This window comes from Bufo bufo, chromosome 4 (assembly GCF_905171765.1).
Source record: "Bufo bufo chromosome 4, aBufBuf1.1, whole genome shotgun sequence".
Taxonomy (NCBI): Eukaryota; Metazoa; Chordata; class Amphibia; order Anura; family Bufonidae; genus Bufo; species Bufo bufo.
In genome coordinates this window covers 634893852-634965940 of record NC_053392.1, presented here as the reverse complement: position 1 = coordinate 634965940, position 72089 = coordinate 634893852, and the positions used below count along the sequence as shown (strand labels likewise).

Genomic DNA, 72089 nt, shown 5'->3' with positions numbered 1-72089 from the left:
GGTGAACCTCAAGGCCATCTCTACTCACAACTCTGTGAATGGGCCACTGTGCTGACTCCTCATGCGGTTGCCACCTTACCTGTCACGGATGTAGTAGGGGGGACACCAAAAGACAACAAGAAGGAAGGGGACAGACACTAGGCCATACCACTATGGAAGGAAAAGGGTCACCACCTATAAAACCCTGCTCCTGGCCCTAGCTCCTATCCATAGGGGCACCTCTCAATGGTAGAGATGCCCATAAACAGTAACCTGGAAAACCCTGGTAACCCTCGGATGCCCTAAAGGTAATGACAGGGCAGAGACAACCCATTCCTTCCCTGGTGAAGGAACCAGCGTCTCGCTGAGGCCAAGTAAACAACCGGGGGGGGGGAATACAAAACACAACAAGCGAAACACTTAACTACTGAGGATGATGGATGAACAGGACGACACTCCAGCTCTTCCAAAACCAAATGAAGCTATCCAGAGCAAGGAGTAATGGGTAACGTCAGACTAAATAGGGATAGGTAAAGGTCACATGATTCACACCTGAACAGGAGGTGTGGACATACCAGCAACACACAGACAAAGTGAAACCAAAAGAGGCTGTCAGATCACTCATGTGCAGATAATCTTTCAGACCTTCTAACACCTGTCACAGATGTGACAGTACCCCCCCTTCTACGGGTGACCTCCGGGCACCCAGGACCAACCTTATCAGCATGAGCTCTGTGGAATGCTCTCACCAGACGACTAGCATTAACATCGGTCACTGGAACCCACATCCTCTCCTCTGGTCTTTACCCTCTCCAATGAACGAGATACTGGAGGGATCTCCGGAGAACTCGGGAGTCCACAATCCTGCTGATCTAAAATTCTAAATTGCCGTCCACCATGACAGGAGCGTGAGGTAAGGAGGACGGTTCAACAGGTTCAACACATTTCTTTAGCAGCGATTTATGAAATACGTTATGGATTTTCAATGCCTGAGGAAGTTCAAGACGGAAGGCTACAGGGTTAACAATGGCAGTGATCTTATATGGACCAATAAATCTTGGTCCCAACTTCCAAGAAGGTACCTTAAGTTTAATTTTTCTTGTAGACAACCACACAGAATCACCCACTCTCAGGTCGGACCACTCATATGTCTCCTGTCAGCAGCACGCTGTTGCCCATCTTTTTCAGGTTATTTTGGATTTTCCGCCAAATAGAAGACAAAGAAGAGGAAAATCGTTCCTCCTCAGGAATGCCGGAATTTTGAGCACCAGAAAATGTACCAAACTGTGGATGAAACCCATATACCCAAAAAACGGCGACTTATCAGTGGATTCCTGTCCACGGTTATTTATAGCAAACTCAGCTAACGACAAAAATGAAGACCACTCTTCCTGATTCTCTGAAACAAAACATCTCAAGTAAGTGTCCAGATTCTGATTAGTGCGCTCCGTCTGTCCGTTTGACTGAGGATGAAAAGCCGAAGAGAAGGACAATTGTACCCTAGACGAGTACAGAACGCTCTCCAGAATCTGCAAACAAACTGAGTCCCTCTATCGGACACCACATCAGAGGGAATACCATGTAGTTTCACGATGTTGTCGACAAACACCTGCGCAAGAGTTTTAGCATTGGGTAGACTAGGTAATGCCATTTTACTAAAACGATCTACAACCACCAGAATCACGGTCTTTCCTGAAGAATTCAGTAAATCTGTGATAAAATCCATGAACAAATGGGTCCATGGTCTGGACGGGATGGGCAATGGAAGCAGAGGTCCGGAAGGCCGAGTATGTGTCACCTTAGCACGTGCACAGGTACCACAGGCTGACACATAGTCCTCAATACACTTACGCAACCCCGGCCACCAGAATCTGCGAGAGATGAGATCGACAGTCGATCTGCTCCCAGGGTGTCCAGCAAGCACCGTACAGTGATGTTCCTAAAACACCTTGTGACGTAATTCGGAGGGAACAATCAACTTCCCCTGAGGACAAGAGTCCGGAGCATCCTCCTGTGCCTCCAACACCCTGGCCTCAAGATCCGGATAAAGAGCGGATATGACTACCCCTTCAGATAAAATGGGACTAGGGTCATTAGACTCACCCCCCCCAGGAAAGCTACGTGACAAAGCGTCCGCCTTGACATTCTTAACCCCAGGGCGGTAAGTGACGATGAAGTTAAATCTGGTGAAAAACAATGACCATCTGGCCTGCCTTGGGTTCAGTCGCTTAGCCGACTCCAGGTAGGCCAGATTCTTGTGATCCGTAATTACCGTAATAGGATGAATTGCTTCTTCCAACCAATGCCGCCATTCCTCGAACGCCAACTTAATGGCCAGCAATTCCCTATTCCTCACATCATAATTCCTTTCAGCAGTCGAGAGTTTTTTTTAGAGAAAAATGAACATGGGCGCCATTTACTGGGTGAAGGACCCTGCGACAATATTGCTCCTACCCCAACCTCAGACGCGTCAACCTCAACAATAAATGGCTGAGACACGTCCGGTTGCATTAGAATAGGGGCCGAAGAAAAACATTCCTTCATAGCAGAAAAGGCCTATAATGCCGCATCAGACCAGACAGAAATATCCGCCCCCTTCCTAGTCATGTCTGTTAAAGGTTTAACCACCGATGAATAGTTCAAGATAAATTTACGGTAGTAGTTGGTAAACCCCAAAAACCGCATAAGCGCTTTCAGATTTTCGGGTCGATCCCAGTCCAACACGGCACGGACCTTCTCGGGATCCATACGAAAACCTGAGGATGAGAGCAGGTAACCCAGAAATTGCACTTCCTGTACAGCAAATACACACTTTTCCATCTTAGCATACAACGTATTCTCTCTTAGGATCTGTAACACCTGTCTCACATGATCTTGATGAGTCTCCATATTAGGCGAATAAATTTGTATGTCATCAAGGTATACAACGACAAACCTCCCCACCAGATGATGAAAGATGTCATTGACAAAGTGTTGAAAAACCGCAGGAGCATTGGTTATACCAAAGGGCATGACCAGGTTTTCAAAATGACCCTCAGGGGTATTAAATGCGGTCTTCCACTCATCCCCCTCCTTGATCCGTACCAGATTATATGCCCCCCTCAGATCCAATTTAGAGAACACCTTGGCCACGACAATCTGACTAAACAAATCCGTAATCAAAGGAAGGGGGTAAGAATCACGGACGGTAATACGGTTGAGCTCACGGAAGTCCAGACATGGCCTCAGGGTACCATCCTTTTTCTTTACAATGCAAAAACCCAGCAGCTACTGGGGACTTGGATGGTCTAATATGTCCCTTTGCCAAACTCTCGGTGATATACTCTCGCATGGCCTTTCTTTCGGGTTCCAGGCATGCTCAACCTGCGGCCCTCCGGCTGTTGCAAAACTACAACTCACAGCATGCCCAAACAGCCTACAGCAGGGCATTGTGGGAGTTGTAGTTTTACAACAGCTGGAGGACCGCAGGCTGAGCATGCCTGGACTATACAACCGAGATTTGGGCAATTTAGCTCCAGGAATAAGATTGACAGGACAGTCATACTCCCGGTGCGGAGGCAACTCCTGATTACCACTCTCAGAGAACACATCAGAAAATTCTGAAATGAAGGAGGGCACAGTTTTAGTGGTCACCATAGAGAACGATGCGTTAAGACAGTTGTCCATGCAAAAATCACTCCAATCGAGAAAATGTCTCGCTTGCCAGTCGATGTTTCGGGTTATTTTTGCTTAACCACACCAACGGCGCAGGCAGACCCTCCAACACATAACAGGAGATAGATTCCTGATGCAAATCACCCACTCTTAAATGAATGTCATTCACTACCTGCGACAGGCATTTTTGGGTGAGAGGTGCTGTCAATTGCAAAGACAGAAATATTTTTCTCTAATGCATTAGTAGTCAACCCGTGAATGCGTACAAACTCTCCATCAATTAGGTTAACTCCTGCCCCACTGTCGATAAATGCTTTGATTTTCACAGTTTTGGACTCTAGCGCCACCTCGGCTGACAGGAGAAAACGGGTACTACCAGTAAAAGACAAAAGTAAGTTTTCTTGCTCCCCATCCACACCACCAATAGTAATTTGGGGATTAAACGTCTTTTGATTTTTGTTGACACCTTGATGCTGCAAGTACGGACAAATATTCACAAAATGTCCCATCTTGCCACAACAAAAGCAGACTCCTTTCACATGACCCAAGCTTTTGCCAGAAATTCCAAGAGTAGCTCCTCCTAACTGCATAGGCTCATCACAAGGTGCAACCACCCTTGTCTCTCCACCATAAGTGTCAAAGGAAGCAGTACCCTTGTTGGACAGTACGTCCTGAAGGTGAGGACCCCTAGATGTCTCCCTCAGGCGTCTATCAAGACGTACAGCAAGGGACATAGCTGCCTCCAATGACTCAGGATTTTCATGAAAAGCCAATGCATCCTGCAGTCTCTCAGAAAGACCCTGACAGAATTGGCTACAGAGAGCAGTATCGGTAGCCCATCTCCTAAATTCAATAGGTCTCCACGGAACGTTCTCCCTGCCGCAAACCCCATAACTTGGTCTCGGTCTGGGAGATCCCATCTGGGTCATCATAGATAAGACCCAAGGCTCTAAAGAATTCATCTACCGACCGGAGGGACGGTGATCCTGTTGGCAGAGAAAAAGCCCAAGATTGTCCGTCCTCTTTAAGCAACGAAATAATCATACCCATAAGTTGACACTCATCCCCAGAAGAGTATGGACGCAGCCTAAAGTATAATTTACATGATTCCCTGAACCGGATGAAATTGGCACTACCCCCCCCCCCCCCCCCCCCCCCCCCCCCGAAAACCTGTCCGGGAGAGCCACCTTCGGTACAGGGCAGGCCTGGGACCCACCACCGGAACCAGCAGCCTGTGGACTCTGAATCTGCAAGACCGTTGCGCGGACGTCTGCTGCCTCAAAGTCAGATTCTGCAGCTGTTCGACCAGTGCAGATATAGTATCCATAGCCGCACAGATCAGAACAAAAATGGTGGTATAGGCTCTGGATAATGTCACGGATGTAATAGGGGAGAACACCAAAAGAGAACAAGAAGGAAGGGGAAAGACACTAGGCCTCACCGCTAGGGAAGGAAAAGGGTCACCACCTATAAATGCCCATACACAGGAACCTAGAAAACCCTGGTGACTCTCGGATGCCCTAAAGGTAATGACAGGGCAGAGACAACCCGTTTCTTCCCTGGCCTAGTAAACAACCAGGGGGGGGGATACAAAACACAACAAGCGGAATGCTTAACTTCTAAAGGGTGATAGAAGAACAGGACTTCAAAAAGAACCACACTCCAGCTCTTCCAAAACCAAATGAAGCTATCCAGAGCAAGGAGTGATGGGTAAAGTCAGACAAAATAGGGAGAGGTAAAGGTCACATGATCCACACCTGAACAGGAGGTGTGGACATACCAGCAACACATAGACAAAGTGAAACCAAAAGAGGCCTTCAGATCACTCATGTGCAGTCAGTCTTTCAGACCTTCTAACACCTGTCATAGGTGTGACATTACCACTCTGTGATTGGGCCACTGTGTTGACTCCTCATGCTGTTTTACCTCACCACTTTGTCACTGGGCCACTGTGTTGACTCCTCATGCTGTTGCCACCCTCCCTACTTTGTGACTGGGCCACTGTGTTGGCTCCTCATGCTGTTGCCACCATCCCCACTCTGTGACTGGGCCACTGTGTTGACTCCTCATGCTGTTTTACCTCACCACTTTGTCACTGGGCCACTGTGTTGACTCCTCATGCTGTTGCCACCCTCCCTACTTTGTGACTGGGCCACTGTGTTGGCTCCTCATGCTGTTGCCACCAACCCCACTCTGTGACTGGGCCACTGTGTTGACTCCTCATGCTGTTTTACCTCACCACTTTGTCACTGGGCCACTGTGTTGACTCCTCATGCTGTTGCCACCCTCCCTACTCTTTGAGTGGGCCACTGTGTCAGCTCCTCATGCTGTTGCCACCCTCCCCACTCTGGGACTGGGCCACTGTGTTGACTCCTCATGCGGCTGTCACCTTACCACTCTGAGACTGGGCCACTTTGTTGACTCCTCATGCTGTTGCGACCCTCACCACTCTGTGACTGGGCCACTGTGTTGACTCCTCATGCTGTTGCCACCCTCCCCACTCTGTGACTGGGCCACTGTGTTGACTCCTCATGCTGTTGCCACCTCACCACTTTGTGAGTGGGCCACTGTGCTGACTCCTCATGCGGTTGTCACCTTACCACTCTGTGACTGGGCCACTTTGTTGACTCCTCATGTTGTTGCCACCTCACCAATCTGTTACTGGGCCACTGACTCCTCATGCTGTTGCCACCCTCACCACTCTGTGACTGGGCCACTGTGTTGACTCCTCATGCTGTTGCCACCCTCACCACTCTGTGACTGGGCCACTGTGTTGACTCCTCATGTTGTTGCCACCTCACCACTCTGTGACTGGGCCACTGTTTTGTCTCCTCATGCTGTTGCCACCCTCACTACTCTGTGACTGGGCCACTGTGTTGACTCCTCATGCTGTTGCCACCCTCACCACTCTGTTACTGGGCCACTGTGTTGTCTCCTCATGCTGTTGCCACCCTCACCACTCTGTTACTGGGCCACTGTGTTGTCTCCTCATGCTGTTGCCACCCTCACCACTCTGTTACTGGGCCACTGTGTTGTCTCCTCATGCTGTTGCCACCCTCACCACTCTGTTACTGGGCCACTGTGTTGTCTCCTCATGCTGTTGCCACCCTCACCACTCTGTTACTGGGCCACTGTGTTGACTCCTCATGCTGTTGCCACCCTCACCACTCTGTTACTGGGCCACTGTGTTGTCTCCTCATGCTGTTGCCACCCTCACCACTCTGTTACTGGGCCACTGTGTTGAGTCCTCATGCTGTTGCCACCCTCACCACTCTGTTACTGGGCCACTGTGTTGTCTCCTCATGCTGTTGCCACCCTCACCACTCTGTTACTGGGCCACTGTGTTGACTCCTCATGCTGTTGCCACCCTCACCACTCTGTTACTGGGCCACTGTGTTGTCTCCTCATGCTGTTGCCACCCTCACCACTCTGTTACTGGGCCACTGTGTTGACTCCTCATGCTGTTGCCACCCTCACCACTCTGTTACTGGGCCACTGTGTTGACTCCTCATGCTGTTGCCACCCTCACCACTCTGTTACTGGGCCACTGTGTTGACTCCTCATGCTGTTGCCACCCTCACCACTCTGTTACTGGGCCACTGTGTTGACTCCTCATGCTGTTGCCACCCTCACTACTCTGTTACTGGGCCACTGTGTTGACTCCTCATGCTGTTGCCACCCTCACCACTCTGTGATTGGGCCACAATTGTCTGTGTCTGGCCTTTTTGACATCACCATTTATTTTACCCTCCTTCTTATCTGTCAGAAGGATGGAAAAATAAGAAACATGACAGATCCTGTCTTTGGAGCATCCGTAAGGCCTGTATCACACAGTCAGTATTTTGCATCAGGATTGGCTCATGATTTGGAAGCCAAAAGCAGGAGTGGGTATAAAACACAGAAGACATGCAAATATTCCATTCACGTGTCATCTCTGTTTTGGATCCACTCCTGTTTTTTTTTTTTTTTTGCCTTAGCAATACTGATGGATTACTGACCAATAGAGATGGCCTTGTGGTTTGCCCGGCGGTCGTTTCATGGCGAACTTTGCGTGTTTGCGATTCGCCGAACATGCGAACATATGGAGATATTCGCGCCCGCCATATTCTTTTACATTGTGCAGAACTTTGACCCATGACACATCCATCAGGTGGTACAGGACAGCCAATGGAGACGTTTCAGCACATGGACACACCCCCTACCCTATAAATAACCCTGATCTGGCCGCCATTTTACATTCAGTGTTTTGCCAGTGTAGGGAGAGGTTGCTGTGTGGAGCGTGGACAGGCTGTTAGGGACACTGAACGCTGGCTAATAGGGCCACAAAAGTCCTTGTAAGTACTGGTATAGGTGTGCTATCGATAGGTGTGATACACAGAGGGGTGTGATATACTTATAATATACTTTTATAATGAGTCAAAACCACATAGATCTATATAGTGATCACCTGGAATCCGCATTTGCAGATCCGCACTTCTGCATCCGTGCTTCTGTTTCCGCAAAAAATTAGCACATGTCCTATTCTTGTCTGCAATTGCAGACAAGATTAGGCATTTTCTATTATAGTGCCGGCGATGTGTGGTCCACAAATTGCGGAATGCACATTGCAGGTGTCCGTGTTTTGCAGATGTGTGAATGGACCCTCATAGTAACATTATTAAAGGTTACGTTTTATCTTCATGTACAGTACAGACCAAAAGTTTGGACACACCTTCTCATTCAAAGAGTTTTCTTTATTTTCATGACTATGAAGGCATCAAAACTATGAATTAACACATGTGGAATTATACAGGGAGTGCAGAATTATTAGGCAAGTTGTATTTTTGAGGATTAATTTTATTATTGAACAACAACCATGTTCTCAATGAACCCAAAAAACTCATTAATATCAAAGCTGAATATTTTTGGAAGTAGTTTTTAGTTTGTTTTTAGTTTTAGCTATTTTAGGGGGATATCTGTGTGTGCAGGTGACTATTACTGTGCATAATTATTAGGCAACTTAACAAAAAACAAATATATACCCATTTCAATTATTTATTTTTACCAGTGAAACCAATATAACATCTCAACATTCACAAATATACATTTCTGACATTCAAAAACAAAACAAAAACAAATCAGTGACCAATATAGCCACCTTTCTTTGCAAGGACACTCAAAAGCCTGCCATCCATGGATTCTGTCAGTGTTGTGATCTGTTCACCATCAACATTGCGTGCAGCAGCAACCACAGCCTCCCAGACACTGTTCAGAGAGGTGTACTGTTTTCCCTCCTTGTAAATCTCACATTTGATGATGGACCACAGGTTCTCAATGGGGTTCAGATCAGGTGAACAAGGAGGCCATGTCATTAGATTTTCTTCTTTTATACCCTTTCTTGCCAGCCACGCTGTGGAGTACTTGGACGCGTGTGATGGAGCATTGTCCTGCATGAAAATCATGTTTTTCTTGAAGGATGCAGACTTCTTCCTGTACCACTGCTTGAAGAAGGTGTCTTCCAGAAACTGGCAGTAGGACTGGGAGTTGAGCTTGACTCCATCCTCAACCCGAAAAGGCCCCACAAGCTCATCTTTGATGATACCAGCCCAAACCAGTACTCCACCTCCACCTTGCTGGCGTCTGAGTCGGACTGGAGCTCTCTGCCCTTTACCAATCCAGCCACGGGCCCATCCATCTGGCCCATCAAGACTCACTCTCATTTCATCAGTCCATAAAACCTTAGAAAAATCAGTCTTGAGATATTTCTTGGCCCAGTCTTGACGTTTCAGCTTGTGTGTCTTGTTCAGTGGTGGTCGTCTTTCAGCCTTTCTTACCTTGGCCATGTCTCTGAGTATTGCACACCTTGTGCTTTTGGGCACTCCAGTGATGTTGCAGCTCTGAAATATGGCCAAACTGGTGGCAAGTGGCATCTTGGCAGCTGCACGCTTGACTTTTCTCAGTTCATGGGCAGTTATTTTGCGCCTTGGTTTTTCCACACGCTTCTTGCGACCCTGTTGACTATTTTGAATGAAACGCTTGATTGTTCGATGATCACGCTTCAGAAGCTTTGCAATTTTAAGAGTGCTGCATCCCTCTGCAAGATATCTCACTATTTTTAACTTTTCTGAGCCTGTCAAGTCCTTCTTTTGACCCATTTTGCCAAAGGAAAGGAAGTTGCCTAATAATTATGCACATCTAATATAGGGTGTTGATGTCATTAGACCACATAATTAAACTAAAGGGGGCAGTAACTACTAAAATATGACTTTTAATGATTAAGGAGTAAAACAACGGCCCGTACAGACACACAACAAATGAGATACAAGCATACACACACTGGTACAACAAATGTGACCAGTAACTAGAAAAATTGGTAGGTATGAATGATGGACTGGACCAAGATAGCAGGCCGAGCACGGCTGTATCACATGTAGATGAGTAAGCCCTAGTAACTCCCTGCTTGGCCTGGTCCGCCCTATAACCAAAATCCTCTGGACGGGGTCCAAAAAGCCCCGCAAGGGGTGGCCCAGACAGGAACTCTTAACCTATATAGATGACCCTACAAAGGCCCTCACAGGTAGAAAGAGAAAAAATGCGTCCAGAGAATCAAGGAAAACATACCAGATTACCAAAATAAGCGTAACCCCACCAGAGAATTATCCACAAGGGAGGATAAGGTGAAAGGAATACTCAAGTGTCCCGACGCGTTTCTTCACACAGAGTATGCCCCAGGATTCGTCAGGGGACACGGGGCAGCACTACAGTCAGGTTACGGCTGAATTTTTGTATGGCAGCGGTCAGGCGTATGGCTCCAATTCCACCAGAGGGCTGTGACCCAGGGTGGTGGTGTTCACAGTGGTGGGGTGACCGTCATTAGACCACACCCCTTCTCATTACAGAGATGCACATCACCTAATATGCTTAATTGGTAGTAGGCTTTCGAGCCTATACAGCTTGGAGTAAGACAACATGCATAAAGAGGATGATGTGGTCAAAATACTCATTTGCCTAATAATTCTGCACGCAGTGTAGTATATACAGCTTGGAGTAAGACAACATGCATAAAGAGGATTCTCATTTGCCTAATAATTCTGCACTCCCTGTATACATAACAAACAAGTGTGAAACAACTGAAAAGATGTCATATTCTAGGTTCTTCAAAGTAGCCACCTTTTGCTTTGATTACTGCTTTGCACACTCTTGGCATTCTCTTGATGAGCTTCAAGAGGTAGTCCCCTGAAATGGTCTTCCAACAGTCTTGAAGGAGTTCCCAGAGATGCTTAGCACTTGTTGGCCCTTTTGCCTTCACTCTGCGGTCCAGCTCACCCCAAACCATCTCGATTGGGTTCAGGTCCGGTGACTGTGGAGGCCAGGTCATCTGGCGCAGCACCCCATCACTCTCCTTCATGGTCAAATAGCCCTTACTTTCAAAGTTTTCCCAATTTTTCGGCTGACTGACTGACCTTCATTTCTTAAAGTAATGATGGCCACTCGTTTTTCTTTACTTAGCTGCTTTTTTTTTGCCATAATATAAATTCTAACAGTCTATTCAGTAGGACTATCAGCTGTGTATCCACCTGACTTCTCCTCAACGCCACTGATGGTCCCAACCCCATTTATAAGGCAAGAAATCCCACTTATTAAACCTGACAGGGCACACCTGTGAAGTGAAGACCATTTCACTACCACAGCGGACTCCCTATCCATGTTACTGCAATGCACAGTGTTCTACACCACTATACAGGCACAGTGTTCTACACCGCTATCCAGGCACAGTGTTCTACACCGCTATCCAGGCACCGTGTTCTACACCGCTATACAGGCACAGTGCTCTACACCACTATACAGGCACAGTGCTCTACACCGCTATACAGGCACAGTGCTCTACACCGCTATACAGGCACAGTGCTCTACACCGCTATACAGGCACAGTGCTCTACACCGCTATACAGGCACAGTGCTCTACACCACTATACAGGCACAGTGCTCTACACCGCAATACAGGCACAGTGCTCTACACCGCTATACAGGCACAGTGCTCTACACCACTATACAGGCACAGTGCTCTACACCGCAATACAGGCACAGTGCTCTACACCGCAATACAGGCACAGTGTTCTACACCGCTATACAGGCATAGTGTTCTACACCGCTATACAGGCACAGTGCTCTACACCGCTATACAGGCACAGTGCTCTACACCACTATACAGGCACAGTGCTCTACACCGCAATACAGGCACAGTGCTCTACACCGCAATACAGGCACAGTGTTCTACACCGCTATACAGGCACAGTGTTCTACACCGCTATACAGGCACAGTGTTCTACACCGCTATACAGGCACAGTGTTCTACACCGCTATACAGGCACAGTGTTCTACACCGCTATACAGGCACAGTGTTCTACACCGCTATACAGGCACAGTGTTCTACACCGCTATACAGGCACAGTGTTCTACACCGCTATACAGGCACAGTGTTCTACACCGCTATACAGGCACAGTGTTCTACACCGCTATACAGGCACAGTGTTCTACACCGCTATACAGGCACAGTGTTCTACACCGCTATACAGGCACAGTGTTCTACACCGCTATACAGGCACAGTGTTCTACACCACTATACAGGCACAGTGTTCTACACCACTATACAGGCACAGTGTTCTACACCACTATACAGGCACAGTGTTCTACACCACTATACAGGCACAGTGTTCTACACCACTATACAGACACAGTGTTCTACACCGCTATACAGGCACAGTGTTCTACACCACTATACAGGCACAGTGTTCTACACCGTTATACAGGCACAGTGTTCTACACCACTATACAGGCACAGTGTTCTACACCACTATACAGGCACAGTGTTCTACACCACTATACAGGCACAGTGTTCTACACCACTATACAGGCACAGTGTTCTACACCACTATACAGGCACAGTGTTCTACACCGCTATACAGGCACAGTGTTCTACACCGCTATACAGGCACAGTGTTCTACACCGCTATACAGGCACAGTGTTCTACACCACTATACAGGCACAGTGTTCTACACCACTATACAGGCACAGTGCTCTACACCACTATACAGGCACATTGTTCTACACCACTATACAGGCACAGTGCTCTACACCGCTATACAGGCACAGTGTAATACACCACTATACAGGCACAGTGTTCTACACCACTATACAGGCACAGTGTTCTACACCGCTATACAGGCACAGTGTTCTACACCACTATACAGGCACAGTGTCCTACACCACTATACAGGCACAGTGTTCTACACCACTATACAGGCACAGTGCTCTACACCACTATACAGGCACAGTGTTCTACACCACTATACAGGCACAGTGTTCTACACCACTATACAGGCTCTCAGCAACCAGGATTCGGATCGAATCAAATCTTTTTGGGAAATCCGGCGAACCGTCCGAATCTATTTAGAATTATGCAAAGGCCCCAACTAAGCTAGCCCTACTAAGAATTAAGACCTAACAACATAGGCCCTGAGAGAGTCCCGTAGCCAATGTTTCCTTCTCAGGTGCAGGAGCAGAAGAAGAGGGTCCCTGGTAGGACTTGCGACGTGCATGTGGAGGCACTTGTGGTGCAGAAGTAGGGACATCCGCCAATCTGGTAGAGATATGGTGAGAACATCCAGGAAGAGTGCTAAGTCCTCAGCGGGGGAATGGAGAGCGAAGGTGGTTCCGTTTTTGCGGACGACGAGCTTAAATGGGTGGCCCCATCGGTATGTAACCCCATCTTCCATGACAGTCTGTGAAAAAGGCTTAGGAATACGCCTCATTGCGTCTAGAGAGGTCCGTCAGTAAGTGGATCTGCGTACCAGCATATGTAGTGGGACCTTGTCTCTGGCCTGTTGCAAAATCTCCTTTCTCCCTGAAAAAATATACTCTACAGAGCAGGTCTCTGGGGGCAGCGTTATCAGGGCGCCTGAGGCCCAGGACATTATGGACTCCATCCAACTCAGTCAGGAAAGGAGGGTCGTGAAGATAGTGGTCACAGCTGAGCGCAACTCAGCGGCAGGTACATTTTCCGGAATCTCACGCAGTTTAATATTGTTAGGACGACCTCTATTTTCCTGGTCATCCAGTGGAAGCAGCTTGTGTTTATTCATAGTGTGCTGCAGGGCAAGGGCCTCAAGGTCCAGAATCCAAGGTAGAGAGGATTTGCACCGGAGAGGTCAGCTGAGAGGTCTATCTTTATGGATGATGCAATGACCGCTTTCTGTTTAGTAGAATGGCTTCCAAGTCCTTTTTAGTGGATAGGTTACTGAGAAGTGACCAGATATCTTTACAACGTCTGCTGAGTGAGGATGTCTCTGAGGCATCGGAGAGGGCAGGGGTCCAGGGTAGAGTCCAGCATAGCTGTGGGCCAAACTCCTGTGCATTAGGGGATGTCACGGCTGAGGATGGGGGAAATCCTCAGCCGTGCGATGTCAGTTGATGTTTTGGCTGCTCGGCCAGGACAGCAGGATTAGGGAGCAGGTCACCTCCTAAAGCGTCCCAAACCTGACCCTAACTCCTAGCTGCATGGGCCGACCTTAGGAGGACCCATGCTCCGGAAGCTCGGATCCCTAACTCACCCTCCGACCGGTCCCTGGACTAGGAGTCAAGGTAAGACGGCCTGTTCCTACTGTACACGGAGGAACAAGGGTCTCACTGGCCAAGCTGCAGGGAAAAAGGGGACACAAACAAACTTAAGGATATGGCAGGTGAACTATCCGAGTTCCACCTACCTGCCACAGCCCTGCTGACTGGATCCCTGTGCAAACAGGAATCCAGATCCATAAGCTGCACTAAACAACATAGGACAGGAAAACATCAAATAGACATCACACATAAACTTAACATAAACTAAAATGTGACATATGGTTTATGAACCACAAGGGTGGCTCTCACAGGCAGTTGGTAAACACAGGAGGCTGCTATCAGCTAAGCATGGCTGAAGCAACCTCCTGAGCCCTGCCAAACACCAAGGCTATATAGGCCTAAGAGGCCACACCCAACGGTCAGACACACCCAGTGACATCACACACACTGGGAAGGGAGTTAACCCTTCCAGCACCATAGGAAAGGGAAAACACCAACTTAAAGGGAAAGTGACCGACACAAACAAACACACTGTGGTTGTTGCCGCAGGCAACGACATGTGGGCAACCGTGTCCTGGGAGTCAGCCCCAGGGCCGGGACACTGCCACCACATGTACACAACGACAAACGTTGCCACGGGCAACCACAATGTAGGAAAGGTGTCCGTGCACACCACACACTACACAGAGTGCACACAGACAAACGACAGTGCATACATACACTCACACAACTCCAAGGGAACCGCACACAAAGCTATTGTCCGCGGCAACCGCACTAGAGACAAACATCAAGCCTCAAGCTGCGGTTGAAACAACAACCCAAACCGCGGGCAACTGTATGCGGCTCCCAAGGAGTCACGGCCAAAACCGTGGCCGTGACAGGGGAGAGCGAGCGTGACGAGTCGCCACATTAAGTGGTGCCCAATACGTGGTCCGGTGAGGCAGTCTGACAGTTCTAGTGGGGTAGCACTCACCCCGGACCCGGTATAGATGGAGGGGTCTCTGCTGCCATTGGTCTGGCTTGTGATGCCAGGAGCGCCAGTGCTGGTCCAGCAGGAGCGGGAGAGGCCGTGTGCGGGCTGCAGACGCCATGCTCCGTGTCAGGCTGAGGTCTGCAGCTCAGGGAGCTGCCGCAAGGTCTCTGATTCCATAGCGGGCCGCGGCAGTGCTGAAGATGGGATGAAATACCGAGCAATTTGACCTCAGACGTGTTAGCTCCCCCCATATCAAAATTTTTGAACAAAACATATGCAGTTGGTTAGATCTTTGTTAGATCAATTGTTGTTTGCGTTAGATCTCACACAGAAGTAGAGATATTAACAGTTATTTGCAGGGGGGGCTAACCCGTCATCAGCCCCCCCTTATTAAAAAATTGACCAAACAATTAGCTATTCTGGAAGATATTTGTTAGATCCGGTGGATCAACTAGTTGTTTTGTTAGATCTCACATAATTACAGACTTATTAAGTAAATAATGAGGGGGGGCTAGCCCCCCCCATGCAATTTTCAGGTAAAATTTGATGCAGACTAATAGGCCTTCGTTAGATCCGGTAAGATCAAGTGGTTTCAACGTTAGATCTCATATAATTACAGAGATATTTCACATGAAAACACAGATATTAGGTAGTATGAAACTTGATCTTTGGAGGAGCAGACAGACCGGCCGCACAGCTTAAATCTGTCTTTGCAATTGTATGTTGTTATGTGAGGGTACCCAGATAGCTCATTTTATTGTATTCATGTTGTCTGAGTGCCATTCACCTAATGATATGCACTCAGACTTGAGCTATCTGGGAATAGGTTAAATGTCTGTGTTTGCTGGGAGGGTGTGACATTGTGTGTTTGGGTGGTGATTCCTGTCCGGTTGTCCCCACATGTGTATTGGTGATTTCCCTTTGTCCTCAGAGATAATTGAATTGCTCCTCGGGTGTCTCCAGGGCAGAGAGGAGGAAACCATGATGCATTGTGGGGATGTGTTGTGTCTGTGTATCCTGAGTGTTACGTGTCTGTCCTGTGTCACAGTCTTCCTTCTGGTCCCCTAGGGGCGTGTCCACCAGATGGGGACCTGCATAAATACGGGCGGGTAGCTCTCAATAAAGGAGTTCCTGTTTTATACCTTCATGAAGTTTTGGCTCATGTTTGGGGGATGGAATAACTACACTCTTGGGGATTGCTATATCATAATACTCCCGAGTATAAGCTCTTGTAAGAGCTGCTCCTGGTTCCTGTCTCTGGATTTAGGAGAGGTTCACCCACTGGAGCCTGGAGCCTTGTCGTAGGTCCAGGGTGGGTAGGAGACGGCGAGACCTCCACCAAGCTTCGGCGGTTCGTGGGGTCTGCAGTGCTGACGGTGTCAAGTGGAGTGCTTGGAGTCCTCTGAAAGCACTAGGAGCACCTATCGACGGAGGTACCCGGTCGGGGTGCTAGGCGTTCCGTTACATTGGTGGCAAGCAGTGGGATGGCGTCCTAGTGTGAGGAGAAGCAGCTCGGAGACACCGTTCGTGGATTTACTAAATTGAGGGCAACGCTAGTATCCGTACAGCGCCCCTGGCTACAGCAGGATGGAATCGGCTAGTCTTCGGACAGCGTTCTATGACGAGGAGGAGAAGGCAGCCTGCGGACTACAGGGATGCAGACAGAAAGGAAGTCTGGTATGATGCCCTCGAAAATGCCCAGCGGCAGCGAGGTGAGAGTCTCCCCAGTGAGGAGCAGCAGTTGCGGATGCGAGTGGCCCTGCGAATTCTACTACTGGGAGAGAAGCCCCTGGATGAGTGGGTGACAGAACTGGAGAGCCTGGTATGGAAGGAGCGTTGGCTAGACAACGCCTACCAGGCACTCTGGTGGGAGGTGATTCGGCACTCCCCCTGGATGGCTGAGCACGACAGACCCGAGGGTGGGGATTATGATGGCCCTGGCCTGTTGTTTGAGGCCTTCGCAGAACCGGAGTTTGGAGATGCTGGAGAGTCCCGGTTCTGGGATATCTTTGACCATAGGGAGGCTATGCATGATTGGGCTACAGCGAGAGAGGTGAGACAAGACCTGGCATCTCTAGTGTCAAAGGAGTGGGAGCTGGAGCAGGATTACCAATACCTCTTCAGCTCAATTCGGCCCCAATATACACTGCCAGAGAGCTGGGTGGCAGTCCCAGACCTACAACCCTACAGCTGGGAAGACCCGACTGAAGTATCCCCTGCTTCAATACCAGCTACAGAGGTAGGGGACCTCATAGACTGGTCCTGGGGGGAAACCCATATGGCAGGTGGAGATGGGACCGAGATCTCTCCACCGGCTCTACAGGGATGCGGGGCAGTCGGCCCAGATCCCCAACGGCAGTCGGAGTTTCAGGGAGTAGGGACAGTTTGTCCTGCTCCCCAGCGGCAGTATGTTTTGCAGGGAGAGGAGAGCATCGTCTCCATTCCCCAGCGGCAGTGCACCTTGCAGGGAGAGGAGACAACCGGTCTCTCTCCCCAACCACAGGGGGACAGCACCCCTAACTCCAATGGTGCAGATGGGACCGCAGTCTCTGCACCAGACCTACCGAGATGCTGGCCGGCCGGTACAGAGTCCCCACTAACCCCGCAAGAATGCCAGGAGGAGGAGGTAAGCGATCCCTCCTCTCCACAGCTGATCAGCGACAAGGTCCTGGGGGTAGGATTCCCTGACCCCATCCCAGCGGAATAACTGGCATCTGAGCAGAACACAGTTGGCCTCTGCCCTCCCCTATCCTCTTCGCCAGAGCCGGACTCCCCACAGGCTACCCCAGCAGAAGAGCTGTCATCTGGGCAGAGAGAAGTCGGCCTCTGCCCTCCCCTATCCTCTTCTCTAGAGCCGGACTTCCCACAGGCTACCCCAGCGGAAGAGCTGGCATCTGTCCAGAGCGCAGTCGGCCTCTGCCCTCCCCTATCCTCTTCTGCAGAGCCGGACTTCCCACAGGCTACCCCAGCGGAAGAGCTGTCCTCTGGGCAGAGAGAAGTCGGCCTCTGCCCTCACCTATCCTCTTCTCTAGAGCCGGACTTCCCACAGGCTACCCCAGCGGAAGAGCTGGCATCTGTCCAGAGCGCAGTCGGCCTCTGCCCTCCCCTATCCTCTACTGCAGAGCCGGACTTCCCACAGGCTACCCCAGCGGAAGAGCTGGCATCGGGGCAGAGTGCAGTCGGCCTCTGCCCACCAAGTACCTACAGCTCCAAGCTAGAGAACCACAAGGAAGCAAGGAGTCGCAGATGCCCACTCAACTGGGGACATACAAAACAGAGCCAGGCCCCAAAATTCAACAGGTCCAGTATTGGGTTGTGGGTGGACTGCCAGACTAACTCAGATACCGACCGGCGTGAGGTCAGGTATCTGGTTAGTCTTCCCTGGGAGGGGGAGATGTGTGGCGAAACCAACCTCGCCACTGGGTTTTGGAGGGGGCTGGCTACCAGCCTCTTGCCTCAGGATTATGGCCATACTAACTTTAAAGGAGCAGACAGACCGGCCGCACAGCTTAAATCTGTCTTTGCAATTGTATTTTGTTATGTGAGGGTACCCAGATAGCTAATTGTATTGTATTTGTATATTCTGAGTGCCATTCACCTAATGATATGCCCTCAGACTTGAGCTATCTGGGAATATGTTAAATGTCTGTGTTTGCTGTGGGGGTGTGACATTGTGTGTTTGGGTGGTGATTTCTGTCCCGTTGTCCCCACATGTGTATTGGTGATTTCCCTTTGTCCTGAGAGATAATTGGATTACTCCTCGGGTGTCTCCAGGGCAGAGAGGAGGAAACCATGATGCATTGTGGGGATGTGTTGTGTCTGTGTATTATGAGTAGCTGCATATCTGTCCTGTGTCGCAGTCTTTCTTCTGGTCCACTAGGGGCGTGTCCACCAGATGGGGACCTGCATAAATACGGGCGGGTAGCCCTCAATAAAGTGTTCCTGTTTCATACCTTCATGAAGTCTTGGCTCATGTTTGGGGGATGGAATAACTACACTTTTGGGGATTGCTATATCACAATACTCCCCTGAGTATAAGCTCTTGTAAGAGCTTGCTCCTGGTTCCTGCTCTCTGGATGTAGGAGAGGTTCACCCACTGGAGCCTGGAGCCTTGTCGTAGGTCCAGGGTGGGTAGGAGACGGCGAGACCTCCACCAAGCTTCGGCGGTTCGTGGGGTCTGCAGTGCTGACGGTGTCAAGTGGAGTGCTTGGAGTCCTCTGGAAGCACTAGGAGCACCTATCGACGGAGGTACCCGGTCGGGGTGCTAGGCGTTCCGTTACACCAAATATTCATAATATCTCATTAATTATATGAGATTTAACATTGAAACCACTTGATCTTACCGGATCTAACGAAGGCCTATTAGCCTGAATGAAATTTTACTCGAAAATTGCATGTGGGGGGGCTAGCCCCATTATTTAATACTACCTAATACCTGTTTTCATGTGAAATATTTCTGTAATTATATGAGATCTAACGTTGAAACCACTTGATCTTACCGGATCTAATGCAGATCTATTAGTCTGAATCTAATTTTATCAGAAAATTGCATGTGGGGGGGCTAGCCCCCCCTCATTAATCACTTAATAGGTCTGTAATTATGTGAGATCTAACAAAACAACTAGTTGATCATACCGGATCTAACAAATATCTTCCAAAATAGCTAATTGTTTGTTCAATTTTTTGATAAGGGGGGGCTGATGACGGGTTAGCCCCCCCTGCAAATAACTGTTAATATCTCTACTTCTGTGTGAGATCTAACGCAAACAACAATTGATCTAACAAAGATCTAACCAACTGCATATGTTTTGTTCAAAAATTTTGATATGGGGGGGCTAACACGGCTGAGGTGCAATTTGTGGTTCCGGAGCCATAAAAGTGGATGCCCGCCGCCCTGATCGCCTAACCGTCCTCTCTGGGGCGGGTAATCTCAGAGGAGAGTAAAGGCCCGGGGTCCGGCAGCTCTGCGGGGGCTCAGGCCGCCCACCCTTATCTATCTCTGTCTCCGTCGCCCTCCTTTTCTCCACGTCTTTCTCTCTCGTGGTGCTATAGTGCGGTATTCCTGCAGTTTGTTGACTGTTCTTTGTTACTATGGGGAGAAGCCGGCTTAGGTGGGACACGTGCTGCTAGAAGGATGATGGAGTCAAGGGCCCTCTGACCCTTCAGTGGGTCTCTTGTCCTCAGAGGGGCCCCAGAGGCGTGTGATGGGGTTGAGAGGGGACATGTCCAGGGCAGTCACTGTTTGCTCGTCTTCCACCCCTGGAGGGTGCCCGCTGATTGGCTGTGCAGGGGGTGTGACACTGTGTGCCTTCTGGGAAGCGGTGCAGCTGGATGTTACTGGGGGCGTCAGGCCGTGTGTAATCAGTCTGTGCTGACGCTGCAGACACAGGAGCTCAGGTAAGTACAATGGTGGACAGCGTGTACAGGACGCGGTCCCTCGGAGTGGCAGCTGAAGGCCTTCCAGATCAGTACGCTGATGGGCAAGCTGCTCGAGTCTGGCATTACTACATTGGAGACAAGAGAGGCCGCACAGATGAGTATCGCACATGGATCCTGGCCCTGCTGCACAGACACAACTGCCGGACGGTGCTGGATGTCGCCTGTGGCACTGGGTGAGCACGGTGAGAACAGACGAGGTAGAGGGAGATCATACCCTGAGACCTCCTCCATACAGACCTTCAGGAACATACACATCTGGTGCTGGAGCCGCCCGGATATAGTGCTCTATCATCCTGTACTATCAGTAATACAGCGCTCTATCATCCTGTACTATCAGTAATCTACTGCTCTATCATCCTGTACTATCAGTAATCTACTGCTCTATCATCCTGTACTATCAGGAATATAGCGCTCTATCCTTCTGTACTATCAGTAATGTACTGCTCTATCATCCTGTACTATCAGTAATGTACTGCTCTATCATCCTGTACTATCAGTAATATAGCGCTCTATCATCCTGTACTATCAGTAATCTACTGCTCTATCATCCTGTACTATCAGTAATGTACTGCTCTATCATCCTGTACTATCAGGAATATAGCGCTCTATCCTTCTGTACTATCAGTAATATAGCGCTCTATCATCCTGTACTATCAGTAATGTACTGCTCTATCATCCTGTACTATCAGGAATATAGCGCTCTATCCTCCTGTACTATGAGGAATGTACTGCTCTATCATCCTGTACTATCAGGAATATACTGCTCTATCATCCTGTACTATCAGGAATATAGCACTCTATCATCCTGTACTATCAGTAATGTACTGCTCTATCATCCTGTACTATCAGTAATACAGCGCTCTATCATCCTGTACTATCAGTAATCTACTGCTCTATCATCCTGTACTATCAGGAATATAGCGCTCTATCCTTCTGTACTATCAGTAATGTACTGCTCTATCATCCTGTACTATCAGGAATATAGCACTCTATCCTTCTGTACTATCAGTAATTTACTGCTCTATCATCCTGTACTATCAGTAATCTACTGCTCTATCATCCTGTACTATCAGGAATATAGCGCTCTATCATCCTGTACTATCAGTAATGTACTGCTCTATCATCCTGTACTATCAGTAATGTACTGCTCTATCATCCTGTACTATCAGGAATATAGCGCTCTATCCTTCTGTACTATCAGTAATATAGCGCTCTATCATCCTGTACTATCAGTAATGTACTGCTCTATCATCCTGTACTATCAGGAATATAGCGCTCTATCCTCCTGTACTATGAGGAATGTACTGCTCTATCATCCTGTACTATCAGGAATATACTGCTCTATCATCCTGTACTATCAGGAATATAGCACTCTATCATCCTGTACTATCAGTAATGTACTGCTCTATCATCCTGTACTATCAGTAATACAGCGCTCTATCATCCTGTACTATCAGTAATCTACTGCTCTATCATCCTGTACTATCAGGAATATAGCGCTCTATCCTTCTGTACTATCAGTAATGTACTGCTCTATCATCCTGTACTATCAGGAATATAGCACTCTATCCTTCTGTACTATCAGTAATTTACTGCTCTATCATCCTGTACTATCAGTAATCTACTGCTCTATCATCCTGTACTATCAGGAATATAGCGCTCTATCATCCTGTACTATCAGTAATGTACTGCTCTATCATCCTGTACTATCAGTAATGTACTGCTCTATCATCCTGTACTATCAGGAATATAGCGCTCTATCCTCCTGTACTATGAGGAATGTACTGCTCTATCATCCTGTACTATCAGGAATATAGCGCTCTATCATCCTGTACTATCAGGAATGTACTTCTCTATCATCCTGTACTATCAGGAATATAGCGCTCTATCATCCTGTACTATCAGGAATGTACTGCTCTATCATCCTGTACTATCAGGAATATAGCGCTCTATCATCCTGTACTAACAGTAATGTACTGCTCTATCATCCTGTACTATCAGGAATATAGCGCTCTATCATCCTGTACTATCAGGAATGTACTTCTCTATCATCCTGTACTATCAGGAATATAGCGCTCTATCATCCTGTACTAACAGTAATGTACTGCTCTATCATCCTGTACTATCAATAATACAGCACTCTATCATCCTGTACTATTTGTAATGTACTGCTCTATCATCCTGTACTATCAGAAATATAGCGCTCTATCATACTGTACTATCAGTAATGTACTGCTCTATCATCCTGTACTAGCAGTAATATAGCGCTCTATCATCCTGTACTATCAGTAATGTACTGCTCTATCATCCTGTACTAGCAGAAATGTACTGCTCTATCATCCTGTACTATCAGTAATGTACTGCTCTATCATCCTGTACTATCAGTAATGTACTGCTCTATCATCCTGTACTATCAGGAATATAGCGCTCTATCATCCTGTACTATCAGGAATGTACTGCTCTATCATCCTGTACTATCAGGAATATAGCGCTCTATCATCCTGTACTAACAGTAATGTACTGCTCTATCATCCTGTACTATCAGTAATACAGCGCTCTATCATCCTGTACTATCTGTAATGTACTGCTCTATCATCCTGTACTAGCAGTAATATAGCGCTCTATCATCCTGTACTATCAGTAATGTACTGCTCTATCATCCTGTACTATCAGAAATATAGCGCTCTATCATACTGTACTAACAGTAATGCACTGCTCTATCATCCTGTACTATCAGGAATATAGCACTCTATCATCCTGTACTATCAGTAATGTACTGCTCTATCATCCTGTACTATCAGTAATGCACTGCTCTATTATCCTGTACTATCAAGAATATAGCGCTCTATCATCCTGTACTATGAGTAATGTACTGCTCTATCATCCTGTACTATCAGGAATATATCACTCTATCATCCTGTACTAACAGTAATGTACTGCTCTATCACCCTATACTATCAGTAATGTACTGCTCTATCATCCTGTACTATCAGTAATATAGCGCTCTATCACCCTGCACTATCAGTAATATACTGCTCTATCATCCTGTACTATAAGTACTATACTGCTCTATCATCCTGTACTATCAGTAATGTACTGCTCTATCATCCTGTACTATCAGTAATATTGTGCACAATCACCATGTACTATCAGTAATATACTGCTCTATCATCCTGTACTATCAATAATATAGTGCTCTATCATCCTATACTATCAATAATGCACTGCTGTATCATCCTTTACTGTACTGATTATCATTACTATAGCATGCACTCTACTTGTTATCATCAGTATATCTAGGAGCACTCTACTTGTTATCATCACTATATCTAGGAGCACTCTGCTTGTTATTACTATATCTAGGAGCACTCTACTTGTTATTACTATATCTAGGAGAACTCTGCTTGTTATCATCACTATATCTAGGAGCACTCTGCTTGTCATCACTATATCTAGGAGCACTCTGCTTGTCATCACATTATCTAGGAGCACTCTGCTTGTTATCATCACTATATCTAGGAGCACTCTGCTTGTTATTACTATATCTAGGAGCACTCCACTTATTATTATCACTAGATCTAGGAGCACTCTACTTGTTATCATCATTATATCTAGGAGCACTCTACTTGTTATCATCACATTATCTAGGAGCACTCCACTTATTATTATCACTATATCTAGGAGCACCCTGCTTGTCATCACTATATCTAGGAGCACTCTGCTTGTCATCATATTATCTAGGAGCACTCCACTTATTATCACTATATCTAGGAGCACCCTGCTTGTCATCACTATATCTAGGAGCACTCTGCTTGTCATCACATTATCTAGGAGCACTCTGCTTGTTATCATCACTATATCTAGGAGCACTCTGCATGTTATCATCAATATATCTAGAATCACTCTACTTGTTAGCTTCACTATATCTAGGAGCACTCTGTTTGTTATCATCACTATATCTAGGAGCACTCTACTTGTTATCATCACTATATCTAGGAGCACTCTTCTTTCATCATCACTATATCTAGGAGCACTCTTCTTTCATCATCACTATATCTAGGAGCACTCTTCTTTCATCATCACTATATCTAGGAGCACTCTACTTGTTAACATCACTTTATCTAGGAGCACTCTGCTTGTTATCAATTTATCTAGGAGCACTCTACTTGTTATCTTCACTTTATCTAGGAGCACTCTACTTGTTATCTTCACTATATCTAGGAGCTCTCTGCTTGTTATCATCACTATATCTAGGAGCACTCTGCTTGTTATCAATTTATCTAGGAGCACTCTACTTGTTATCTTCACTTTATCTAGGAGCACTCTACTTGTTATCTTCACTATATCTAGGAGCACTCTGCTTGTTATCAATTTATCTAGGAGCACTCTACTTGTTATCTTCACTTTATTTAGGAGCACTCTACTTGTTATCATCACTATATCTAGGAGCACTCTACTTGTTAATATTACTATATCTAGGAGCACTCTACTTGTTTTCATCGCTATATCTGGGAGCACTCTACATCAAAATATCCTATTTCTACTTGTTATCCTCACTATATTTAGGGACACTCTGCTTGTTACCATCACTAATTCTAGGAGCACTCTACTTGTTATCATCACTTCATCTAGGAGCACTCTGCTTGTTACCATCACTATTTCTAGGAGCGCTCTGCTTGTTATCATCACTATATCTAGGAGCACTCTTCATTTATCAGCACTATATCTAGAAGCACTCTGCTTGTTATTACTATGTCTAGGAGCACTCTACTTGTTATCATCACTATATCTAGGAGCACTCTTCTTTCCTCATCACTATATCTAGGAGCTCTCTGCTTGTTATCACTATATCTAGAAGCACTCTGCTTGTTATCATTATATATAGGAGCACTCTGCTTGTTAATATCACTATATCTAGGAGCACTCTGCTTGTTATCATCAGATTATCTAGGAGCACTTTACATGTTATCATCACTATATCTAGGAGCATTCTACTTGTTATTACTATATCTAGGCGCACTCTACTTGTTTTCATCACTATATGTAGTAGCACGCTACTTGTCATCACTATATTGAGGAGCACTCTGCTTGTTATCAGCACTATATCTAAGAGCACTCTACTTGTTAATATCACATTACCTAGTAGCACTTTAGTTGTTATAATTTTTATATCTAGGAGCACTCTACTTGTTAATATCACTATATCTAAGAGCACTCTGATTGTTATCATCACTATATCTAGGAGCACTCTACTTTTTATCATCACTATATTTATGAACACTCTACTTGTTATCATCGCTATATCTAGGAGCACTCTGCTTGTTTTCACTATATCTAGGAGCACTCTGCTTGTTATTATCACTATATCTAGAGCACTCTACTTGTTTTCATCACTATATGTAGTAGCACGCTACTTGTCATCACTATATTGAGGAGCACTCTGCTTGTTATCAGCACTATATCTAGAAGCACTCTACTTTTTATCATCAGTTAATCGAGGAGCACTCTACTTGTTAATATCACATTACCTACTAGCACTCTACTTGTTATCATCACTATATCTAGGAGCACTCAACTTTTTAATATCACTATATTTAATAGCACTCTACTTGTTGTCATCACTATATCTAGGAGCACTCTACTTGTTATCATCACTATATCTAGGAGCACTCTGCTTGTTATTATCACTATATCTAGGAGCACTCTGCCTGTTAATATCACTATATCTAGGAGCACTCTACTTGTTGATATCACATTATCTAGTAGCACTGTACTTGATATCATCACTATATATAGGAGCACTCTACTTGTTTTAGCTATATCTAGGAGCACTCTACTTGTTTTAGCTATATCTAGGAGCACTCTACTTGTTAATATCACTATATTTAGGAGCACTCTACTTGTTAATATCACATTATCTAGTAGCACTGTACTTGTTATCATCACTATATGTAGGAGCACTCTAATTGTTATCATCACTATATCTAGTAGCACTCTGCTTGTTATCATCACTATTTCTAGGAGCACTCTACTTTTTAATATCACTATATTTAATAGCACTCTACTTGTTATCATCACTATATCTAGGAGCACTCTACTTGTTATCACTATATCTAGTAGCACTCTGCTTGTTATTATCACTATATCTAGGAGCACTCTGCCTGTTAATATCACTATATCTAGGAGCACTCTACTTGTTGATATCACATTATCTAGTAGCACTGTACTTGATATCATCACTATATCTAGCAGCACTCTACTTGTTTTAGCTATATCTAGGAGCACTCTACTTGTTTTAGCTATATCTAGGAGCACTCTACTTGTTAATATCACTATATCTAGGAGCACTCTACTTGTTAATATCACATTATCTAGTAGCACTGTACTTGTTATCATCATTATATGTAGGAGCACTCTACTTGTTATCATCACTATATCTAGTAGCACTCTGCTTGTTATCATCACTATTTCTAGGAGCACTCTACTTGTTATCATCACTATTTCTAGGAGCACTCTGCTTGTTATCATCACTATATCTAGTAGCACTCTGCTTGTTATTATCACTATATCTAGGAGCACTCTGCTTGTTATCATCACTCTATCTAGGAGAACTCTACTTGTTATATTTACTGTCTAGGAGCACTCTGCTTGTTCTTATCACTATATCTAAGAGCACTCTGCCATCATCACTATATCTAGGAGCACTCTACTTGTCATCACTATATCTAGGAGCACTCTGCTTGTTATCATCACTTTATCGTAGGAGCACTCTGCTTGTTATCATAACTATATCTAGGAGCACTCTATTTGTTATCATCACTATATCTAGGAGCACTCTACTTGTTATCACTATATCTAGTAGCACTCTGCTTGTTATTATCACTATATCTAGGAGCACTCTACTTGTTAATATCACTATATCTAGGTGCACTCTACTTATTAATATCACTATATGTAATAGCACTCTACTTGTTTAAGCTATATCTAAGAGCACTTGACTTGTTAATATCACTATATCTAGGAGCACTCTGCTTGTTATCATCACTATATGTAATAGCACTCTACTTGTTTTAGCTATATCTAGGAGAACTCTACTTGTCATCACTATATCTAGGAGCACTCTGCTTTTTATCATCACTATATCGTAGGAGCACTCTACTTACTTTTATGACTATATCTAGGAGCACTCTACTTGTTATCATCACTATATCTAGGAGCACTCTACTTGTTATCATCACTATTTCTAGGAGCACTCTTCTTTCCTCATCATTATATCTAGGAGCACTCTGCTTGTTATCACTATATTTAGGAGCACCCTACTTGTTATCACTATATCTAGGAGCACTCTACTTGTTATCACTATATCTAGGAGCACCCTACTTGTTATCACTATATCTAGGAGCACTCTGCTTGTTAGCATCACTATACCTAGGAGCACTCTACTTGTTATAATTACTATATCTAGGAGCACTCTTCTTTTATCATCACTATATCTAGGAGCACTCTGCTTGTTATCAATTTATCTAGGAGCATTCTACTTGTTATCTTCACTATATCTAGGAGCTCTCTGCTTGTTATAACAATATTTAGGAGCACTCTGCTTATGTTGGGACAAATCCCCCACCTCTATAATTGTCGGGGTCCCACATATACACAAGATAGCAGACATATTTATTCACAATGGATTCTCATCCTTGACACTTGTTATCATCACTATATCTATGAGCACTCTACTTGTTAATATTACTATATCTCGGAGCATTCTGCTTGTTTTCCTCTCTATATCTGGGAGCACTCTACATCAAAAATATCCAGAAGAATTCTACTTGTTATCCTCACTATATTTATGAGTACTCTACTTGTTATCATCACTATATCTTGGAGAACACTGCTTGTTATCACTATATCTAGTAGCACTATGCTTGTTATTATCACTATATCTAGGAGCACTCTGCTTGTTAATATTACTATATCTAGGAGCACTCTACTTGTTAATATCACTATATCTAGGAGCACTCTACTTGTTTTCATCACTATATCTAGTAGCACTCTACTTGTTTTCCTCACTATATCTAGGAGCACTCTACTTGTTTTCCTCACTATATCTAGGAGCACTCTGCTTGTTAATATCACTACAGTACAGACCAAAAGTTTGGACACACCTTCTCATTCAAAGAGTTTTCTTTATTTTCATGACTATGAAGGCATCAAAACTATGAATTAACACATGTGGAATTATATACATAACAAACAAGTGTGAAACAACTGAAAAGATGTCCTATTCTAGGTTCTTCAAAGTAGCCACCTTTTGCTTTGATTACTGCTTTGCACACTCTTGGCATTCTCTTGATGAGCTTCAAGAAGTAGTCCCCTGAAATGGTCTTCCAACAGTCTTGAAGGAGTTCCCAGAGATGCTTAGCACTTGTTGGCCCTTTTGCCTTCACTGTGCGTCCAGCTCACCCCAAACCATCTCGATTGGGTTCAGGTCCGGTGACTGTGGAGGCCAGGTCATCTGGCGCAGCACCCCATCACTCTCCTTCATGGTCAAATAGCCCTTACTTTCAAAGTTTTCCCAATTTTTCGGCTGACTGACTGACCTTCATTTCTTAAAGTAATGATGGCCACTCGTTTTTCTTTCCTTAGCTGCTTTTTTCTTGCCATAATACAAATTCTAACAGTCTATTCAGTAGGACTATCAGCTGTGTATCCACCTGACTTCTCCTCAACGCCACTGATGGTCCCAACCCCATTTATAAGGCAAGAAATCCCACTTATTAAACCTGACAGGGCACACCTGTGAAGTGAAAACCATTTCAGGGGACTACCTCTTGAAGCTCATCAAGAGAATGCCAAGAGTGTGCAAAGCAGTAATCAAAGCAAAAGGTGGCTACTTTGAAGAACCTAGAATATGACATATTTTCAGTTGTTTCACACTTGTTTGTTATGTATATAATTCCACATGTGTTAATTCATAGTTTTGATGCCTTCATAGTCATGAAAATAAAGAAAACTCTTTGAATGAGAAGGTGTGTCCAAACTTTTGGTCTGTACTGTATATCTAGGAGCACTCTACTTGTTAATATCACTATATCTAGGAGCACTCTGCTTGTTATCATCACTATATCTAGGAGCACTCTGCTTGTTATCATCACTATATCTAGGAGCACTCTACTTGTTATCACTATATCTAGGAGCACTCTACTTGTTATCATCACTATATCTAGGAGCACTCTGATTATTAATATCACTATAGCTAATAGCACTCTACTTGTTTTTCTCACTATATCTAGGATCACTCTATATCTGCTTTTTTTTCTATATCTAGGAGCACTCTACTTGTTATCATTACTATATCTAGGAGCACTCTACTTGTTATCATCACTATATCTAGGAGCACTCTACTTGTTATCATCACTATATCTAGGAGCACTCTACTTGTTATCATCACTATATCTAGGAGCACTCTACTTGTTATCATCACTATATCTAGGAGCACTCTACTTGTTATCATCACTATATCTAGGAGTGTTCTGGTTCTGATCCATGGTCAGGTAGGCTGATACACTGCTCCAAATTAGACAGATACATGCATGCACGGCGAGAGAAATAACACTGACACTAGATAAGGTCAGAGCATGACTGTAATTTATTAGCTGGGGGCTTCACATTATATCCCCTCCATATTAGTGGGAGGAGGGGCTCACATGATTGGAATGTAAACAGGAATTAAGTGTAAGGCATATGTCTGATAGATTCCTGACAGTTTCAAGTCTTTGCTGCAAATAGTTTCAATCATAGAATGCATACTGGGGGTTGTCTCTCTGCATACTGGGGGTTGTCTCTCTGCATACTGGAGGTTGTCTCTCTGCATACTGGGGGTTGTCTCTCTGCATACTGGGGGTTGTCTCTCTGCATACTGGAGGTTGTCTCTCTGCATACTGGGGGTTGTCTCTCTGCATGCTGGGGGTTGTCTCTCTGCATGCTGGGGGTTGTCTCTCTGCATGCTGGGGGTTGTCTCTCTGCATACTGGGGGTTGTCTCTCTGCATACTGGGGGTTGTCTCTCTGCATACTGGGGGTTGTCTCTCTGCATACTGGGGGTTGTCTCTCTGCATACTGGGGGTTGTCTCTCTGCATACTGGGGGTTGTCTCTCTGCATACTGGGGGTTGTCTTTCTGCATACTGGGGGTTGTCTCTCTGCATACTGGGGGTTGTCTCTCTGCATACTGGGGGTTGTCTCTCTGCATACTGGGGGTTGTCTCTCTGCAAACTGGAGGTTGTCTCTCTGCATACTGGGGGTTGTCTCTCTGCATACTGGGGGTTGTCTCTCTGCATACTGGGGGTTGTCTCTCTGCATACTGGGGGTTGTCTCTCTGCATACTGGAGGTTGTCTCTCTGCATACTGGGGGTTGTCTCTCTGCATACTGGGGGTTGTCTCTCTGCATGCTGGGGGTTGTCTCTCTGCATACTGGAGGTTGTCTCTCTGCATACTGGGGGTTGTCTCTCTGCATACTGGGGGTTGTCTCTCTGCATACTAGGGGTTGTCTCTCTGCATACTGGGGGTTGTCTCTCTGCATACTAGGGGTTGTCTCTCTGCATACTGGGGGTTGTCTCTCTGCATACTGGGGGTTGTCTCTCTGCATACTGGAGGTTGTCTCTCTGCATACTGGGGGTTGTCTCTCTGCATACTGGGGGTTGTCTCTCTGCATACTGGGGGTTGTCTCTCTGCATACTGGGGGTTGTCTCTCTGCATACTGGAGGTTGTCTCTCTGCATACTAGGGGTTGTCTCTCTGCATACTAGGGGTTGTCTCTCTGCATACTGGGGGTTGTCTCTCGGACAGACACCATTTTGTAAGTGACAAGAAAGTGTCCATTATATTCCATATCAGTCCCTCCTTGGATTCTTGATTGTAGAACTTTCCCTGCCTAGCGAACCCCTGGGAATACCATTCGCAATCCTCTTCACCCACAGTGGCGACAACCTACCCCTTTTGGGTAGACTCCCGGTTAATCGGACTTATGGTAGTTCCCTGGGATCCATCTTTCCCTATCCCGGCGCGACATCGTAATCGGTGGGGGAACTTGTGTTGAATTCTTTGGTTTCCATTTCTTCTTCCCAATATAGCAGCATGATGGGCTGTTCAGTAGTTGAGGTCACAACATAACACTGCTGACATTACTACTATCCCCATACCTATCTGGGTGAGGAAGGATTTCCAGTTCTCGAACCATCCAGAGTACTCATCCCATGGCTCTGTTACCCCTGAGTTACGTCAGTAAGCTTGTTTATCGCTTCCCTTTGGGGCCGGTGTTATCTGGGATGTAGGCGCAGCAAGTTTCCCCAGTCTCAGCCAGGATCATATCTCGGACCATCCACAGCAGACGTGGCCTCTAACTGTTCTGCATCACGGGTGTAGTTTACAAATCTCTGCTGATTATAGTATATGAAGTTTATCCAGTCGACGTTCTTGTCACTATTGGGAGTAGGGATTCAAATCCAGCTGCCACCTGATCCCTGGCCTTAAACTCATTGGGGACCTCCCTTGGGACTCCTATTGCTTCTATACACATGTGGGTCAAAGCTCCCCCGTGGGGAGGCCTCCCTTTTTGACCTCCCTAAATAGGTTTCTTGAGAATACCCTTTAACTGTGGGGTCATCTTCTAGTATGTGAAGGGGCATTATGGCTTTCGCTAGGGCGCATTCACCGGACCAATTGCCTTTTAACCTAGTTCTTATTTTCCCATCTCCACAGATCCAATAGATGTCCCCCAAAGATACCCTCTGATTCTGTGTTTCAGTGGACAGGTTGTTGGAGGATGAGCACTACCCTCTGTGACGTTGCCCAGGAATCTCTGACTGCCAGGGGTGAAGTAACAGGTGTAGTTACCGGGGTATATGGCTATGCCCTCACCTGGTTTGGGGCTTTTTACTACCAGGGGGTATTTTCTCTTCCACGTTTCACAGGCAGAGTCATTCACGCTAGTGTTGGTGTATAGGCTGGGGGAGCAGATTTCAGTCTCAGGAGGCAGATGCAAGGGCACAGTGCCTAGGTGTGGGCGTGCCCCCCCCCCCCCCCCGTGGGCGTGCCCCCCCCGCACATATGTAACTGTTCATCTTATTGTGTATTTCATCCATTCTAACCACAGGTTGGTGTCAGAAAATCGTGTCTCGGTGGCCATAGTATCTTCAAAGGTGGGGTCTGCTATGGCTGTCATCTGCCTAACAGAGGTAGTGTAGGGTTTGGACGGATCCTTCTCTATCTTAGTGAGATCATGTAGGTCTTTCAGGTGGAACATGCCCATGTCCCCAGCAGTTGCCCCCATCCAGGTGCCTATAAGGTATGTCCCTGCGTCATTGGGGCTGGGGTTTTCTATTGTGAGGGTAAGTGGCATGTTGGAGCCTGTCTGTCCACTTGGGTGGCATCTTCCACTCTTAAACAGTGTCATGCGGGTAAGCAAGGATTTGCCCACTTTGTCTCGGGCACTCTGAGGTCTGTATCCCCATGGGTCACCCGTGTTCCACCCAACTGCTCCCCACGAGTTACACTGTTCCCCATACTGGTTATCAGTGACACAGATGTATGTGGATCTATGGCTGCCCGTTTGGTACATGCTATATTGCCATGCTGGCATTGGGCACAATACTAGACGGCAGTAATCGAATTTGAAGGTAGCCCCGTGAGTGCTGGAGGAATTAAACCAGAAAGTGGTCAATATGTAGCCACCCATCTCTTTTTGTTGGGTGATGGCCACTTGTCCTCCTGTCTTTGGAAGATTCTGTGTATATGTGACCGTGTAGGTGTAGACAAAAAGTAGCAGAGCGATAACTGCTGCGACAGGCATCATGCAGATTCAGCGGTGGTTCCCCCCATATCTGGAGCTGGCACTCGTATTCTTTTGCAGTGTGATCCAGGTGGGTCTCCCCTCGAGTTTTACAGAAGTTGGGGTGGTCAGCAGCACCTGGTAAGGTCCCTCGTTTCGTGGTTCGAGGGTGCTTCTGATATGCTTCTTGACCACCACCCACTCTCCAGGTTTCAGAGTGTGGCTTCCTTCTAGGGAGTTAGGATCTGGAATGGAAGAGAAAACTTGTGCATGTATGTTAGACAACTGTTTACTCAGAGCTATCACAGATTTGGCAACAGATTCATAATGCATTTGCAACTGCTGCGGGAAATACTGTCCCATTCTTGGCCCCGTCCCAAATAGGACCTCGTATGGTGTCAGTTTGTGTGGAGGCCTTGGTGTGTGCCTAACTGAAAAGAGTGCTATAGGCAAGCACTGAGCCCAATTGAGCCCTGTCTCCCTGCTCATCTTCAACATTTTTTACTTCAATCTTTCAACTTTGCCGCTGCTTTGGAGCCTGTAGGGGGTGTGATACGCCAGGTGCGACCATTTCCCAGACTTCTTGGGTTAATCTGGCAGTGAATGCTGGGCCCTGATCACTCTCAATGACCTCAGGTACTCCGAACCTAACGACAAGTTCCTGCATCAGTGTTTTAGCAGGAGTAGTTGCTGTCTGATTTCGGACGGGGTAGGCTTCTGGCCACCCAGAGAACAAGTCTATCACTACCAGCACATATTGAAACCCTTGGCATCTGGATGTGGTCGATTTGTATCCTCTGAAATGGATATAAGGCCTTTGGGAGACATTTCCGGGGCGTGGGCTCGGTTCTACCTGGATTACATTCTGAGCAGATGAGGCACGCTTGAGTAGTTATCCCTGGGGCCACCCATATTTTATTAATTAACTCTTTCACGATGGTTTTGGATTGGTGGGTGGGCCCATGAGCTATTGTGGCTATTAGGGGATAGAGAGTTTTGGGCAGGCATACTCTCTTTCCCTGTGTCCAGAGTCCGGATTCTTCTTCGAGGGCTCCCACGTATTGTAGGAGTTGGACCTCCGGGTTGTCTGCCTGCCATGGTTGGAGCACGGAGGCCATGGCTTTGCTAAACCATGAAGGGCTATTCTGTGCTCCCTGAGGCATCACAGTCCAAGTGTATTGCTTGCCTGCATGTGTGAATGCGACAATCTTCTTTTAATTCTCTCTTTGGCCTTGCAGACAGTGTTCTCGCTTATCACACATGCCAATGTCATGACGTCACTCCCCCCTTCCAGCTATGGCCCCCTGTCTCTCACTGTACTATACTTTGTAGATCTGACCACGTACACCCATATGTCTTGTATATTTGATCTAATTTACGGTAAAACGGCATGGGGGGGGTCTTGGGGTCCGGTAACTGACTGACAATTGAATACAGCTGATTTGGTGTGAATGACACATATCTAGCTGGTCCCCTGGGTATTGCTTTGGATAAAATGGTCTCATTTGCATATCTCAAAAATTCAGACTGTTCTCCTGCCACATTCTTCATCTGTTCTTTTATCCCATGTAACTCATACTGTATCCGCCGCTCCTCCTCGGTCAGGTCTGACCGCCGTTTTGGAGTGCTAATATCTGCAGGAGAGGGGAAAGTTGTATGCACTGGGGGTGGTTCTGCTGGGTTCTCATCCCCACCATCCTCCGCCTCCTTCTTCCCGACCATCACGTGAACAACCTGCTGTGGCAGACTGAATGTGCCATCAGGATTTATCATGGGATAGAGTGCTGGAACTTGTGGGCTTACAGGCAGGACGGAGGGATCTGGGTTACTGGGGGTTAACAGTCCAGCCGTGGGCAGCGGCTGGGAATATGACGGTGTCTCATGCAGAGCTGTGGGTGGGCGTGAAGCACCACATGCGAGGCACGTAACACTGGGGGGAGGATTCTGGGGCCACATACGGCACAGGTCCACCCCCCCTTCTTCTTGATGACCCCATTATTATTAGGTGGCTGCTGCCCGGGCATACAGTGATATCTTCCTGTCTTTTCATTATATGTCTGTTCTCCCCCCGTCCGTTCACATTCTTTGCTGCGGTCAGGCCTCACCTCCACTGCACCTCCGATCTTCCATCAGCAGGTTTACCTTTCTTCTCATCTAACAATGCTCTCCATGTATCAACACAAAGAGGTTACACATCTCATAATGTTTCTCCACCCGTGGTAAACACTTCACCAAGCGTTTCCCTCTCTTGTCCGCCACCTACCCTTCGGGACACTTTTAGTGATGAGCGGCAGGGGTCATATTCGAATTCGCAATATTTAGCAAATATTTCGTAGAATATTCGCAAATTCGAATATTTGTTAGGAGTAGTGTTGATTGCGAATTTTCGTAATATTCCAAAACAAGAATATAGAGCGAATTATTATATTACGAAAATTCGCAATCAACACTACTCCTAAAGTCAAAGATATTTCAGCCGTCTCATTGGCCCACAAGCTAGAAGCAGGGAGCGATCATGTGTACTGATTAAAAAAAAATAGAATATTCGCTATATTGCTATATATTCTTGTTTTAGAATATTAGGAATATTCTAAAAAACAAATATATAGCAATATAGTGAATATTCTAAAAAAAAAACGAATTTAGAACAATTTAGCTAATATAGCGCTATAATCTTCTTTGTCTAATAGTTGTAATCTTTTTCTCATCTAAAGTTCAGATTGGAAAAAAATGACAACTATTAAAAAAAGATTATAGCGCTATATTAGCTAAATTGTTCTAAATTCGTTTTTGTTTTTTTTTCGAATATTCACTATATTGCTATATATTCTTGTTTTAGAATATTACGAATATATTAGTATTATAGAATATTCGTCTTTTCTTTTATTTATCTGTACAGTTGTTCCACTTTGGCATACTCCTCCCCGACAAGCGTCCCCGTCACCATGGGAATGCCTGGGGGTTAGAATATATCATCGGATCTGAGTTTTCACAATCTCTTTGATTCTCATTCCAAAAATTTGCATTATGAAAATTCACAAGCAACACAAGCAGGGAGGGATCATGAGTACTGATTAAAAAATAGATAGAATATTCGAAATTACGAATATAAATCACTAAATTCTAAATATTCGAGAATTTTCAAAGTGCCGATATTCGCAATAAAAATTTGCAATTCGAATATTCGTGATCAACACTAGACACTTTCAACTTTTCCCATAATGTAATATCTCCTGGAGCCGTCTAGTCCGTAACCTGTGCTTGCACCCTGTGTTCCTGAACTACCTGAGTTCGTCTTTGAGTCAGACACGTAGTACACCTTTGGACCGGTTCTGACCGCCTCCTCCCCTTCCACTATCCAGACAGACGCCTCTGGCTGTACCGCGATGTGGGCTAATGAGGTAGGCTTCCTTGTAACTCGGTAGTTTATACACAGGTGCTCAAGGTCATAACGACGTCAGAACAACACATAATACACAGTGTATCAAAATCTCATCAATTACTGTGGGGTTCTTACTTGCATGACCTCAAAGGCGCCCCAACTGCCGCCGCATCCCCTTCCTCAGACCGATGACAAGAGGCTACACCAGGGGACACAGTATAGGCAAGATTACTCTGTTTTCTTACCTCAAATCACAGGTAGCGATCCCACACGGTGTCCGTTGGTGCGCCCCTCCTACGTCTGATCTCCAGGGGTACGGGAACAGGTGGTCCAACCTTCGAGCCCCAAAATGTTCTGGTTCTGATCCATGGTCAGGTAGGCTGATACACTGCTCCAAATTAGACAGATAGATACATGCATGCACGGCGAGAGAAATAACACTGACACTAGATAAGGTCAGAGCATGACTGTAATTTATTAGCTGGGGGCTTCACATTATATCCCCTCCATATTAGTGGGAGGAGGGGCTCACATGATTGGAATGTAAACAGGAATTAAGTGTAAGGCATATGTCTGATAGACATAGTTAGTTTTTGCTGCAAATAGTTTCAATCATAGAATGCATACTGGGGGTTGTCTCTCTGCATACTGGGGGTTATCTCTGAGCATACTGGGGGTTGTCTCTCTGCATACTGGGGGTTGTCTCTCTGCATACTGGGGGTTGTCTCTCTGCATACTGGGGGTTGTCTCTCTGCATACTGGGGGTTGTCTCTCTGCATACTGGGGGTTGTCTCTCTGCATACTGGGGGTTGTCTCTCTGCATACTGGGGGTTGTCTCTCTGCATACTGGGGGTTGTCTCTCTGCATACTGGGGGTTGTCTCTCTTCATACTGGGGGTTGTCTCTCTGCATACTGGGGGTTGTCTATAGGACAGACACCATTTTGAAAGTGACAAGCAAGTGTCCATTATATTAATAAATTCATTAACAGGAGCACTCTGCTTCTTAATATCACTATATCTAGGAGCACTCTGCTTGTTATCATCACTATATCTAGGAGCACTCTACTTGTTATCATCACTATATCTAGGAGCACTCTACTTGTTAGCATCACTATATCTTGGAGCACTCTGCTTGTTATTATCACTATATCTAGGAGCACTCTACTTGTTATCATCACTATATCTAGGAGCACTCTACTTGTTATCATCACTATATCTAGGAGCACTCTACTTGTTAGCATCACTATATCTTGGAGCACTCTGCTTGTTATTATCACTATATCTAGGAGCACTCTACTTGTTATCATCACTATATCTAGGAGCACTCTACTTGTTATCATCACTATATCTAGGAGCACTCTACTTGTTATCATCACTATATCTAGGAGTGTTCTGGTTCTGATCCATGGTCAGGTAGGCTGATACACTGCTCCAAATTAGACAGATAGATACGTGCATGCACGGCGAGAGAAATAACACTGACACTAGATAAGGTCAGAGCATGACTGTAATTTATTAGCTGGGGGCTTCACATTATATCCCCTCCATATTAGTGGGAGGAGGGGCTCACATGATTGGAATGTAAACAGGAATTAAGTGTAAGGCATATGTCTGATAGACATAGTTAGTTTTTGCTGCAAATAGTTTCAATCATAGAATGCATACTGGGGGTTGTCTCTCTGCATACTGGGGGTTGTCTCTCTGCATACTGGGGGTTGTCTCTCTGCATACTGGGGGTTGTCTCTCTGCATACTGGGGGTTGTCTCTCTGCATACTGGGGGTTGTCTCTCTGCATACTGGGGGTTGTCTCTCTGCATACTGGGGGTTGTCTCTCTGCATACTGGGGGTTGTCTCTCTGCATACTGGGGGTTGTCTCTCTGCATACTGGAGGTTGTCTCTCTGCATACTGGGGGTTGTCTCTCTGCATACTGGGGGTTGTCTGTCTGCATACTGGGGGTTGTCTCTCTGCATACTGGGGGTTGTCTCTCTGCATACTGGGGGTTGTCTCTCTGCATACTGGGGGTTGTCTCTCTGCATACTGGGGGTTGTCTCTCTGCATACTGGGGGTTGTCTCTCTGCATACTGGGGGTTGTCTCTCTGCATACTGGGGGTTGTCTGTCTGCATACTGGGGGTTGTCTTTCTGCATACTGGGGGTTGTCTCTCTGCATACTGGGGGTTGTCTCTCTGCATACTGGGGGTTGTCTCTCTGCATACTGGGGGTTGTCTCTCTGCATACTGGGGGTTGTCTCTCTGCATACTGGGGGTTGTCTCTCTGCATACTGGGGGTTGTCTCTCTGCATACTGGGGGTTGTCTATAGGACAGACACCATTTTGAAAGTGACAAGCAAGTGTCCATTATATTAATAAATTCATTAACAGGAGCACTCTGCTTCTTAATATCACTATATCTAGGAGCACTCTGCTTCTTAATATCACTATATCTAGGAGCACTCTGCTTCTTAATATCACTATATCTAGGAGCACTCTGCTTCTTAATATCACTATATCTAGGAGCACTCTGCTTCTTAATATCACTATATCTAGGAGCACTCTGCTTCTTAATATCACTATATCTAGGAGCACTCTGCTTCTTAATATCACTATATCTAGGAGCACTCTGCTTCTTAATATCACTATATCTAGGAGCACTCTGCTTCTTAATATCACTATATCTTGGAGCACTCTGCTTGTTATTATCAGTATACTTAGGAGCACTCTACTTGTTATTATCAGTATACTTAGGAGCACTCTGCTTCTTAATATCACTATATCTAGGAGCACTCTACTTGTTATCATCACTATATCTAGGAGCACTCTACTTGTTATCATAACTATATCTAGGAGCACTCTAATTGTTTTCACTATATCTAAGAGCACTCTACTTGTTATTATCACTATATCTTGGAGCACTCTGCTTGTTACAATCACTATATCTAGGAGCACTCTACTTTTTAATATCACTATATCTAGCAGCACTCTACTTGTTATCACTATTTGTGGGAGCACTGCTTGTTATCATCACTATATCTAGGAGCACTCTACTTTTTTATAACTATATTAAGGAGCACTCTGCTTGTTATTATCACTATATCTAGGATCACTCTTCTTGCTATCATGACTATATCTATGAGCACTCTAGTTTTTAATATCACTATATCTAATAGCACTCTACTTGTTATCATCACTATATGTAATAAAATTTCAGGAAAAATTTGATTCGCACCGAAGCTGAATTTTCTTACACTTGGCAACAAATCCATTTTTTTTCCCTAAAATGACTGCTGTACGTGTGAGGACATGGAGCAAAGAACTGTGGGAACGAGGGACCACCCACAATGCCATGCATGCAGCCAATCAGCAGCCAATCAGCAGCCCCTGTGATGTCACAGCCCTATAAATAGCGGCAGCCATCTTGGATTCTGCCATTTTCCAGTGCACTTAGTGCAGGGAGAGACGTTACAGGCGCTAGGGACAGTGCGAGGAAAGACTTCATTGTGATGAAAAAAGGATTTACAAGTTCAGGGAAAGATTATTCAAGGTGCAGGGAAAGGACAGGGAGGCATCATCTACACTATAAACGGAGAACAGGGTGCAATAGGAGAGAGTACAGCCTGGGAAACAGGAGCGATCCTATTACACCTTGCTGCACTAATTGGGGAACCAAATTGCAGTTTTACTGCTGCTTTTTGGTTGTTTTACACATTAATAATTCCAGCAAACCTTGCTTGTGATTGGGGTGAAAGTTCTGTGTGATACAACCATTTACGGGGTGTATTAAAAGGAAAGATATGTCCTATTAGCCATTCTGCAGTGATTTTATATTGTTTTTAATGTTTTGGGGGTTTATTAATAGGAAAAAATGTCATAATTGTCGTTCAGCGGTGAAGTTGTACTACAGCCATTTACATGGTGTATTAATATGAAATATACGTCCCATTAGTCATTCTGCAGTGAATTGTGATTGTTATAGTTCTTTTTTTGGGGTGTAGTAATAGGAAAAAGAATACGTCTTGATTGCCGTTCTGTAGTAAAGTTACATTGTACTACAGCCTTTTTTGGGGGTATTATTTTAATTTAACCCCTTACGGACACATGACGTACCGGTACAGCATGTTTCCCGAGTCCTTAAGGACCCATGACCCCCTGGGTCTCACAGGCCCCGGAAGCTGTATGAGTAATACACACAGTATTACTCATACAGCCAATGCATTCCAATACAGAAGTATTGGAATGCATTGTAAAGGAATATACCCCCAAAGTTCAAGTCCCAAAGTGGGACAAAAAATAAAGTGGAAAAAAAGGTAAAAAAATAAAGTTTCAAATAAAAATAAACAAAAACGTAATTTTCCTCAAATAAAGTTAAAAACAGTTAGTAAAAAATATACATATTAGGTATCGCTGCGTCAGCTTACATCACAAAAAGTGTAATAGCAAGCGATAAAAAAGTCCCACGCACCCCAAAATAGTGCCAATAAAACCGTCCTCTCATCCCGCAAAAATCATACCCTACCCAAGGTAATCGCCCAAAAACTGAAAAAATTATGGCTCTCAGACTATGGAAACACTAAAATATGATTTTTTTTGCTTCAAAAATGAAATCATTGTGTAAAACTTACCTAATATGTACACTTTTTATTTATTTATGTATCGCCGCATCCGTGACAACCGGCTCTATAAAAATATCACATGATAAAACCTGTCAGATGAATGTAAATAACAAAAAATAAAAACGGTGCCAAAACAGCTATTTCTTGTTACCTTGCCTCACAAAAAGTGTAATATAGAGCAACCAAAAATCATATGTACCCTAAACTAGTACCAACAATACTGCCACCCTATCCCGTAGTTTCTAAAATGGGGCCACTTTTATGGAGTTTCTACTCTAGGGGTGCATCAGGGGGGCTTCAAATGGGACATGGTGTCAAAAAACCAGTCCAGCAAAATCTGCCTTCCAAAAACCATACGGCGCACCTTTCCCTCTACGCCCTACTGTGTGCCCGTACAGCAGTTTACGACCACATATGGGGTGTTTCTGTAAACTACAGAATCAGAGACATAAATAATGAGTTTGGTTTGGCTGTTAACCCTTGCTTTTTAACTGGAAAAAAATTATTAAAATGGAAAATCTGCCAAAAAAGTGAAATTTTTAAATTGTATCTCTATTTTCCATTAATTCTTGTGGAACACCTAAAGGGTTAACAAAGTTTGTAAAATCAGTTTTGAATACCTTGAGGGGTGTAGTTTCTATAATGGGGTCATTTTTGGGTGGTTTCTATTATGTAAGCCTCGCAAAGTGACTTCAGACCTGAACTGGTCCCTAAAAATTGGGTTTTTGAAAATTTCTGAAAAATTTCAAGATTTGCTTCTAAACTTCTAAGCCTTCTAACGTCCCCAAAAAATAAAATATCATTCCCAAAATGCTACAAACATGAAACAGACATATGGGGAATGTAAAGTAATAACTATTTTTTGGAGGTATTACTATGTATTATAGAAGTAGAGAAATTGAAACTTGGAAATTTGCATTTTTTTACACATATTTGGTAAATTTGGTATTTTTTTATAAATAAAAATGAATTTTTTTGACTTAATTTTAGCAGTGTCATGAAGTACAATATGTGACGAAAAAACAATCTCAGAACGGCCTGGAAAAGTCAAAGCGTTTTAAAGTTATCAGCACTTAAAGTGACACTGGTCAGATTTGCAAAGAATGGCCAAGTCCTTAAAATAGGGCTGAGTCCTTAAGGGGTTAATTATTATATTATACAGTATGTCAGACCGACAGGTGACAGGGCCTTCAAAGGGAACGGGCAGTGGGAAAAATGTTTCTGGCGCAGGTCGCAGCAGTGTAAGGGGGGTGGCAGCAGGGGTCACAGCGAGAGGCCTGAGCTCCCACTGTCATCTAGCGGTCGTGTCTTGACCAGCAACCCAGCGGTGCTTGAATAGTTGACTCGGTCTTCGACTTTGTCGGAAGTGACATCAGACACCCCAAGCCAAGAGTCAGTGGGTTCCTCTAACACAAAGCTTAGTTGGAATGGCCCGGTAGCAGGCCCTGTGCCCCACCTGTCCTCAACCTTTCTCTGTCATTTTCAGTTCCCTCAGCGTAAGAAGTATTATATGCTGTGGGCTCGGCTCCATTTTTCAGCGAGGACGAGTTACTAGAGGACAGTCAGCAGCTACTGCCCGGCCAAGATCTGGATGAGACATCCGCCGCATCCTCCGGTAGGCGGGCAAGTAGTAATCATGAGAGTCGCGTGGGAGCAGGTGTTGCGAGCGGTCAGACTCCTGGCTCTGAGACCGTTGAGGGGGGGCATCAGTGACGTGCAGACAGTAACGGATGATGATGATGATGATGTAGCCAATAGCACTTGGGACCCGGGTGAAGAAGGAGCTTAATCATCAAGAGAAGAGGATGGCAGCTTGCGTGTGAGGCAGCGGCTGAGCCAGCAGGGTGGTAGCATGGCTGTGAGTCAGCAGGGTGGGAGGTTGGGAGCCAAACGTGCCCGGTGTAGACCACCCACTTCGCAGGAGCCAGCCAGCCCATAAAGTAGCTGTGTGTCATGACCGGCGTGCCGATCACATACGTGACGCAAGGGGAGGGAAAAGGGAAGGCCCTGTCCAAGGGAGAGGGAAAGGTGGTGACCCCTGACTCACCTTGCGGCTGGCACCTGACTGCCCTGACGTCCCTAGACGGGTTCCTCACCCGTGCGGCGATCACGTGCCTAAACCCTGGCTTTACCTAAGATGAGCCCTGTGTAGTGAACGGGGCAGTGGGATCACTAGTCCGCACCACTAACACTAAAGGGAAACACCAAGGAGAGGACAGACAATACAGACAAAACATATAATCCCAGGTGGACGACAACAGCGGACAACAGAAGCCCAACAGGGATCCGGAGGGTAACGCTCTGGAACAACAACCAGGAATCTCAGCAACACAGCTCCAGTGGGTCAGTATAGAAGTCCAGGCAGGAAGCTCTATATCTGGCAACCAGAGAAGTGGGAGAGGGGAATATAAGGAGGTTGGGATTGCTGGACAAGGAACAGCTGAGGGGAAGGAGCTACGGATCCCTGAGTGAGCCAAAAAGGGTTGCAAGGCAAACCCAGAAAGCTACCATTAAGAAACAGCACTATCTTTAGACATAGAGCGCGCAGCCACCCGCTGCGACTTCCTGACCCCGGGTATAACGGAGTCAGGCGTGGCTCTTGACACCCTCGTGACACTGTGGTCCAGAGGTTCATGGAGGCTGCGGTAGCAGACAATCAGAGCAGAGTGTTGGGGGTAAAATGCCATACTCGGCGGTGTGGCAATTTTTTGTTAAAGCGCCAGAGGAGGTGAACATGGCCATTTGCCAAATTAGTGGGCAGAAGGTGAAGTGTGGCCAGGGTTTTCACCCGTTGGAATTCCAGCCTCCATATGTTGGACCGACTATACGAACAGAGGAAGGCCATAAACGATTTCTTGATGATCCAAGTGGACAGGAGTACTCCCCTGTGTAACTAACCCTAGCATATGCGTGACACCTGCTGTTTGCTCGGGCCCTTTGAGGAGGCCACTTTATTTGTCAGTCGCCAGGACTACGAGATGAACAATGTCATTCCACTGATTCATGTCCTGGAGCACATGCTGGTAAATCTGGCTGGCCAGGGGACAGGAAACGTGGCGACTACATCTCATAGCCACATAAGCCCTGTGGGGGCTGAACTAGAGGAGGAGGAGGACATTTAAGCACAAGCAATGCATAAGGAAATGGGTGGTTTTTCTACATGGTTGACAGGAGAGGAGGAGCAGGAGCAGCCAGAGGAGCTACAGGGTGATGAGGCAGAGGACCCAGACACACCATAGCACTATGCAGTGGAGATGGAGGCAGGGAGTCCCTCCAAGTCACTTGTGTAAATGGCCAGATGCATGCTCACTTGCTTGCGTAGTGACAGCCGAATTGTCACCATTCGGCAGAGGGATGACTACCTGGCTCTCAACCATGTTAGACCCTTGCTACCAGTCCAAAATTAGGGCCTTTTTTACACCCACTGAAAGGGGAGACAAACTGAACTACTATCGAGACATTCTATGTAGTCAGTTGGCCGCTGCCTATGTGCTCCATCACCAATCCTCAAATCCTCATGCATGTCTGACCGGGGGGGCCCTCTGCGCTCACATTCCACTGCCATGGCTGCTGGAGTGGGGGGGGGGGCATGAGCAGTCAAGCTCCATTAGCAGCAACTTGAGTCTAGACTTGCTGATTAGCAGCTTTCTTCACCCACCTAGTGAAGAAACTACTCACCAGCAACAGCAGCTAGACATAGAGCAGAACCTGAACCAGCAGGTTGTGGCATACTTGGTGTGCCACCCCACATCGAAGATCCCCTGGACTACTGGGTAGCCAAACTCTATTTGTGGCCACAACTGGCCAAGTTTGCCCTGGACAAGCTTTCCTGCCTGGCCAGCAGTGTGGCATCAGAGCGGGTGTTTAGTGCGGTGGGGGCCATAGGTACCCCAAGTAGAAATCGCCTGTCCACCAAAAATGTGGAGAAACTGACCTTTGTGAAGATGAATCAGGCATGGATCAGCCAGGATTTTTAAACACCAGTGCCTGATGCATCAGACTAGATCATCCATGGTGCCACACCTACACTTTGACAAAAGAGACCTGTTTCTTCTGGCTACCTGCTTCTTCTACTATTTTGATGCTGCCACCCGCCTGCTGCCAGGTGCTCCTACTGCCACCCATCATCTTAAGCTGGTACTGGTTTTGCCCCCCACCTCCCCTCTCAGTCACTGGGCCACTCTGTGGTCTTCTCATGCTGCTGCCACCTCAACACTATGTCACTGGGCCACTGTGTGGTCTCCTAATGCTGCTGCCATCTTAACACTATGTCACTGGGACACTTTGTGCTCTTCTCCTGCTGCTGCCACCTCAACACTCTGTGGTCTCCTCATGCTACTGCTACCTCAACACTATGTCACTGGGCCACTCTGTGGTCTCCTCATGCTGCTGCCACCTCACCACTCTGTGGTCTCCTTATGCTGCTGCCACCTCACTACTATGTGGTCTCCTCATGCTGCTGCCACCTCAACATTATGTCACTGGGCTTCTCTGTGGTCTCCTCATGCTGCTGCCACCTCACCACTCTGTGGTCTCCTCATGCTGCTGCCACCTCACTACTATGTGGTCTCCTCATGCTGCTGCCACCTCAACATTATGTCACTGGGCTTCTCTGTGGTCTCCTCATGCTGCTGCCACCTCACCACTCTGTGGTCTCCTCATGCTGCTGCCACCTCACTACTATGTGGTCTCCTCATGCTGCTGCCACCTCAACATTATGTCACTGGGCTTCTCTGTGGTCTCCTCATGCTGCTGCCACCTCACCACTCTGTGGTCTCCTCATGCTGCTGCCACCTCACCATTATGTGGTCTCCTCATGCTGCTCCCACCTCAACACTATGTCACTGGGCCACTCTGTGGTCTCCTCATGTTGCTGCCACCTCAATACTATGTTACTGGGCCACTCTATGGTCTCCTCATGCTGCTGCCACCTCACCACTGTATGGTCTCCTCATGCTGCTGCCACCTCAACTTTATGTCACTGATCTTCTCTGTGGTCTCCTCAGGCTGCTGCCACCTCAACACTATGTCACTGGGCTTCTCTGTGGTCTCCTCATGCTGCTGCCACATCACCACTCTGTGGTCTCCTCATGCTGATCCCACCCTCCCCACTCCATGAATGGGCAACTATTTTTCCTTTTTGGCCTGGTTGACGTCATCATTTATTTGACCCTTCTTCTATTCTGTCAGAAGGAAGGAAAAATGAGACTATGGTGTACGCTGTGACACTGTTGCCACACTTGCTGTTGCCGGTGGCAACGTGTTGCTGTTTTGGCATGTTGTGGCAGTGTCACGGGTTTTGCTGTGTGCGCCGTGACTTGCTTGTCACGCATGCTGTTACCTTCCCTTTTGCTTGTGTGTGCAATTCCCCTTTAAGTTGTGTCTCCCTGCTGTGTGGTGTGCGTGGGGTTAATTCACTGGCTGGGGCAATGTGGTGAGTTGGATGTGGTCACAGGTCTCTTTATATCCTTTGGCCTTGAGACTGAGATCAGTTGGTTTGTCTGCCTTGCATGTGAGATGCTTGCTCTGTGCATGGATGAGATCTGAGGGCCATCCAAGTTTGACATACTGTCATGGTGGGGAGTGGGGAAAAAAAACACCGTACAATGTCGCCAATTTCTAGGCCATAGGCAGGGAAAAGGGAGCTGGTCACCTGCTAAAGCTTCCCTCAAGCAGCCCTAGTCTCCTGGCTGTATGAGCCGCCTTTAATGGTAAGGGGGCTCATACCCACGAACCTAGAAGTCTAGGAATCCCTGCATCACCCTCAACATCGTGACAGGGCAGAGACCTCCTGTTCATCCATAACCACAGATGAAAGGCGTCTCCAGAGGCACAGTAGCTGACAGGGAGAAAGACAGAATGCAGCAACTGCACGGCAGGTAAGTACAAGTGTAACAACAGAACACTAGCAACAACCAACACTTACCTGCCGCAGCAGAGATGGAAAGACGGCACCATCTACCCGGACCTCCATGCGAACACCGGATGCACGGAAGCTCCAGGCAGCGCTGCATATAGGCTTATGGTTCACCCCTCCGGGAAACCAGCCCCCTTTAGGAGGTAAAACACACAAAAGGGGAAAACGTCAAACGTCCATGCAGGCCAGTACACACCTACATGAAACAAACACCCAGACGTATAACAAACCTCCAACTCAAACCCACACCATAAACTACACACCAGGAGGGGAAGGAAGACAAGGAGGAAACACTCAGTATGACATCGCAGGTGACATTGCTGAGAACATCGATGTCAAACTTGGATGGCCCTCAGATCTCATCCATGCACAGAGCAAGCATCTCACATGCAAGGCAGACAAACAAAGGGATCTCAGTCTCAAGGCCACAGTATATAAAGAGACCTGAGACCGCACCAAACTCACCAGAGAATTAACCCCATGCACACCACATAGCAGGGAGACACAACTTAAAGGATAATTGCACACAAGCAAAAGGCAACAGGTTGCCGCAGGCAACAGCATGCGTGACAAGCAAGTAATGGCGCACACAGCAAAACCCATGACACTGCCACAACATTCCAAAACAGCAACATGTTGCCACCGCCAACAGCAAGTGTGGCAACAGTGTCAGAGCGTACACCATAGGCCGTGACATCCTGACTATGAAGCAGCTATAAGACCTATATGACATGGTCCCTATTTAGTATCAGAATTGGCTTATGATTTGGTGGCCAAAAGCAGGAGTGGGTACAAAACACAGAAGACATGAAAATATTCCGTTCACGTGTCATCTCTGTTTTGGATCCACTCCTGTTTTTTTTGGCTTTAGCAATACTGAAGGATTACTGACCAAATACTGACCGAATGAAGGCGGATGCTCCACAGACAGGATCCGTTTTTTGGTTTTTTTTATTCTGACGGATCAGAAGAAGGGCAAAATAATCAGTGACGTCACCACAAATTTACTGCTGACCCCCTCTCCACTCTGTCGGGGGCTCTACATGTATAAGGGGTTAATAGATCAATAGACATCTATGTGGAATCAGCTGACGGCGGTGTAAGAGGAGAGCGCTTCTTCTTGGCGCTAACATCGACCTGTAAGGCTGAGTTCACACTGGAGTTATTTGGTCAGTTTTGGCCCCGCGACTGCCCCAATAAGTGAGGTGTGCAGTGATTGTAAGAGCGACGCCTGTCATCTGCATGTCATACGGACTCACAGTGTTCTACACCGCTATACAGGCACAGTGTTCTACACCGCTATACAGGCACAGTGTTCTACACCGCTATACAGGCACAGTGTTCTACACCGCTATACAGGTACAGTGCTCTACACCGCTATACAGGCACAGTGTTCTACACCGCTATACAGGCACAGTGTTCTACACCGCTATACAGGCACAGTGTTCTACACCGATATACAGGCACAGTGCTCTACACCACTATACAGGCACAGTGTTCTACACCGCTATACAGGCACAGTGCTCTACACCACTATACAGGCACAGTGTTCTACACCACTATACAGGCACAGTGTTCTACACCACTATACAGGCACAGTGCTCTACACCACTATACAGGCACAGTGTTCTACACCGCTATACAGGCACAGTGTTCTACACCGCTATACAGGCACAGTGTTCTACACCGCTATACAGGCACAGTGCTCTACACCACTATACAGGCACAGTGTTCTACACCACTATACAGGCACAGTGTTCTACACCACTATACAGGCACAGTGCTCTACACCACTATACAGGCACAGTGTTCTACACCGCTATACAGGCACAGTGTTCTACACCGCTATACAGGCACAGTGCTCTACACCACTATACAGGCACAGTGTTCTACACCGCTATACAGGTACAGTGCTCTACACCGCTATACAGGCACAGTGTTCTACACCGCTATACAGGCACAGTGTTCTACACCGCTATACAGGTACAGTGCTCTACACCGCTATACAGGCACAGTGTTCTACACCGCTATACAGGCACAGTGTTCTACACCGCTATACAGGCACAGTGTTCTACACCGATATACAGGCACAGTGCTCTACACCACTATACAGGCACAGTGTTCTACACCGCTATACAGGCACAGTGCTCTACACCACTATACAGGCACAGTGTTCTACACCACTATACAGGCACAGTGTTCTACACCACTATACAGGCACAGTGCTCTACACCACTATACAGGCACAGTGTTCTACACCGCTATACAGGCACAGTGTTCTACACCGCTATACAGGCACAGTGTTCTACACCGCTATACAGGCACAGTGCTCTACACCACTATACAGGCACAGTGTTCTACACCACTATACAGGCACAGTGTTCTACACCACTATACAGGCACAGTGCTCTACACCACTATACAGGCACAGTGTTCTACACCGCTATACAGGCACAGTGTTCTACACCGCTATACAGGCACAGTGCTCTACACCACTATACAGGCACAGTGTTCTACACCGCTATACAGGCACAGTGCTCTACACCACTATACAGGCACAGTGCTCTACACCACTATACAGGCACAGTGTTCTACATCGCTATACAGGCACAGTGTTCTACACTACTATACAGGCACAGTGTTCTACACCGCTATACAGGCACAGTGTTCTACACCGCTATACAGGCACAGTGTTCTACACCGCTATACAGGCACAGTGTTCTACACCACTATACAGGCACAGTGTTCTACACCGCTATACAGGCACAGTGTTCTACACTACTATACAGGCACAGTGTTCTACACCACTATACAGGCACAGTGTTCTACACCGCTATACAGGCACAGTGTTCTACACCGCTATACAGGCACAGTGTTCTACACCAGTATACAGGCACAGTGTTCTACACCGCTATACAGGCACAGTGTTCTACACCACTATACAGGCACAGTGATCTACAATACTATACAGGCACAGTGTTCTACACCGCTATACAGGCACAGTGTTCTACACCACTATACAGGCACAGTGTTCTACACCGCTATACAGGCACAGTGTTCTACATCACTATACAGGCACAGTGCTCTACACCACTATACAGGCACAGTGTTCTACACCGCTATACAGGCACAGTGTTCTACACCACTATACAGGTACAGTGTTCTACACCGCTATACAGGCACAGTGCTCTACACCACTATACAGGCACAGTGTTCTACACCGCTATACAGGCACAGTGTTCTACACTACTATACAGGCACAGTGTTCTACACCGCTGTACAGGCACAGTGTTCTACACCGCTATACAGGCACAGTGCTCTACACCGCTATACAGGCACAGTGCTCTACACCACTATACAGGCACAGTGCTCTACACCACTATACAGGCACAGTGTTCTACACCGCTATACAGGCACAGTGTTCTACACCACTATACAGGCACAGTGTTCTACACCGCTGTACAGGCACAGTGTTCTACACCGCTATACAGGCACAGTGTTCTACACCGCTATACAGGCACAGTGTTCTACACCGATATACAGGCACAGTGCTCTACACCACTATACAGGCACAGTGTTCTACACCGCTATACAGGCACAGTGTTCTACACTACTATACAGGCACAGTGTTCTACACCGCTGTACAGGCACAGTGTTCTACACCGCTATACAGGCACAGTGTTCTACACCGCTATACAGGCACAGTGTTCTACACCGATATACAGGCACAGTGTTCTACACCGCTATACAGGCACAGTGTTCTACACCACTATACAGGCACAGTGTTCTACACCACTATACAGGCACAGTGCTCTACACCACTATACAGGCACAGTGTTCTACACCGCTATACAGGCACAGTGCTCTACACCGCTATACAGGCACAGTGTTCTACACCACTATACAGGCACAGTGTTCTACACCACTATACAGGCACAGTGTTCTACACCACTATACAGGCACAGTGTCCTACACCGCTATACAGGCACAGTGCTCTACACCGCTATACAGGCACAGTGTTCTACACCACTATACAGGCACAGTGTTCTACACCGCTATACAGGCACAGTGTTCTACACCGCTATACAGGCACAGTGTTCTACACCACTATACAGGCACAGTGTTCTACACCACTATACAGGCACAGTGCTCTACACCGCTATACAGGCACAGTGTTCTACACCGCTATACAGGCACAGTGTTCTACACCGCTATACAGGCACAGTGTTCTACACCGCTATACAGGCACAGTGTTCTACACCGCTATACAGGCACAGTGTTCTACACCGCTATACAGGCACAGTGTTCTACACCGCTATACAGGCACAGTGTTCTACACCGCTATACAGGCACAGTGTTCTACACCGCTATACAGGCACAGTGTTCTACACAGCTATACAGGCACAGTGCTCTACACCGCAATACAGGCACAGTGTTCTACACCGCTATACAAGCACAGTGTTCTACACCGCTATACAGGCACAGTGTTCTACACCACTATACAGGCACAGTGTTCTACACCGCTATACAGGCACAGTGTTCTACACCGCTATACAGGCACAGTGTTCTACACCAGTATACAGGCACAGTGTTCTACACCGCTATACAGGCACAGTGCTCTACACCACTATACAGGCACAGTGTTCTACACCGCTATACAGGCACAGTGTTCTACACTACTATACAGGCACAGTGTTCTACACCGCTGTACAGGCACAGTGTTCTACACCGCTATACAGGCACAGTGTTCTACACCGCTATACAGGCACAGTGTTCTACACCGATATACAGGCACAGTGTTCTACACCGCTATACAGGCACAGTGTTCTACACTACTATACAGGCACAGTGTTCTACACCGCTGTACAGGCACAGTGTTCTACACCGCTATACAGGCACAGTGTTCTACACCGCTATACAAGCACAGTGTTCTACACCGCTATACAGGCACAGTGTTCTACACCACTATACAGGCACAGTGTTCTACACCGCTATACAGGCACAGTGTTCTACACCGCTATACAGGCACAGTGTTCTACACCAGTATACAGGCACAGTGTTCTACACCGCTATACAGGCACAGTGCTCTACACCACTATACAGGCACAGTGTTCTACACCGCTATACAGGCACAGTGTTCTACACTACTATACAGGCACAGTGTTCTACACCGCTGTACAGGCACAGTGTTCTACACCGCTATACAGGCACAGTGTTCTACACCGCTATACAGGCACAGTGTTCTACACCGATATACAGGCACAGTGTTCTACACCGCAATACAGGCACAGTGTTCTACACTACTATAAAGGCACAGTGTTCTACACCGCTGTACAGGCACAGTGTTCTACACCGCTATACAGGCACAGTGCTCTACACCGCTATACAGGCACAGTGTTCTACACCACTATACAGGCACAGTGTTCTACACCACTATACAGGCACAGTGTTCTACACCACTATACAGGCACAGTGTTCTACACCACTATACAGGCACCGTGTTCTACACCACTATACAGGCACAGTGTTCTACACTGCTGTACAGGCACAGTGTTCTACACCACTATACAGGCACAGTGTTCTACACCGCTATACAGGCACCGTGTTCTACACCACTATACAGGCACAGTGTTCTACACTGCTGTACAGGCACAGTGTTCTACACCACTATACAGGCACAGTGTTCTACACCGCTATACAGGCACAGTGTTCTACACCACTATACAGGCACAGTGTTTTACACCGCTATACAGGCACAGTGTTCTACACCGCTATACAGGCACCGTGTTCTACACCACTATACAGGCACAGTGTTCTACACCGCTATACAGGCACAGTGTTCTACACCACTATACAGGCACAGTGTTCTACCCCGCTATACAGGCACAGTGTTCTACACCGATATACAGGCACAGTGTTCTACACCGCTATACAGGCACAGTGTTCTACACCACTATACAGGTACAGTGTTCTACACCGCTATACAGGCACAGTGTTCTACACCGCTATACAGGCACAGTGTTCTACACCACTATACAGGCACAGTGTTCTACACCGCTATACAGGCACAGTGCTCTACACCGCTATACAGGCACAGTGTTCTACACCGCTATACAGGCACAGTGTTCTACACCCCTATACAGGCACAGTGTTCTACACCACTATACAGGCACAGTGTTCTACACCGCTATACAGGCACAGTGTTCTACACCGCTATACAGGCACAGTGTTCTACACCGCTATACAGGCACAGTGTTCTACACCGCTATACAGGCACAGTGTTCTACACCGCTATACAGGCACAGTGTTCTACACCCCTATACAGGCACAGTGTTCTACACCACTATACAGGCACAGTGCTATATACCACTATACAGGCACAGTGTTCTACACCACTATACAGGCACAGTGCTTTACACCACTATACAGGCACAGTGTTCTACACCGCTATACAGGCACAGTGTTCTACACCGCTATACAGGCACAGTGTTCTACACTACTATACAGGCACAGTGTTCTACACCGCTGTACAGGCACAGTGTTCTACACCGCTATACAGGCACAGTGTTCTACACCGCTATACAGGCACAGTGTTCTACACCGATATACAGGCACAGTGTTCTACACCGCTATACAGGCACAGTGTTCTACACTACTATAAAGGCACAGTGTTCTACACCGCTGTACAGGCACAGTGTTCTACACCGCTATACAGGCACAGTGTTCTACACCGCTATACAGGCACAGTGTTCTACACCGCTATACAGGCACAGTGCTCTACACCGCTATACAGGCACAGTGTTCTACACCACTATACAGGCACAGTGTTCTACACCGCTATACAGGCACAGTGCTCTACACCGCTATACAGGCACAGTGTTCTACACCGCTATACAGGCACAGTGTTCTACACCACTATACAGGCACAGTGCTCTACACCGCTATACAGGCACAGTGTTCTACACCGCTATACAGGCACAGTGTTCTACACCCCTATACAGGCACAGTGTTCTACACCACTATACAGGCACAGTGTTCTACACCACTATACAGGCACAGTGTTCTACACCGCTATACAGGCACAGTGTTCTACACCGCTATACAGGCACAGTGTTCTACACCGCTATACAGGCACAGTGTTCTACACCGCTATACAGGCACAGTGTTCTACACCGCTATACAGGCACAGTGCTCTACACAAATATACAGGCACAGTGTTCTACACCGCTATACAGGCACAGTGTTCTACACCGCTATACAGGCACAGTGTTCTACACCGCTATACAGGCACAGTGTTCTACACCTCTATACAGGCACAGTGCTCTACACCGCTATACAGGCACAGTGCTCTACACCGCTATACAGGCACAGTGTTCTACACCTCTATACAGGCACAGTGTTCTACACCACTATACAGGCACAGTGTTCTACACCACTATACAGGCACAGTGTTCTACACCGATATACAGGCACAGTGTTCTACACCCCTATACAGGCACAGTGTTCTACACCGCTATACAGGCACAGTGTTCTACACCCCTATACAGGCACAGTGTTCTACACTGCTATACAGGCACAATGTTCTACACCGCTATACAGGCACAGTGTTCTACACCCCTATACAGGCACAGTGTTCTACACTGCTATACAGGCACAATGTTCTACACCGCTATACAGGCACAGTGTTCTACACCACTATACAGGCACAGTGCTCTACACCGCTATACAGGCACAGTGTTCTACACCGCTATACAGGCACAGTGTTCTACACCACTATACAGGCACAGTGTTCTACACCGCTATACAGGCACAGTGTTCTACACCACTATACAGGCACAGTGTTCTACACCACTATACAGGCACAGTGTTCTACACCCCTATACAGGCACAGTGTTCTACACCACTATACAGGCACAGTGTTCTACACCGCTATACAGGCACAGTGTTCTACACCGCTATACAGGAACAGTGTTCTACACCGCTATACAGGCACAGTGTTCTACACCGCTATACAGGCACAGTGTTCTACACCGCTATACAGGCACAGCGTTCTACACCACTATACAGGCACAGTGTTCTACACCGCTATACAGGAACAGTGTTCTACACCGCTATACAGGCACAGTGTTCTACACCGCTATACAGGCACAGTGTTCTACACCGCTATACAGGCACAGCGTTCTACACCACTATACAGGCACAGTGTTCTACACCGCTATACAGGCACAGTGTTCTACACCGCTATACAGGCACAGTGTTCTACACCGCTATACAGGCACAGTGTTCTACAATGCTATACAGGCACAGTGTTCTACACCGCTATACAGGAACAGTGCTCTACACCGCTATACAGGCACAGTGTTCTACACCACTATACAGGCACAGTGTTCTACACCGCTATACAGGCACAGTGTTCTACACCGCTATACAGGCACAGTGTTCTACACCACTATACAGGCACAGTGTTCTACACCGCTGTACAGGCACAGTGTTCTACACCACTATACAGGCACAGCGTTCTACACCACTATACAGGCACAGTGTTCTACACCACTATACAGACACAGTGTTCTACACCACTATACAGGCACAGTGTTCTACACCACTATACAGGCACAGTGTTCTACACCACTATACAGGCACAGTGTTCTACACCCCTATACAGGCACAGTGTTCTACACCACTATACAGGCACAGTGTTCTACACCACTATACAGGCACAGTGTTCTACACCCCTATACAGGCACAGTGTTCTACACCCCTATACAGGCACAGTGTTCTACACCGCTATACAGGCACAGTGTTCTACACCACTATACAGGCACAGTGTTCTACACCACTATACAGGCACAGTGTTCTACACCGCTATACAGGCACAGTGTTCTACACCGATATACAGGCACAGTGTTCTACACCACTATACAGGCACAGTGTTCTACACCGCTATACAGGCACAGTGTTCTACACCGCTATACAGGCACAGTGTTCTACACCGATATACAGGCACAGTGTTCTACACTGCTATACAGGCACAGTGTTCTACACCGATATACAGGCACAGTGTTCTACACCGCTATACAGGCACAGTGTTCTACACCGATATACAGGCACAGTGTTCTACACCGCTATACAGGCTCTCTGCAGACAGGGAATAGCTTTTTTTTTAAACATGATTCACCACAAATAAATTCAGATCGAATCGAATCTTTTCGGAAACTTTGGCAAACCAACCAAATCAAGTTTTTGATTAATTCGCTCATCTCTAATCACTATATCAAGGAGCACTCTGCTTGTTATCATCACTATATCTAGGAGCACTCTACTTGTTACCATGACTATATCTAGGAGCACTCTGCTTGTCATCATCACTATATCTAGGAGCACTCTACTTGTTACCATCACTAGATCTAGGAGCACTCTACTTGTTACCATCACTATATCTAGGAGCACTCTGCTTGTCATCAGCACTATATCTTGGAGCACTCTGCTTGTGATCATCACTATGACTAGAAGCACTCTGCTTATTATAATCACTGTCTAGGAGCACTCTGCTTGTTATCACCATGTCTAGGAGCACTCTGTTTGTTATCATCACTATGTCTAGGAGCACTCTGATTTTTATCACTATGACTAGGAGCACTCTGCTTGTTATCATCACTATATCTAGGAGCACTCTGATTATTATCATCCCTATATCTAGGAGCACTCTACTTGTTATCATCCCTATATCTAGGAGCACTCTACTTGTTATCATCACTATATCTAGGAGCACTCTGCATGTTATCATCAATATATCTAGGATCACTCTACTTGTTAGCTTCACTATATCTAGGAGCACTCTGTTTGTTATCATCACTATATCTAGGAGCACTCTACTTGTTATCATCAATATATCTAGGAGCACTCTACTTGTTATCATCAATATATCTAGGAGCACTCTGCTTGTTATCATCAATATATCTAGGAGCACTCTGCTTGTTAGCATTACTATATCTAGGAGCACTCTACTTGTTATCACTATATCTAGGAGCACTCTACTTGTTATCATCACTATATCTAGGAGCACTCTGCTTGTTATCATCACTATATCTAGGAGCACTCTGTTATTATCACTATATCTAGGAGCACTCTGCTTGTTATCATCAATATATCTAGGAGCACTCTGCTTGTTATCATCAATATATCTAGGAGCACTCTACTTATTAGCATCACTATATCTAGGAGCACTCTGCTTGCTATCATCAATATATCTAGGAGCACTCTACTTGTTATCATCAATATATCTAGGAGCACTCTGCTTGTTATCATCACTATGTCTAGGAGCACTCTGATTTTTATCACTATGACTAGGAGCACTCTGCTTGTTATCATCACTATATCTAGGAGCACTCTGATTATTATCATCCCTATATCTAGGAGCACTCTACTTGTTAGCATCACTATATCTAGGAGCACTCTGCTTGTTATCATCACTATATCTAGGAGCACTCTGCATGTTATCATCAATATATCTAGAATCACTCTACTTGTTAGCTTCACTATATCTAGGAGCACTCTGTTTGTTATCATCACTATATCTAGGAGCACTCTACTTGTTATCATCAATATATCTAGGAGCACTCTACTTGTTATCATCAATATATCTAGGAGCACTCTGCTTGTTATCATCAATATATCTAGGAGCACTCTGCTTGTTAGCATTACTATATCTAGGAGCACTCTACTTGTTATCACTATATCTAGGAGCACTCTACTTGTTATCATCACTATATCTAGGAGCACTCTGCTTGTTATCATCACTATATCTAGGAGCACTCTGTTATTATCACTATATCTAGGAGCACTCTGCTTGTTATCATCAATATATCTAGGAGCACTCTGCTTGTTATCATCAATATATCTAGGAGCATTTTACTTATTAGCATCACTATATCTAGGAGCACTCTGCTTGTTATCATCAATATATCTAGGAGCACTCTACTTGTTATTATCAATATATCTAGGAGCACTCTGCTTGTTATCATCACTATGTCTAGGAGCACTCTGATTTTTATCACTATGACTAGGAGCACTCTGCTTGTTATCATCACTATATCTAGGAGCACTCTGATTATTATCATACCTATATCTAGGAGCACTCTACTTGTTAGCATCACTATATCTAGGAACACTCTGCTTGTTATCATCACTATATCTAGGAGCACTCTGCATGTTATAATCAATATATCTAGGATCACTCTACTTGTTATCATCAATATATCTAGGAGCACTCTGCTTGTTATCATCAATATATCTAGGAGCACTCTGCTTGTTAGCATTACTATATCTAGGAGCACTCTACTTGTTATCACTATATCTAGGAGCACTCTACTTGTTATCATCACTATATCTAGGAGCACTCTGCTTGTTATCATCACTATATCTAGGAGCACTCTGTTATTATCACTATATCTAGGAGCACTCTGCTTGTTAACATAATTATATCTAGGAGCACTCTGCTTGTTATCATCACTATATCTAGGAGCACTCAGCTTGTTAACATCACTATATCTAGGAGCACTCTACTTATTATCATCACTATATCTAGGAGCACTCTGCTTGTTATCATCACTATATCTAGAAGCACTCTACCTATTATTATTACTTTAGCTCGGAGCACTCTGCTTATTATTATCAATATAGCTAGGAGCCCTCTATTTGTTATCATCACTATATCTAGGAGCACTCTGCTTGTTATCATCACTATATCTAGGAGCACTCTGCTTGTTATCATCACTATATCTAGGAGCACTCTACTTATTATTATCAATATATCTAGGAGCCCTCTATTTGTTATCATCACTATATCTAGGAGCACTCTGCTTGTTATCATCACTATATCTAGGAGCACTCTGCTTGTTAGCATCACTATATCTAGGAGCACTTTGCTTGTTATCATCACTATATCTAGGAGCAATCTGCTTGTTATCATCACTATATCTCGGAGCACTCTACTTGTTATCACAATATCTAGGAGCACTCTGCTTGTTATCACTATATCTAGGAGCACTCTGCTTGTTATCATCACTATATCTAGGAGCACTATGCTTATTATCATCACTATATCTAGGAGCACTCTGCTTGTTATCATCAATATATCTAGGAGCACTCTGCTTGTTATCATCACTATGTCTAGGAGCACTCTGCATGTTAGCATCACTATTTCTAGGAGAACTCTACTTATTATTATCAATATATCTAGGAGCCCTCTATTTGTTATCATCACTATATCTAGGAGCACTCTGCTTGTTATCATCACTATATCTAGGAGCACTCTGCTTGTTATCATCACTATATCTAGGAGCACTCTACTTATTATTATCAATATATCTAGGAGCCCTCTATTTGTTATCATCACTATATCTAGGAGCACTCTGCTTGTTATCATCACTATATCTAGGAGCACTCTGCTTGTTAGCATCACTATATCTAGGAGCACTTTGCTTGTTGTCATCACTATATCTAGGAGCAATCTGCTTGTTATCATCACTATATCTCGGAGCACTCTACTTGTTATCACAATATCTAGGAGCACTCTGCTTGTTATCACTATATCTAGGAGCACTCTGCTTGTTATCATCACTATATCTAGGAGCACTATGCTTATTATCATCACTATATCTAGGAGCACTCTGCTTGTTATCATCAATATATCTAGGAGCACTCTGCTTGTTATCATCACTATGTCTAGGAGCACTCTGCATGTTAGCATCACTATTTCTAGGAGAACTCCGCTTGTTATCATCACTATATCTAGGAGCCCTCTGTTTGTTATCATCACTATATGTAGGAGCACTTTACTTGTTAGCATCACTATATCTAGGAGCACTCTGTTAGCATCACTATTTCTAGGAGCACTCTGCTTATTATGATTACTATACATAGGAGCACTCTACTTTTTAGCATCACTTTTTCTAGGAGCACTCCACTTATTACTATCACTATATCTAGGAGCACCCTGCTTGTTATCATCACTATATCTAGGAGCACTTTGTTTGTTAGTATCACTATTTTTAGGAGCACTCCATTTATTATTATCACTATATATAGGAGCACTCTACTTGTTAGCATCACTATTTCTAGGAGCACTCTGATTGTTATTATCACTATATCTAGGAGCACTCTACTTGTTATTATCACTATATTTAGGAGCACTCTTCTTGTTATCATCACTATATCTAGGAGCACTCTACTTTTTATCATCACTATATCTAGGAGCACTCTGCTTGTTATCATAAGTATATCTAGGAGCACTCTGCATGTTATCATCAATATATCTAGGATCACTCTACTTGTTATCATCACTGTATTTAGGAGCACTCTACTAGTTATCATAAGTATATCTAGGAGCACTCTGCTTGTTATCATCACTATATCTAGGAGCACTCTGCTTGTTATCATCACTATATCTAGGAGCACTCTGCTTGTTATCATAAATATATCTAGGAGCACTCTACTTGTTATCATCACTGTATTTAGGAGCACTCTGCTTGTTATCATCACTATATCTAGGAGCAGTCTGCTTGTTATCATCACTAGATCTAGGAGCACTCTACTTGTTACCATCACTATATCTAGGAGTACTCTGCTTGTCATCAGCACTATATCTTGGAGCACTCTGCTTGTGATCATCACTATGACTAGAAGCACTCTGCTTATTATAATCACTGTCTAGGAGCACTCTGCTTGTTATCACCATGTCTAGGAGCACTCTGTTTGTTATCATCACTATGTCTAGGAGCACTCTGATTTTTATCACTATGACTAGGAGCACTCTGCTTGTTATCATCACTATATCTAGGAGCACTCTGATTATTATCATCCCTATATCTAGGAGCACTCTACTTGTTAGCATCACTATATCTAGTAGCACTCTGCTTGTTATCATCACTATATCTAGGAGCACTCTGCATGTTATCATCAATATATCTAGGATCACTCTACTTGTTAGCTTCACTATATCTAGGAGCACTCTGTTTGTTATCATCACTATATCTAGGAGCACTCTGTTTGTTATCATCACTATATCTAGGAGCACTCTGCTTGTTATCATCAATATATCTAGGAGCACTCTACTTGTTATCATCAATATATCTAGGAGCACTCTGTTATTATCACTATATCTAGGAGCAATCTGCTTGTTATCATCAATATATCTTGGAGCACTCTACATGTTAGCATTACTATATCTAGGAGCACTCTACTTGTTATCACTATATCTAGGAGCACTCTACTTGTTATCATCACTATATCTAGGAGCACTCTGCTTGTTATCATCACTATATCTAGGAGCACTCAGCTTGTTAACATAACTATATCTAGGAGCACTCTGCTTGTTATCATCAATATATCTAGGAGCACTCTGCTTATTATCATCACTATATCTAGGAGCACTCTGTTATTATCACTATATCTAGGAGCACTCTGCTTGTTATCATCAATATATCTAGGAGCACTCTGCTTGTTATCATCAAAATTTCTAGGAGCACTCTACTTATTAGCATCACTATATCTAGGAGCACTCTACTTGTTATCACTATATCTAGGAGCACTCTACTTGTTATCACTATATCTAGGAGCACTCTGCTTGTTATCATCACTATATCTAGGAGCACTCTGCTTGTTAACATAATTATATCTAGGAGCACTCTGCTTGTTATCATCACTATATCTAGGAGCACTCAGCTTGTTAACATCACTACATCTAGGAGCACTCTACTTATTATCATCACTATATCTAGGAGCACTCTGCTTGTTATCATCACTATATCTAGAAGCACTCTACTTATTATTATTACTTTAGCTCGGAGCACTCTGCTTATTATTATCAATATATCTAGGAGCCCTCTATTTGTTAGCATCACTATATCTAGGAGCACTCTGCTTGTTATCATCACTATATCTAGGAGCACTCTACTTATTATTATCAATATATCTAGGAGCCCTCTATTTGTTATCATCACTATATCTAGGAGCACTCTGCTTGTTATCATCACTATATCTAGGAGCACTCTGCTTGTTAGCATCACTATATCTAGGAGCACTTTGCTTGTTATCATCACTATATCTAGGAGCACTCTGCTTGTTATCATCACTATATCTCGGAGCACTCTACTTGTTATCACAATATCTAGGAGCACTCTGCTTGTTATCACTATATCTAGGAGCACTCTGCTTGTTATCATCACTATATCTAGGAGCACTATGCTTATTATCATGACTATATCTAGGAGCACTCTGCTTGTTATCATCAATATATCTAGGAGAACTCCGCTTGTTATCATCACTATATCTAGGAGCACTCTATTTGTTATCATCACTATATGTAGGAGCACTCTACTTGTTAGCATCACTATTTCTAGGAGCACTCTGATTGTTATTATCACTATATCTAGGAGCACTCTACTTGTTATTATCACTATATTTAGGAGCACTCTTCTTGTTATCATCACTATATCTAGGAGCACTCTACTTGTTATCATCACTATATCTAGGAGCACTCTGCTTGTTATCATAAGTATATCTAGGAGCACTCTGCATGTTATCATCAATATATCTAGGAGCACTCTACTAGTTATCATAAGTATATCTAGGAGCACTCTGCTTGTTATCATCACTATATCTAGGAGCACTCTGCTTGTTATCATCACTATATCTAGGAGCACTCTGCTTGTTATCATAAATATATCTAGGAGCACTCTACTTGTTATCATCACTGTATTTAGGAGCACTCTGCTTGTTATCATCACTATATCTAGGAGCACTCTGCTTGTTATCATCACTAGATCTAGGAGCACTCTACTTGTTACCATCACTATAGCTAGGAGTACTCTGCTTGTCATCAGCACTATATCTTGGAGCACTCTGCTTGTGATCATCACTATGACTAGAAGCACTCTGCTTATTATAATCACTGTCTAGGAGCACTCTGCTTGTTATCACCATGTCTAGGAGCACTCATTTTGTTATCATTACTATGTCTAGGAGCACTCTGATTTTTATCACTATGACTAGGAGCACTCTGCTTGTTATCATCACTTTATCTAGGAGCACTCTGATTATTATCATCCCTATATCTAGGAGCACTCTACTTGTTAGCATCACTATATCTAGGAGCACTCTGCTTGTTATCATCACTATATCTAGGAGCACTCTGCATGTTATCATCAATATATCTAGGATCACTCTACTTGTTAGCTTCACTATATCTAGGAGCACTCTGTTATCATCACTATATCTAGGAGCACTCTGTTTGTTATCATCACTATATCTAGGAGCACTCTGCTTGTTATCATCAATATATCTAGGAGCACTCTACTTGTTATCATCAATATATCTAGGAGCACTCTGTTATTATCACTATATCTAGGAGCACTCTGCTTGTTATCATCAATATATCTCGGAGCACTCTACTTGTTAACATTACTATATCTAGGAGCACTCTACTTGTTATCACTATATCTAGGAGCACTCTACTTGTTATCATCACTATATCTAGGAGCACTCTGCTTGTTATCATCACTATATCTAGGAGCACTCAGCTTGTTAACATAACTATATCTAGGAGCACTCTGCTTGTTATCATCAATATATCTAGGAGCACTCTGCTTATTATCATCACTATATCTAGGAGCACTCTGTTATTATCACTATATCTAGGAGCACTCTGCTTGTTATCATCAATATATCTAGGAGCACTCTGCTTGTTATCATCAATATATCTAGGAGCACTCTACTTATTAGCATCACTATATCTAGGAGCACTCTACTTGTTATCATCAATATATCTAGGAGCACTCTTCTTGTTATCATCAATATATCTAGGAGCACTCTACTTGTTAGCATCACTATATCTAGGAGCACTCTACTTGTTATCACTATATCTAGGAGCACTCTACTTGTTATCACTATATCTAGGAGCACTCTGCTTGTTATCATCACTATATCTAGGAGCACTCTGCTTGTTAACATAATTATATCTAGGAGCACTCTGCTTGTTATCATCACTATATCTAGGAGCACTCAGCTTGTTAACATCACTACATCTAGGAGCACTCTACTTATTATCATCACTATATCTAGGAGCACTCTGCTTGTTATCATCACTATATCTAGAAGCACTCTACTTATTATTATTACTTTAGCTCGGAGCACTCTGCTTATTATTATCAATATATCTAGGAGCCCTCTATTTGTTAGCATCACTATATCTAGGAGCACTCTGCTTGTTATCATCACTATATCTAGGAGCACTCTACTTATTATTATCAATATATCTAGGAGCCCTCTATTTGTTATCATCACTATATCTAGGAGCACTCTGCTTGTTATCATCACTATATCTAGGAGCACTCTGCTTGTTAGCATAACTATATCTAGGAGCACTTTGCTTGTTATCATCACTATATCTAGGAGCACTCTGCTTGTTATCATCACTATATCTCGGAGCACTCTACTTGTTATCACAATATCTAGGAGCACTCTGCTTGTTATCACTATATCTAGGAGCACTCTGCTTGTTATCATCACTATATCTAGGAGCACTATGCTTATTATCATCACTATATCTAGGAGCACTCTGCTTGTTATCATCAATATATCTAGGAGCACTCTGCTTGTTATCATCACTATGTCTAGGAGCACTCTGCATGTTAGCATCACTATTTCTAGGAGAAATCCGCTTGTTATCATCACTATATCTAGGAGCACTCTGTTTGTTAGCATCACTATTTCTAGGAGCACTCCACTTATTATTATCACTATATCTAGGAGCATTCTGTTTGTTATCATTACTATATGTAGGAGCACTCTACTTGTTAGCATCACTATATCTAGGAGCACTCTGTTTGTTAGCATCACTATTTCTAGGAGCACTCTGCTTATTATGATTACTATACATAGGAGCACTCTACTTTTTAGCATCACTTTTTCTAGGAGCACTCCACTTATTACTATCACTATATCTAGGAGCACTGTACTTGTTATCATCACTATATCTAAGAGCACCCTGCTTGTTATCATCACTATATCTAGGAGCACTGTACTTGTTATCATCACTATATCTAGGAGCACTTTGTTTGTTAGTATCACTATTTTTAGGAGCACTCCATTTATTATTATCACTATATTTAGGAGCACTCTTCTTGTTATCATCACTATATCTAGGAGCACTCTACTTGTTATCATCACTATTACTAGGAGCACTCTGCTTGTTATCATCAATATATCTAGGATCACTCTACTTGTTATCATCACTGTATTTAGGAGCACTCTACTAGTTATCATAAGTATATCTAGGAGCACTCTGCTTGTTATCATCACTATATCTAGGAGCACTCTGCTTGTTATCATCACTATATCTAGGAGCACTCTGCTTGTTATCATAAATATATCTAGGAGCACTCTACTTGTTATCATCACTGTATTTAGGAGCACTCTGCTTGTTATCATCACTATATCTAGGAGCACTCTGCTTGTTATCATCACTATATCTAGGAGCACTCTGCTTGTTATCATAAATATATCTAGGAGCACTCTACTTGTTATCATCACTGTATTTAGGAGCACTCTACTAGTTATCATAAGTATATCTAGGAGCACTCCACTTGTTAATATCACTATATCTAGGAGCACTCTACTTGTTAATATCACTATATTTTAGGAGCACTCTACTTGTTAATAACACTATATCTAGGAGCACTCTACTTGTTAATATCACTAGATTTTAGGAGCACTCTACTTGTTAATATCACTATGTCTAGGAGCACTCTACTTGTTAATATCACTATATTTTAGGAGCACTCTAGTTGTTAATATCACTATATCTAGGAGCACTCTACTTGTTAATATCACTATATTTTAAGAGCACTCTACTTGTTAATATCACTATCTAGGAGCACTCTACTTGTTAATATCACTATATTTTAGGAGCACTCTACTTGTTAATATCACTATCTAGGAGCACTCTACTTGTTAATATCACTATATTTTAGGAGCACTCTACTTGTTAATATCACTATATCTAGGAGCACTCTACTTGTTAATATCACTATATCTAGGAGCACTCTACTTGTTAGAATCTGTAAAGGGAAATATTATTGATATTTTGGATAATACCAATAATTAATATTCCTAAATAGGCATGAGTCGTCTAGTGATGATTTCCGCCTATTTATCCAATTAAATAGAAAAACTAACTATGTTAGCTAGATAATTGATTAGTTAACTAACTACCTCTATTACCTATTCACTAGACTGGACTAACTATGACACACTACTACTATTAGGATATACTACGGCGGTCACTAAAAACACTATACACTGTATGATATGACACAAATACAGTCTCTTACGCTATATCTATCTATATACATATAAATGCACCACAATAAACACAATACAATCCTAACTACACAATCCCCATTCCACCCCACACACTTACACACATATAAATACCAGCAACCCACCTGCCTGCCTACTCACTGTCCCTACGGGGTACAAGGGGTAAAACACAAATGGTGGCACTGCAAGGGTTAATACTTAAGATTGGTGGGTTAACACAGGGTCAGTGCTGGTACAGGGCTACAGCAGGTATAGAGCAGCAGTAAAGGGGTTAACGCACTGCTGTAGGGGTACAAGGCAGGGGCAGTTCAGTCAGGGCAGGGGTCAGCAGGGAATTGCAGGGGTAATATGCAGGGTATGGCAGCAAAAGTGTTAACACCATCAGGAAGGGTTAACGCAGGGTCAGGGCTACAGCAGACTGCAGCAGGGGATCAGGCAGTGAAGGGGTTACCGCTGCAGGGGAGCAGAGGGTATGAGGGGTGGCTATTGGTGGTTCAGGGGTTAATACTTAGCCGCCGGTGCTGTCTCTAGGGCGTTACTGCTGGTCCCAGCAGAGATCCTCGCTTGCTCACTTTCCTGGGGACGGTTCTCCCTCCTCCATGGGGCGGCATGCACTCCACTGACGTCCACCCACCACGTGGGCCTCTCTTTATGCTGAAGAGCCCTCCCCCCTAGTCCCAAATGCTGGAAGTAGGGGGATGGGAACAGGTTTATCATGTCTCTGGTTAGAAAGCCCCCTGACAGACGGTGCCAGAGTCTGCAATCTCTTTGTCCTGAGGCGACCGGCAAACGGGACCCTCCTAAGAGAAGAGCAGGAGATGCTGATCAGCACCAGTATTCCTCTAAACATGGGGGATATGCAATACACTTCCCTCTACATATATATCATATATATCTACATATCCCACTTGGCCATTCAACGCCTATATATATATATGCACAATTATACCACTTCCCTCTACACATATATATATATCCACAGATGCTTGGGGCACATCTATAAACATATATATACTAAACCAGGGATAAGTCCACATACATACTGTATATATATATAGACATGTGTGCAAATACAGGGGCATACACACACATATCTATATATACATACTCACATATACCTGGGGCATCACATACAGGGCCAATATATACATGGCCATACAGGGAATATATATCCCTGTTGGCCATATAAAGGGGCCCATATATATCTACACATATCAATGAAGGGGCAGATACACATATATATATACTTTGCCCGTTGAGCTGGGCAGATACACATATATCTATATACGCCCACCTGACTTCCCTCTACATCCAGGAGCACTCTGCTTGGTGTATTTGGCCACTTACTCTCCTGTGCTCTTCTTCAGGGTGGACTCGGAGATGTTGGTAGAGGAAGGGTTCTCGGTTGTCAGTGTTGATGCCAGTGATAAAATGTTGAAGTATGCCTTGAAGACTCGCTGGAACAGAAGAAAGGAGCCCGCATTTGACAAGTGGGGTGAGTGGATGTATTGATTGTGGAGGGCAGGGTCCACACAATCGGGGTAGAGTATGATGAGTAACAGATATGGAATATAATAAGTGTTAATGCCAGAAGAGAGGAAGCCAGAACATGTTCCTTGTCAAATATTATACACACATTACAGCTCAGCGTATATAGACCACCATGAGGAGATGTAGACGGAATAACCTATATGTACTGAACACCAGACCTTGAAGAAGAGGCTTCAGAACAGGAGCAAAAAGGGGTCAGAGTAAGGCAGACATGGACTACACCAATAGATGGCTGTGGAAAGAAACGTTCTCCTTGTATGGATGATGGAGGAGAATGCTATATGTATGAAGGATAGGGGTATTGTAAATCTGTGGCTGGTAGAGGGCAATGTCATCTATGGATGATGGAGGTCTGACACCCGGGACCCCCTCCGATCAGCTGTTTGAGAAGGTTGATACTGATGACCTATCCAGAGGATATTAGTCTTCAAAAACACTTTTAAATGTATTAAAGGGAGGGAAGCTGTTCTGCCTACAGACCACAGGAAATGAACATGTCAGGTAAATACATGGACGTCCTACAGCAGCTCAGTCAGAAAAGGGGCTTACAAAGCAGTTTTCAAGTGGATGGGGTAGAAGACCCCATTCAGATATTCTATGGTAAATAGAGGCCTATGTGGTGAGGACATCCAGCCTGTGATCCTTTATCAAGGGTGAAGACATTGACCACATGGCAGCGTTGTAAATGTGTTCCTCTGGTATGTGCCCCAGTTCAGCCCAGGAAATGGTAGCTGAGCAGGTAGAGAGACTGATGACACTGGCAGTACTTCTAATTCTCCAAACTAGTGGCACTAATTGCTCGTTGGATCTTATTGGGCCCTTGATGCCAAAGAAACAGAGTCTCAGAGAATCCTCTAATGTTTATGTCACATGTAATGGGGAGGGCAAAACACAAGAGAACACACAAGGAAATAAACCAGAGTCTAGACCTCAAAGCTAAGGGAGAGGGATGGTGACCTCCTAGAAATCCCTAGACCTCTCCCTGACTCCTGCCAGTATGAGTAGACCCTGAAGGTGGAAATATTCATACACCAGAACCTAGGCCCTGGAGACCCTGGAAATCCCTAGGAGTGGTGGCAGGGAATGAGACTACTAGTTCTTTCCCAGGTTAAAGACCCAGCGTCTCCCTGAGGCCTAGAAACACAACACACAAGAGTCACAACAAAATGCACAACAAAAGCACTTATCTTTAAAGAGGAAGTGGAGAAGCTGGTGATCCACAGGAACAACACGCCAGCTCAATAAACACCAAGCAGGAAATATCAACTGCACGGTGAGCAGTGTGAGTCTGGACTAAATAGAGCCTCAGTAATGACCACAAGCTGCACCTGACAAGAGGTGTGGTCATCAACAACACTGCAAGGAGAGAACAGAGACTGTCAGATACCCTCACGTGCCACCAGTCTCTCAGATCTTCTCACCTCTGTCATGGCAGGGGCCGTGACAGTTTAAAGTGATGGTTAGCCAGTGCATCTAGCACTATAGGCAGCCACGAGGAGGTGCAGGGTAATTAGTGCTGGAACTGGATTCTTTTAGCCTCTGAAACAAACCTGACAAGGTGGTGGTTAGAAACCATATAGGCCTTCAGGCATCTAACATAGCAATACCAACCTGAGTGGAAATCCTAGGTATGACAGGTTGTCCTTGCCAGCCTACACACTGTGATGTGTTGGTCTGTAATGCCTGGCAGACTTCAGTAACTGTCTTTTGAAAGTGACCACAAAATCGAGAACCAGGCCATAATGGAAGCTATTAGAATCTATATAAACACCATCTTCTTCTCCCAGCTAATCAATAAATCATCTGACACTAGAACATGGTGAGAACAATGTTGGATATCTTACCTATGACACTGGTGGACCTGGTACACCTGCGCTTGGTAGCTGAAGGCATTTGTGTTGGTCCCATGTCCATACGTGCTTGCATGGCTGAGAAAAATGATATTTCAATGTATGGAAATTAGCCTTTAGGAGCAACGGGGGCGTTGCCATTACACCTAGAGGCTCTGCTCTGACAGCCCTGAGATCTTTCAGGTTGGATAACAATCTCTTCCACTTTTTCTGGCCCCACAATCTGTCATCAGACGCACCCGAGTCGCAGGCAGAGGCATCCATAGTGAGGACTTTTCTGAGGCTGGGGGAACAGAGATTTGCCATGTAGCAGATGCTGGGCTTTTAGTCACCTCTTCAGCTCTCGTGAGTTGAAGGATACATTTAAAAAATAAACCCTTATCAAGGCTCTTGAGACCTCTGTTCCAAGGAGTGTGTATTGTCTTGGGGGAAATGGGCCTGACATATGACCCCTACTATTACATCTGTGATGAGGATCCAACATTTTCATGACCTAGCAAAATAGACACTTTGGAGTGAGGAAAGAGGTGACTTGGCCACTTCAGGATTGAGTCTCTCCTCTCTGAAGACAACTCTATCCTTGGCTGGCAAGAATTTATGATGAAATCCAGTATTTCAGCTCCAGAGCCGGGACTAGCTCTGACTCCTTGTGATTGAACAGCCATTATCTGGTACCAGTGGTTGTGTGCAGATCCATCAGAAGAACGCCCCCAGTCATCTATGGGGTGCAGTCACACTGGGCCTCCTTAAGGAGCTCCTCAGAAACACTGCCCTCTTGGCAACACCCTGGGAGCAGAAGCAAAGGCAGAAGGACAGACAAGTGAGTTTCAGGTGAAGAATGACCACATTTGTGGGCACTGTGACCAATGTCCTGTGGCTAGGCCACACAGGAACGTGCAGGTAGATGTTCATGAGATGTATTGTGGCCAGAAAAACATTTTCTTCCAAACACATGCCATTTCTGAAGATGGCACTCCTTCTAATACTGCCTTCTCCAATTATCCCTGGAGGAGCTGAAGAACTGGACTCTTGATTGTGTTGGAGGAAAGGCATCTAGAAGGAATTGTCTGACCCGAGTGCAGCATCGGGACACAGAAATGGGTGGTGGGTGGTTCTGTACATCTGCAGTCCATCGATCTGCTGCGTTCACACTGAACGGATACCCTTCCTTCTTCATAAACCCTAGTAAAAGAGACCTTACATCTGTAGAATGACTGAAGACCACATGGAACGTCAAATCACTCACTTCTCCGTGCATTCAACGTCCACCGCGCGGTTGGCTTGGCCTATAGATTGTATTCAGAGCAGCGTCCCATCCTTACGGTCTGCAACGTTCCAAGGGACACACCTGAGGCTCATTGTAACATGTCTATGGGATATCCTTCTATAAAATATCTAATCATTCAATGACATCGCAGGGGGTACACCGCTGCATCGGAGGGATTATACAAGGCTTCTTTACTGTAAGAGCTGTGAATCTGTGGAATAGAGACCTCAGCACGTGGTCACAGCAGGAACAGGGGACGGTTTATACAAGGATTCTTTACTGTAAGAGCTGTGAATATGTGGAATAGACACCTCAGCACGTGGTCACAGCAGGAACAGGGGACGGTGTTATACAAGGATTCTTTACTGTAAGAGCTGTGAGTCTGTGGAATAGACACCTCAGGACGTGGTCACAGCAGGAACAGGGGACGGGATTATACAAGGCTTCTTTACTGTAAGAGCTGTGAATCTGTGGAACAGACACCTCAGGACGTGGTCACAGCAGGAACAGGGGGCTGGTTTATACAAGGCTTCTTTACTGTAAGAGCTGTGAATCTGTAGAATAGACACCTCCGGACGTGGTCACAGCAGGAACAGGGGGCTGGTTTATACAAGGCTTCTTTATTGTAAGAGCTGTGAATCTGTGGAGTAGACACCTCCGGACGTGGTCA

General features: G+C 45.1%; 1 protein-coding gene across 1 annotated transcript; it reads left to right on the top strand.

Annotated features, from left to right (window-relative positions):
• Positions 1–20595: 20595 nt before the first annotated feature.
• On the top strand, positions 20596–68278 carry GNMT (glycine N-methyltransferase). Its single transcript, XM_040430918.1, has 2 exons — positions 20596–20815; positions 68119–68278. Exons 1-2 carry the CDS (start codon positions 20610–20612, stop codon positions 68261–68263), a joined length of 351 nt encoding a protein of 116 aa, XP_040286852.1. The 5' UTR covers positions 20596–20609; the 3' UTR covers positions 68264–68278.
• The last annotated feature ends 3811 nt before the right edge of the window (positions 68279–72089 follow it).

Coding starts and splice junctions, on each gene's coding strand:
- GNMT (XM_040430918.1), top strand. CDS start 20,610: ATGGTGGACAGCGTGTACAGGACGCGGTCCCTCGGAGTGGCAGCTGAA. Junction 20,816..68,118: donor GATGTCGCCTGTGGCACTGG/GTGAGCACGGTG, acceptor GCTCTTCTTCAG/GGTGGACTCGGAGATGTTGG.